The 70,673-nt window shown below is 45.6% G+C and overlaps 3 protein-coding genes across 4 annotated transcripts; 1 reads left to right on the forward strand and 2 right to left on the reverse strand.

The window, feature by feature from the left end:
- Positions 1-395: 395 nt before the first annotated feature.
- SLC35E4 (solute carrier family 35 member E4) lies at positions 396-17,340 on the reverse strand. Its single transcript, XM_060249852.1, has 3 exons — positions 17,284-17,340; positions 8,509-9,889; positions 396-3,812 (listed from the first exon to the last, which is right to left on the reverse strand). Exons 2-3 carry the CDS (start codon positions 9,143-9,145, stop codon positions 3,391-3,393), a joined length of 1,059 nt encoding a protein of 352 aa, XP_060105835.1. The 5' UTR covers positions 9,146-9,889; positions 17,284-17,340; the 3' UTR covers positions 396-3,390.
- A 3,970-nt stretch (positions 17,341-21,310) lies between these two features.
- On the reverse strand, positions 21,311-39,772 carry TCN2 (transcobalamin 2). The gene is made up of 9 exons (XM_060249764.1): positions 39,484-39,772; positions 38,150-38,339; positions 32,115-32,275; positions 31,592-31,756; positions 30,309-30,484; positions 29,506-29,686; positions 26,973-27,165; positions 25,601-25,722; positions 21,311-24,290 (listed from the first exon to the last, which is right to left on the reverse strand). Exons 1-9 carry the CDS (start codon positions 39,548-39,550, stop codon positions 24,229-24,231), a joined length of 1,317 nt encoding a protein of 438 aa, XP_060105747.1. The 5' UTR covers positions 39,551-39,772; the 3' UTR covers positions 21,311-24,228.
- A 6,680-nt stretch (positions 39,773-46,452) lies between these two features.
- Positions 46,453-67,844, forward strand: PES1 (pescadillo ribosomal biogenesis factor 1). Of its 2 annotated transcripts, none has more exons than XM_060248965.1 (15): positions 46,453-46,859; positions 47,413-47,492; positions 49,959-50,112; positions 50,779-50,888; positions 52,295-52,466; positions 56,007-56,096; positions 61,353-61,469; positions 62,480-62,557; positions 62,738-62,827; positions 63,068-63,198; positions 65,064-65,189; positions 65,505-65,689; positions 66,043-66,167; positions 66,727-66,894; positions 67,182-67,844. In XM_060248965.1, the coding sequence occupies exons 1-15, from the start codon at positions 46,836-46,838 to the stop codon at positions 67,266-67,268; spliced, it is 1,737 nt and encodes a 578-aa protein (XP_060104948.1). In that variant the 5' UTR covers positions 46,453-46,835; the 3' UTR covers positions 67,269-67,844. The 2 variants fall into 2 exon arrangements, with proteins under 2 accessions (XP_060104948.1, XP_060104949.1); XM_060248966.1 differs by having other exon boundaries at positions 46,479-46,859; positions 66,046-66,167.
- The last annotated feature ends 2,829 nt before the right edge of the window (positions 67,845-70,673 follow it).

Below are 70,673 nucleotides of genomic sequence, written 5' to 3' on the forward strand. Positions count from 1 at the left end.
CTCAGAACAAAAATATGAAAGGGAACACAGCATGCTTTTGTGATCGCACTTCCAAATAAAATTATATGGCATCAGCTAAGGAAGCTGTGGGTGAGTTTCACTCCAGGCCACTGGAAACCCGTGGGTGGCCCTGCGTAGTATTGGGTGCCATAGCAACCAACTGTGACCGGCAAGGAAAGCGAAGCCAGCCAGCCTACTTTGGCAACATGTACATGCTAGAAGCCAAAACCGCTGGAAACGCCAGGCAATTTCCTTTACTGAAATAGCTGCTTCTTGAGATACTCAACTCCCCCCTCCTTTGTAAGGGATCAGGGATGGAGGGGTGGGGCTGGTGCTCTCTTGCCTCCCACTATCTCTCCTTCCCTCCCTGAGGTCATTCAAGCACACAAGAGTAAGACAAAAATAGAACTTTTATTTGAAGGGCAAACGTAATTGGAGATGCCGGCCTGGCCTCATTTGTGCACTTGTGGTGCCAGGAGGAGGAGGAGGGGAGCTGGGCTTTACCACCATCACAAATGGCACAATACATATTTACTTACAAAGAAAGGGGGGGTGGGAGCATTTGTGATTCATGAAACAGGATGGATACAATCCAAGAAGACGCCAAACCACACGCACAGTCAGAGAAGGTGACACCTCCATCCTCTAATTCCTCAATGATGGCAACTCCCATCACACCTTGGGAGCAGCTAGGATTAAGGGAACCAGTTCCCCAAGGCCAGTTGCTGCTCTAGAAATCTAGCAAGGGACCAGAGTGCTGAACTCCCATGCTGGCGCTTTGGGGAGGAGGAGAAAGGGTTGCTCCCTTTCCACAGTCATCCCAAAACCAAATAGGACAGTAAACATTGACATCCAAGAGCCATTGATGCTCCAGTCTTCATCAAAGCTGGTTTTCTGGCCTTCCGCAGGCTGGCCATACTGTTCTGGCCAATCACCGTCCTTTTGTCAAGTGGAAAGTCTATGGCCTCCCCAGCCAGTGGCTGCTTATGGGCAACAAAATGGGAGATGGACAGATAATGTCTCAGGCAACACTCCCCATCCCCCACAGCTTACTAGAAAACAATGACTTGAATACTGGAGAAAACACTTGTCGCTTAAGCATAGTCATTCTTGTTGAATGTGATAGTGGCTGGCTATACAATGGTCATCTGTTTACCTAGCAGCTTAGTCCTCAACTAGAGTGGCACAGCAGGGTCAGTTCATTCATTAGGTTTCCCCCTAAATCCAAGAAAGGAAATGCACATATGCCCGAGTTTGAAAGCTACACGAACAATGACCCCTTCCACCTCCCCAGTAACCCTGACCTCCTTGAAGAAATCTCATGCACAGGATGGATGGATGGCGTTTAAGCACATAGCCTATTTCTTGTGCACTGTTGAATGTAGCATGTCAGGTAGCCTTTGCCCATACAACAATGACAAACCAATGCTGGGACAGTTTCCAAACAGCAGTTTGGAGGAAATGTAATGTGTGAAATGGCCTGGAGCCGAAAGAGGGAAATGAAAAGACATCTTAAAAGAAAAGGGGGATTTTACGCTTGCAAATAAATCATGTGACCCAGAGTTACATTTCAAACTGCAGGTGGGCAGGAGGGAGTTGTGTACTTGAACTCTCTCCTGTGTTTGTGTGGAGAACCTCCTTGCATGTAGAAACTAACACATCAGGAGGAAAGCTGGAAGCCATTCCCTGACATGCTAGCTTTCCATTTTTTAAAAATGGGCAGAATTCAAACATGCAGCCCACCATCAGCAGAATGAAATGGTAAGCCAAAGAATCTGATTTATCTGCATGTGTAGAGCAGCCCTTATTACTTCAGAATGTGTTGTAGCCGATAATCTTTCACTCTGTGGACAGTAATACTGACAAGACCACACCACACCAGTGGGTTGAAGAGATGGCCTTTGAAAGAAGATGGCAGTCAACAGTGTCTGTGTGTGTGTGTAGGCAGAATGGATCTATAATGCATTCACTCAGGCCCCAAAGTCTCCATTCACCCAGTAATCACACAAAGGCAAGCGTCTTACGTATTCCATTCTGGGCAGAAAACAAAACGTGGAAGCATACTCGAAAACTCCACACAAAATGGTAAAAACAACCAGTTACACAGCCCATGGGGCTGCTGTGCTCTGTCCAGCAGAGCAAAGTAGTGAAGGAACACCCACTCCAAGGAGGCCAGAGGCGAATCCCATCCATGCAAGGACTGCAAGAGATGGGCAGGCATGCCCACGTAGGCATGCACAGAGACATTAAATTTGCTCTGCCCAGCAGAGGGCAAACGTACAAACAAGATACCATTACACTAGACTTTCCACCTGGCAGATGGCAGCAGCGAGCAGGAACAGAGCCCCCTGACCTTGTGCAATACTTCATCTACCGGGGCATGTTCCTACGTGGGGGTTTCTCCACACAGCTGTATCAGTGCTTTAATATAAATGGGAGAGACAGGGAGCAGCATCCAAGGAAAGGAATACTGTGCACCAACACCACAATTCCTTCAGGCTGCTGTATCAGCTGGTGGAGAAAGAAGCCAGGATGAGTACAGCTGCCATGTAGCTTGCAGGAATCAGAAGTGCCAGACAGAACTTCGGACTCCTAACATTAAACCTCCCCCCCCAAACCCTTTTGCCAGTCTTGTGTAATAGCTAACCTTACCTCCATGCTGCACATGGCAGCTTAATTCTGTGCCTTTGGTTGATGCCTTCCCCCTTCCCAATTCCTTTTCAATAATCCACACTTTTACCTCTGAACTAGGACAAGGGAGCAGGTGGCTACCTCTGTGGCTTCAACATGCTGTCCCTGGGAATAGAGCTGGGAACACTGTCTTGCTTGGGGGGGGGGGGAGGGAGGAGACTTTGCATACAGAAAAGCAGCATGCCAAGAAGAATGTGCTCAAACGATCCTCCCTGACAAGTGAACTTTCCGTAGGTAAAGAGGTTTTTAAACAAGTGGGGGAGAATTCAAGCACGCTGCTCTTCAGTTGCAGCAGGCAAAGGAGGTATTTCTCAGAGCCCTCTTGCTCCTGCCCAGTGTAATAGTGTCAGGCAACTTGAGGGTTAATTATTTGGGGAGGCTAAACCCTTTCAACACTCTTCTAGCCACTAATCAGCACTGCCCTCTCTCCTGCAGGCTGCAAGAGCAGCTAATACGGTATTTGGTAGAGGACAGACACGTGTGCTTGAACAGAGCTCAGGTGGGATTTAACCGTGATGCTGGCTGAGGGAAACTAAATCACCTGCAGGGATTTTGCCCTTGCACGAGGAGGCCTTGTTTAAACTGGGACGCTACCTGTGCGGATCAAGTGCCCTATTTAAACACAAAGCCTCAGCTGGTCTCCTCTTTCAATCAGGGCTGAGCAGCTGCAGTCCCGGCCAGCCTGACAGGAGTCCCAGTTCAGTCTCGCTTGGCTCGCCTGCCCAAGGAATGGCAGCAGCTGGCGATGCGGTCACAGTGATGGTACATGAAGACCCCTACGAGGGTGAGGGTGATGCCCGCGTAGCCCAGCAAAGTCAGGTGGCTCCCGAAGAGCACGTGGGAGAGCAGCAGGTTCCCCACAATGTTAAAGTTCCCGAGGATGTGGATGGTGAGGGCGGAGGTCAGCGAGATGACGCAGAAGCTGGCCAGGTTGTAAAGCACCGAGCCCAGGCAGCTCAGCAGGATGCAGAGCCAGAGGCTGTTGCTGGAGGTCAGCGTGCCATCCCAGGAGGGGCCAACTTCCAGCAAGACGGCGGCCGTGAAGAGGATGTAGAAGCTGGGCAAGGAGGTCAGGCACAGCAGAGTAGGAGAGTCCATCCGCTCCTCCTGCAGCAGTGTACCTGTGGGGGAGAGCAGGAGAGTATCGTAATGAGAGCTTTCCACTAGGACTGGGAGACACCTGGCTTCAAATCCCTATTTGTCCATAAAACTCACTGGTGCCAGGCTCTCCCTACTCCCTTAAGCTACCTTGCTGTGAGGATAACACAGAGGAGGAGTCAGCTATGGGTGCTACCATGAGATCCTTGGAAGAGAAAGAAGGAGAGCGTGTCATCGGGTCACAGTGGACTCCTGGTGACCCCTTCCATTGAGCGTTCCAGGCAAGAGACAAGCAGAGGTGGTTTGCCACTGCCTGCCTCTGCATAGCAACCCTGGACTTCTCTGGCGGGCTCCCATCTAAGTATTAACCAGGGCTGACCCTGCTTAGCTTTCGAACTCTCATGAGCTGCTCCCTTGGAGGAAGGGTGGGGCAGGCTGCTAGAACCCAGTCCAGAGGATGCAAGAGAAACCAGCTATGTCCTGTGAAAAACCAACTCATGTTAAGGCTTGTAAATACAAAAAGGAAACCACTGTATGAGTGCTCAATTTTTAAAAAGTGTTTGTAAAATATTTTTAAGCAATAAATCTATGAATACACAAACCATTTGAGGTCCTTATTAATAAACTAATATTATTATAAAGTCACAAGTCTATCTTATTAAGCCAGGGCACTATTTCACAACTTTTTGTGTAATGGTGCCCGGGCTTAATAAGTATTTAGTGGCATATTTGTGGCTGTCATCAATCTTTAAAAAAGATCTTTGTGATGCTTATGGAATATTATCTTTGAATATTACTTCTAATGCATATATTTCACTAAGGACGATAATCCTTAGTGTACTGAATGTACCTGGGAACCTCATGTGAATCTTTCTTCTGAATGGAATTTTTGAAATAACATTTGATGGTTTATATTGACTTTTTGGATGAAACTGAAAGATTGAGGTGACAAGAGAGGAGGTCCTACAACTGATAGACGAATTAAAAACTAATAAGTCACCAGGTCCGGATGCCATACATCCAAGAGTTCTGAAAGAACTCAAAGTTGAACTTGTGGATCTCCTGACAAAAATATGTAATCTTTCATTGAAATCTGCCTCTGTTCCTGAGGACTGGAAGGTAGCAAATGTCACCCCCATCTTTAAAAATGGTTCCAGAGGGGTTCCAGGAAATTACAGTCTGACTTCAATACCGGGAAAGTTGGTAGAATCCATTATCAAGGACAGAATGAGTAGGCACATTGATGAACACGGGTTATTGAGGAAGACTCAGCATGGGTTCTGTAAAGGAAGATCTTGCCTCACTAACCTGTTACATTTCTTTGAGGAGGTGAACAAACTGTGGACAAAGGAGACCCAATAGATGTTGTTTAGCTTTTGATAAAGTTCCTCATCAAAGGCTCCTTAGTAAGCTTGAGAGTCATGGAGTAAAAGGACAGGTCCTCTTGTGGATCAAAAACTGGCTAATTAATAGGAAGCAGAGAGTGAGTATAAATGGGCAGTCTTCGCAGTGGAGGGCGGTAAGCAGTTGGGTGCCGCAGGGCTCAGTACTGGGTCCCATGCTCTTTAACTTGTTCATTAATGATTTGGAGTTGGGAGTGAGCAGTGAAGTGGCCAAGTTTGCAGATGACACTAAATTGTTCAGGGTGGTGAGAACCAGAGAGGATTGTGAGGCACTCCAAAGGGATCTGTCAAGGCTGGGTGAGTGGGCGTCAACATAGCAGATGAGGTTCAATGTGTCCAAGTACAAAGTAATGCACGTTGGGGCCAAGAATTCCAGCTACAAATACAAGTTGATGGGGTGTGAACTGGCAGAGACTGCCCAAGAGAGAGATCTTGGGGTCGTGGTAGATAACTCACTGAAAATGTCAAGACAGTGTGTGATTGCAATAAAAAGGGTCAACGCTATGCTGGGAATTATTAAGAAGGGAATTGAAAACAAATCGGCCAGTATCATAATGCCCCTGTATAAATCGATGGTGCGGTCTCATTTGGAATACTGTGTGCAATTCTGATCACCGCACCTCAAAAAGGATATTTTAGCATTGGAAAAAGTCCAGAAAAGGGCAACTAGAATGATTAAAGGGTTGGAACACTTTCCCTATGAAGAAAGGTTAAAATGCTTGGGGCTCTTTAGCTTGGAGAAACGTCGACTGCAGGGTGACATGATAGAAGTTTACAAGATTATGCATGGGATGGAGAAAGTAGAGAAAGAAGTACTTTTCTCCCTTTCTTACAATACAAGAACTCGTGGGCATTCAATGAAATTGCTGAGCAGTCAGGTTAAAATGGATAGAAGGAAGTACTTCTTCACTCAAAGGGTGATTAACATGTGGAATTCACTGCCACAGGAGGTGGTGGCAGCTACAAGCAAAGCCAGCTTTAAGAGTGGGTTAGATAAAAATATGGAGCAGAGGTCTATCAGTGGCTATTAGCCACTGTGTGACAGAGAGTGTTGGACTGGATGGGCCATTGGCCTGATGCAACATGGCTTCTCTTATGTTCTTATATTCTTATTTTTCTTCTCCATGTATTTATCAACATAGGCATTTAGGACTATTGATCTTCAGACTTGTGACTGTTTATAATAATATAATAGTTTACAGAGCTTTTTTTGTAGAAAAAGCTCAGCAGGAACTCATTTGCGTATTAGGCCACACCCCCTGACGCCAAGCCAGCAGGAACTGTGTTCCTGTGCGTTCCTGCTCAAAAAAAGCCCTGATAATTTATTAACATGGACTTCAAAGTGTTTTTGTATTAACAGGTTTTTTATTTAAGAAAATTTTAAAAGCACTTTAAAAAATCTGCGCTCTTCATACAGTGGTTTCTTCTTTGAATTTATCAACTTGTATCCTTCTAATCACCACTAAATGTTTCAGGTGGAGCAGAAGAGGAGCATGAGAGCCATTTCTCACAGGACAGCCAGCAGTCTGATCTCACTTTGGCACTGTGTTGAAATGCAAAGGCCAGTGCAGACCTGCTGTCTTAGAGCACTAGTGCTGTAAACACTGCCACAGCCTCCACTGTCCAGGAACAGAGGGGATCCCTTCCTGGAATGGAGACAAATACAAGGGTTCCCATGCCACACACAAAACAGAGTACAAAGCGACCTTGGCTGACTTGTGAATGACAGAGGCACACGAAGCTGCCTTATACTGAATCAGATCATCGGTCCTATCAAAGTCATTATCCTCAGTTTGTAAGAGGCCCTTCTAACCCAGGAAGGAGAGAAAGCCACCTCGCAAGGCTGATTTGGGGTGCCGTTAATGGTGCTAGAGCAGAAAAAGCCAGATGAAATTTACCAAGGCATTATCCTGCCAATGTCCCCATTCACATAGCAGGCCCCTTGCACCATTACCACTCATTTCCATCAGGCTTGCATAGGGGAATGCCCTGGGGAGATTGTGTCCCATGTTGATGGGTGGATGGGAGAGATATTCCCATCAGTATGTTCCACCTCAGTGCCCCAAATTGGTTGAGATCAGCCTAGGAAAGATGAATGGTGCTGGGAGCAGGGGGGGGCGGTGTTGCAAGAATTAGATCAGGGCAAGTCCCCAAGGGTGGAGCTTCTGATTCAGCTAAAGCACAGTAAAATAGGGCCCAATGAAACAGAAATTAGAGGGAGTTGGACCCACACCCGAATTTCTAGAAAAATGAAAACCTAACACACACCCATTTTGTCCTAACATGTAGACTAGGGGTGGGATGGGGTGGGGTTGGGGCATAATAACGTTACAACTGAGCTTCATCTGCTTTTTCGCAACAGGATTTGGAGCCCTGGCACACAACACAGGGCCGCGGCTTCTACACATTATTTCAAAATTGTGATAAATTGAGTGTGTTCCATTGCCAATGCAAGAACTGGGCAATGAATGAAGCATTTCCCATAGCAGCTCCCCAGGCAAAGAGATCACACTTCACAGGAATCACTGTCTTTCTTTCTACTTAAACACAGCACTAAAACAAGAGATTCAGATACCAGAACTGTAGACATATAAAACAAGGGATTCAAATGGCCCTCTGTGCTAAAACCATCTGCCTTTAGAACAGCTGTAACCTGCATGAACCATGGGCTGGATCCAACCAACTTTTACACTGAAGAAAAAGGGGGGAAGGCCCCCTTTGAACACCTGCAAGGGTATGCTGTGGATCATGAGATCCACACAGACAAAAGCCATGTGGGATGGAAGTGGCAGTCTTAAGGAGAGGAATTAAAGTGAGAGAGATTCTGCATTAGTCTTTGTCCTGGTCTCATTCTTGGCTCTCAAGATAGCGCAGGGCAGGGAGCAAGCAGGGAACACACAATCCCGCTCCAGAGATGCCAAAGCAGAATCCATGGAAAAGAGCTGCCATGAGGAATTCCGCACAGAAGAGAGGCAAGTGCTAAATGCTGAATCAGTTGGGAGTAGAAACAGCTAGCTGGATCCAACCCCAGGTAAATTAAGAAAACTTGCATAATTTCTCTTTGCGTAATTAGCATTGGTTACAGTGCATAATCTATTCAGACCAGTTACAGGGAGAGGCAAGGACATTCAATGGGCACGGAAGCCCCACGAAAGCATTCTGCTGGTCTCCGAGATGTGACCAGGCCTTGCTGTATTCTTTCAAACTTATCTAGCCATAAGAACTAGAAACTTGTTCTTTTAAAAATGAAAGCTGAGATTCTGCCCATACAACAGACTCATATCACACATACACAGAGGCCCCTGGAATGACTTACTCTGCTGGATGGATTTCAGCCCACGGAGGAAAGTAGCAGCAAAGAGGAAGCAGCACCCAGCTTGATCGAACTGCACCTCTCCGATGATGCTCAAGGAGGCACCCAAGCAAACGGGCCCCATGGCTGCGTACTGCAGCGGGTGGTGGTGCTTCCCCAGCAGCACCTTGGAGAGGGTCAGAGTGAAGAGCGGCGTGGTGGTATACACCATCTGAGCAAAGTCCAGCTGCACATAGTTGAGACCCAAGTTCCCAAAAGCCACGCTGGCGCAGAAAGTCAAGCTGAGTAGGAACACCCGGGCCTTGGCCTCAGGGCCAAGTGTGGGGTTCCCACTCCCCCCAGCCCGGAGCCTGGCCAAAGGTTTGCCCACCACCACAGCGGTCAGCATGTGCAGGGATGACAGCAGCACAGGGTACCGGAAATTGTGGACAGCGAAGATCCATTTGTTGAGGCTGGACATGGTCGTGCCGGTGACCAACCAGACGAACACAGTGGCCACGAGGGGAACGGCGTGCAGAGATGGAGGGGGTGACCTCCGCCCCCCATGCTTCCCTGAACCTGGCTTCCAAGGAGAGCGCGGCCACGCTCCATCCGCAGAGTTCATTCCTGCTTCATTTCTCCCCTGAGAGGGCAGGCACATTGGGGATGACAGCCTACCACCAATGGGAGAGAGTCCTTTTCCAAGCAGCTTTGAGTCTGGAGGCACCCCAGAGGAGGGTCACCTTATATCATATTCCCATTTCGCTGCTGCAGCAGGCTCTCGCTCCTCAGCTGACTGCCTCTGGCAGACCGTGGTGCCCACAGAGTGATTCTTACTCCTGTTTCTTTTCCAAAAGTCACTCCCCGTGACTCACCAGGATCAAGTTTCCAACTCCGGCTTGGTGGGGCTCCCTGGCTTGCTTGGAAGTTTCCCCGAAGAAACAACAAGAAGCTGGAACTGGGGGAAAGTTTGCTTCAAACGGAAAGCAAGTGGTCATCTCAGCTCCTAGTATCCTCTGCCTTAGCTCCGATGAGACAGCCGTCCGGTGACTGCTTGGCATGGGATGGGTCTCAGGGCAATTCTGTGGAACTGGTTAGATGACCAAAGAGCCTACAATTAAACACCCAGCAAAGCTCTTCTGCTTTATTACCGGCCTGCCCTCCTTATACACTGGCCGGCTCCAGGACTGGCTGAGCTGAATCCATTGTGCAAACAGATACCAGATGGAGAGAGAAGCAAGTGGAAAGTCTGATGGTTCTGTGGTTGGTGAGAAGCTCCACCTCTGGCATCAGCAGGCAGTGCAACAGCAGCAGCTGAAGTGAGTGTGCAATGTTAAAGTGAATGAGGGCAGGAAGCCGGTGCTCTCTGTGGGCCCGCCCAGGGCGACTCATCCGCGGCTTTCTCCTGTGGGAGGAAGAAGGGCAGAGTGAGAAGGCGGGGGGGGGGAACACCCGTCAAAAGCATCCAAAACAATCAGGCACTATGGAGACACACAAGAAGCTTTGAGTGACTGTGCCGGCATCCCTAGCAGGGTGGCAAAATATGCCAGGCTTCAGCCTGCCCTCTGTTTTCAATGTCAGGGCTCAGCCTTGGAAAAAAAACAAGGCATAGATGATGAAGACACTCATTTTATTTATATCTTGCTTTTCTCCTTCACAGGGACTCAAAGCAGCTTATCACATTGCTCTCCCTTCTTTTTTTTAAAAAAAACATTTTATTGAATGCTAATAAAATACAGTACAGTACACAGACTCAAGATAAAGCAATACATGCAAGAATCACCATACACATACAGAAGAGGGGAAGATTGCTCTCCCTTCTTCCACCCTACCCCTAAAATAACCACCTTGTATGGCAGGTTAGGGTGATGGGACCAAGATCATCTGGCTAGCTTCCACGATACAGTGAAGATTTAAACTTGGTCCTATAGTCAGTACTCCCTCTAACTTTTGGAATCCTGTGAGCAAAATCTCAACTTCGTGAGCTATTGGCACTAAAGTTGTGAGCTTCTGCATAAATTAGTTTGCTCTAGGGCCATTTTTCCTGAGCTAAGATTAAAATGTGTGAGCAGAGGCTAAAAAACCTTGAGCTAGCTCACACTAACTCAGCTTAGAGGGAGCACTTGTCCTAGTCTGCTACTCTGGGTACTGCTCACCGCTGTCTCTCTTAGTATCTGATGAAGTGTGCATTCACACAAAAGCTTAAACTCAGAATTAAACATTGCTGGTTTTAAAAGTGCAACTGGACTCAAGCTTTGCTCTGCTGCTTCAGACCAACACGGCCGCCTACCTGAATCTACCACACTTCTGAGAAACTGCAGAATGCTTTTCCTTTACTACTGAGTCATGACAGAGTCCCCTTCCCCACCCCAAGAAATCAGGCTTGAAGCAGTGCTGGACTAAACTCTGTGGAGGCCCCTAGGCAGTCAAAAACTCGGGGGGCCCTGGCAAATTATCTCAGAGTTGGAGCACCCACCCCACTGCCCTCTCTGTAGCCTGCTGGCAACTTCTCAAAAGCCCCTCTGATAAAGCTGTGGGGGAGAGGCAGAGAGAGACAAACTTGGCCATGTCGCCAGAAGCAGCCGCACCAGGTAACTTGGGCGTAGAGTGGCTCAGTTGCTGGCTGTGCATGCAGGCTGGGAGGGCTGCAAGCAGGGGGGAAACGGGGGGGGGGGGGGAGCCAACGTAGGGCCCCTAAAGGTGTGAGGCCCATAGGCCAGTACCTACTTGGCCTAATTGTTAATCCAGCTGCAGTTTGACAGGAGGAACTGTAGACATACCCAGATGCCTGTTTTGCTAAAAATTAAGCTCTTAGGCTAGGCCAATTAGGGAAACATCCTAACTGGAAATGAGTCCCAGAAGCTGAATCCACAGAACCAGAGCATCTGGGGTGTAGGTGTATAAGGTATGAATCACTGGAATCTGGGAAGCCAGCAAAAGGCCCACAAACCTAATGGCTAATCCTCAGAAGTATGAACCGGATCCCTTTCTGATTGCCACAAAGTGGCAAGAAAGAAGTTTCAGTTGAAATATGCCTGTGCAACTGAGAAGCACACACATTTTGTACAAAAACTTGTTCCTCACATCCGTGGTGAATGGCCTTTCCTGGTTAAAATTGCAATGCAAATAAACGTTTAAACCAGTGCTTTTCTCTGGAACATTCAGTAATCACAAGGGCAGCTGGCTTGCTGTGCCTCTATACATTTAGCTGAGAACAGCAACAATTAAAGCTTTCAATGAAGGTGTGAATCAGCCACCTGACTCACAAAAGATTTTTTAGCATGTAAGCAGGTCCAGAAAGGAAATTACATGCATTTAATAGCCGCAACACAAATTACCTCCCAACAACAAAAAGCTAATTTAGAGCAAAGGTTCATACATTTTGTCCTTTTAACAAAGTACCTGCATGCCAGTCACACCAAGACCTAGTTGCAATAATTTCTCTCTTAAAAACTTGACTTTGCCTGAATTTCTCTAGAGACTCACATTGAAAGACAGCTCATTTAGTTTCCTTTCCATTTCCATAATGAGTAAAGCCTGGGAGCACAGTCACAATGTGAGCAAGACCATGTTCAATTTTGCTAAGGCCTCTTTAACAAACCTTTCAGGCTTATGCTCAGTTTAAAAAAAAAAAACAGCTTGGCAATTTCTACCTACCTCTGCTCACTGCAACTGAGCCATTACAATTCTGAACGGCAAAGTGTAACCTGAATTGCCTTGCTTCAAATTTAGATGGGGGAATTAGTGTGAGATCAAATATGACAGACAGGAATAACAGGCGAGAAACATCACCTATGTATAACAGGTCAGTTGACGGACAAAACTTCTTACTGACTTTGATTTCAAATTAACAAAGACTGTCTTAAGCAAATTATAAACCATACATACAAGTACACTATGAAAAAATAGATTGAAATGGGAAATAAGACAAGGGAGGGAGTTGTAGCAGGAATATTTACCACCCGGATGTGCAGAAGTCTATGGAGAGAGGGGAGGTGCGAGAAACCAGCATGCACAACTTCAGAGGTCCAAGCACAAGGCACTTGGGGGTGCAATTCAGAAAATGGCCGCCCTTAGAGTGAACATGTGGATGTGCATTCAGGCACATATATTTAAAATGTATCTTTGAGTGAAAAAGTGTGGGAAGAGGGCTTGATTACTGGGCACTGATGCAAACGACAGGGATTGGCTGAAACTGGAACAGAAGGTGGGTTTGGAATGCTCAGCAAGAGGCGGATCTGGAACACCCTCAAAAAAGGTGGGTCTGGAATCCTCAGCAAAAGGTTTCCCTTTTTTAAAAAAAACAAGTTCATTGTTCCTTAATGGGGACATCCTGAAAGAAGGTGGCCCCAACAATAGTGGATGTCTGAATAATATTGTCTTGGTTCCTGGAGTCATAGAGCAGTGACAATAGGTGGGAAGCAGAGCTGTAGCTTAGACAACAAGATCTTGACAAGATTATGTAAAAGGAGGAGTTCCAGGAGCAGAACCAGGAACTAGCAAGAGTGTTCCCCCTTTGGAGACAAAGGCAAGACCTTTTGGAGCTAGACCTTCTGATCAAGCCCCTTTTACATACTTGATGAGTTTAGAAGGTCTGAGAAATTTATGCTTATCTGAGAGTGGGAAAGAAGGTAATAGATTGCCCTCAGGCCCAAGCAGATATGCGTTCTCTCTTTAGTCTACTACAGATATCCAGAGCCCCTAAGTTGGGCTGCCTCATGTCTGCAATATAGTTGGCACTTTGGTTCACAGACACCGGAGAGGTGCCCTCTCAGGGTGCCTTGTGTGGTTCAGCAAATGAGAGCGGCATGAGACACAGGTGTGCCATCTTTATTCAAGTTGATGGCCAGGCATGGGGGCTAAAAGCCAAAAGCATGTGGTAAATCCAAAAGAACACACACACCCCAGACTGACTGTAAACAGAAACAAAAGGGGGATAGTTTTGTGCCACCCAGCAACAGACGTAACTGCTCCCGATGCTGTTTTTAAAGTCACGTGGGATAACTGAGTTAGTTTAATGGGTCATACAGAAGATCAAGTAAAATGCTGTAGCTAGGCAAGCATCCTGTTTGCACTCTACATGCTAAGAGACATCTCACAATGCTTTAAAAGATATGGTGGCTACTTGACCTACTCTGTGACAGCAGCACTCTAAAAAAAAAAGTGCAGAAAGTTGGCTCAGGCAAATGGGTGCAGGGCAGGGCAGAAGGTGCCGGCCGACACACCAAAGGAAAAGGCTAACGTTTGAAACTGAAAAAGTTATGGCAAAGAGTCACACTAAAGCTGAAGGGTAAATTATATTAGCTATGGGATTTTCTATATGTTATGGGGTACTGATATTGAATATATGCTACTGAGCATCACTTATGTATGGTTTTAGAATTAATGAATACTTTTAGTTAAAGGCAACTGGTCCCTGTGTGTTTCTCTCCCTCTGGAGGCCTGACTTCCCTAGCCAGACTCTATCCACCTACAGAAAAGAAACCTAATGGGGTTTGGGGATCTCAGGCAGATGCTTAGACCCCTTCCTGGACCCCTACAGGAAGACAGAAGGAACTCCAAATATGGGCATGATTAACCATGTTGAAAAGTACAGGGAAAGCAAGGGAAATCTCAACCTGGGATGATTAGGCCTGGAATACCAGCTTGGCCTGGTTCAACAAAGGACTGGGCAGAGCTTGATGGCCCCTCCTGGGTTTGCAACTAATTTGCCACAGTGGCAAGCCTGGAGATAGCTGATCGCCATGGTAGCAACATTAGGTTTCCAGGGTACTTTCCACTGAAAAGCAGATTCCTAGGTGGTCCAAGAAGGGAAGTCACTCTTCTGAATGCTGGGGTCATTAATTATGGCCTGAACTCTGATGAGCCCTCACAAGACCAAAGAATAGAACTATTGTCAAGAGAGTGTCCTGTCCTAGGGGTGGGGTGGGGACAGGCCACCCTCCTCTGCATCAGCTTTTTTATTGCCCTTGGCCTGATTTCTCACTTTCTCAGTTTTCATATCAAACATTGCTTCCCTTCCACAGACAGCATGTGGCCTGAGAAATCATGAAGGTGACCCAAAATGTGGCTCCTGACTCAGGGCTCCTTTCAGGTTATGTGCCAGCACTCTGCATAGCAACTCCAGTCTTTGGTGGTCTTCCACCCAAAAAAGTTTATTGAAGTTATATGTGACTAAGAACTGGTTCTCATTATGCACACAGATATTCTGAACATTCAATAACTATATCCTTCGGACCGGTTCACACTGGTGACTGCATCATTAAGTGACAACTTACATGTCCCTACCTACAATATTTTTGTCTTCCTCCTTTCCCCAGAAGCTCAGACCAGCATGCATGTTTTTTGCCTTCTCTGCTATATCGTAACAAGAACCCTGTTGGGTAAGTTATGATGGGAGAGAGTGACAGGGCCCAAAGTCATTCAGTGAAATTTCATGACAGTGGGAAACTGAACCTGGGACCCCTCCAATGCTTCCTCTAAGCTGTGAAGTCTTGTGACCAAAATTCTACTTTGTGAGCTACTGGGATTATTAAAGTTGTGAGCTGCTGCATAAGTTAATTTGCTCTGCGGCCATTTTTCCTGAGCTAAAAATGTTGTGAGCCTGACACTAAAAAACTGTGAGCTAGCTCACACTAACTCAGTTTAGAGGGAACACTGGCTCTCCTCTAGTCCAACATTTAAACTACTGCACTGTGATTACTCTTGAAAATGTGAATGGGACCATAACTGACAGAACTTTCAGTTAAGCGCCAGATCACTGCAAATCATTGCACGCCATGAGATGGAACAGGTGTTGGGGCCCAAGGTGAGTGAACCTCACTCCCAGAAAACAGTTGTGTGTGGGAAGGATGTGCAGGTGAACAGCACATAGAGTGCAACAGAGGGAGAGGAAGGGAGAGAGCACCTGGTACTCTCTGCATGGGGCCCATCAAAACCTTAAACTGGCTCTGTCTAATGGAATGCTTCCCAGTGGAAACAGTCTGCATGTTCACATTTACACTGTTGTATGACATTCAGCTCCCTCCTCTAGTATACAAAAACCCAGTAAGGCATATATACACCTGTGGGAGCCAGACCCTGGGAGCTGCTAGTTCATTACAGCAGACTGACTTTTTTAGACAGGATAGCACTGCAATTGACTCTGCATGAAGAAGATGATATTGGATTTATATCCCAACCTATACTCTGAATCTCAGAGCTGTCACAATCTTCTTTACCTCCCCCCCCCCCCACAACAGATACCCTGTGAGGTAGGTGGGGCTAAGAGAGCTCTTACAGCAGCTGCCCTTTCAAGGACAACTCCTATGAAAGCTATGGCTGACTCAAGGCCATTCCAGCAGGTGCAAGTGGAGGAGTGGGGATTCTGGGAATCAAACCCCTTCTCTCAGATAAGAGTCCGCGCACTTAACCGCTACACCCAATTGGCTCTCCACCATCAGGGGTGGAATTCTAGCAGGAGCTCCTTTGCATATTAGGCCACCCTCCCTAATGTAGCCAATTCTCCAAGAGCTTACAAAAAAGAGCCTTGTAAGTTTTTGGAGGATTGGCTACATCAGGGTGTGGCCTAATATGCAAAGGAGCTCCTGCTAGAATTCCACCCCTGATCACCACTGTCTTTTGGCAGCTCATTCACAAGTTTTTACCTGATGAACTCATATGTCTCAACCAACGGTCTGCAATAGGTCATCTTTGTTCTATTTGGCTCTCTTCTCTTTTTACAGGCGTGGTCAGTTAATCTGAGAGAGTCTCATCCCAAATATTTCTTCCTTGTGAAACCTCCTATAAATAAATACCCATCCATATAAAACTCTGCACACAGCACAGCACTGTTGTATAGCAGAGGGATCCCAGAACCACTTTTCAAAGTCTCAGCCTCACGCAAATATGAAGCTACCTGATACAGCGTCAGACCACTGAGCCCAGCGCCACCTATTCTGCCAGCACCAGCTCTCAAAGATCTCGGGCACAGAAAGGTGCTTCCCAGCCCTACTACCAGAAACCTTCCCAGGTGGAGAGGGCAGGTGCTTGGAACTTCACAGGTACAAAACATGGGTTCTCACTGACCGAAACCTTTCCCATGCACTTTATGTCCATACAACAAGCATATGTCATTTGACAAAGTACAAAGTGGACAGGAAAATCTTCCCAAGTGTCAGTCATAAATATGTTTGAAGAACCAGGTTTTCAGCCCAGTCCATCCTAGCGAGCTGGTGGTATTTAAGTATCTTCCGAGGAGCTGAAGGGAATTTCAGATGAGTAGAAATTTTCCCACTTCAATTCTGGAAAGAATATGTAAACATGTTTGAAGATAATCTGATCTACAAGCCCCTGTAACTAAGAATCCACCACCAACATCAATATCCCCAGGATGACAGCCTCCCATCCAAGGAAGGCCTTTGACACACAGCTAACAGAACCAAGAGGTCCAGCTTTCCCCAGACTGTACCACTTCAGGCTGCAGGTGGAAATGACTCTGAATAACCGGGTGTGGGGAGAACTCCCTGCACACAGAAAAACAGCAGGTCAGGAATCAACCTACTCTTCAATTCTTTTTTTTGAAAAATGAGCATGAGCTGGGATTCTGTTTATTATTCCACAGGGAAACAGTCCCCCCCCCCCCCGCAGCCCTAAGTGGTCCAGTCCAAGAAAAGCGAGTCTGATGATTGTATAAAAGGAACTATTATTGCTTGGCATCGCGTCTGCACTAGTCTGCTAGGTTTTGGGGTGGGGGAAGGAGGAAAAACAGATTTGAGCCCCAGCAGGCCGAGGATGCGGCATCTTCAAGGTGACCCCTACCTTCACCAGCGGAAAGCGACGATGCTCCATCGGGAAGGCCGGGCTCGCCCTGCTGCTGCCTGCAGGGTCAGAGCCGCCGAGGACAGTCCCGCTCCCCCAAGCGTCACTCCGCAGGAGCCCGGGCAAAGCTCGCCTGCCCCGGCCGCTCTCGGCTTTTGCGCATTGCCCCCGGGCTGGCATCCGAAAGCCTCTTTCTCCCGCCCCAGCCGCCTGCCTCTTCCCGCGCGTCGCCCGTTAAGCCGCCTCCGAACCCCTCTTTGCAGTCCGGCGGGTCAGAACCGGGAGCAACAAAGAGCCAATTGGCGAGGGCTTCGCAGCCTTCCAAGAGGCCCCCGGGGCGAAAGATGCCCAGCGCCGAGCCGGAGCCGCCGGCCAAGGCTGTCCCACGGGCGCCCCCTCCCGCCCTCACCGCACATTGCACCCACCTGGCCGAAACGGCTTTTCGCGCAGGGGCTGCCCACGGCGCAAGGCTGCGGAAACCGGCCGCGGGCGCAGCAATGCGCAAAATTCCCCCGTCTCCACCCGTACGCGGCCATGACGCAGCTGCGGCTCTGAAGGCTTCCGGTGGGAGGTCGCGTTTGCGGAGAGAAAGCAAAATACCTCTTTTCTTTCTTCCAAACTTTTCCATCAGTGCCGCTGTGTTGTTGAGCTGCGCATCGAGAGTCCCCCCCCCCCCATTTTATTCAAGGCTTGCTAACAAACCCGGGGGGTGAGGAGGTCTGTCGCCCCGCGCCTGTACCTTTAAGAGGGCTGGCTCTGCAGAAACCAGCAGGTGAACGTGGCAATCGGCATGCTGGGAAAGGCTCAGGCGCCAATTAGAAACAGGGCAATTTTGTTCTTAACTTAACTCTCCCACCGCTGTAGGAGCACGGAAGGAGCCTGAACACATTTTCGAAGGGACGTGGGGATGGGGTCACTCCTGATATTTTTCTTGTTCTCTGACATGACACTACTAGGTCAACCCACCAAATGGCATATATCAAAGGCGTTTCCCCAGCATTTCAAACTACTAACTATAGTGTATTGTTCAGGTTGTTGCTTTAACTTTTTTTAATTGCAATTTAAAATTTGATTTTATTAAGATATGTTTGGACTGCAAACCACCTCGGGTGCCTGAAGCAGCCAAAGTGGTATGCAGTCTAAACACATCTTAAACTCTTTTCTGTATTCACAGATGAATACTTCTTAAAGGGTACTGTCTAGATCAGTGTTTCCCATTTGCAGGGTCATGACCCGGTACTGGGCCACGGAAGGGTCACAAGAAAAGCCAAAGCTAGCCCCGCCCCCAGCAAAGCTAGCCCTGCCCCATCTCTGTGTTGTGCAGAGAGGAGCTGGGCTGCCTCTCCTTCCTTCTTCCCCGCTCCCAGTGTTTGAAAGAAAAGCTAGCGTCCACTGGCACTGTAGACCCATGAAGTGTTTTTCAAGGTATGAGCTTTCCTGTGCCTTGCAGTATGTTCTTTTGGGGAGACTTCCCGGGGAGGCCTGGATGGCAAAAAAGGGTGTGTGTGTTTTTTTCAGCTGGGAGGGGTGTGGAGTGGGCATTCCAGTAGCTATTTTTTTTTACCAAACGATCCCTGGGCAGAATTTTTGCTAGCTGGGGTCATCTGATGGTGAGAAAGGCTTTTTTTTCTTTGCCCCCCCCCCTTCTTTCTTTCTTTCCCTGCAAGTGATGCTCTGTCTGCTTCCCCCCCCCTCCTCTTGGTGCTGGGAGGGGGGGAAGCAACAGTGGGAGAGCTTCTAGTGCCCTGGCCCCACTGGTGGACATTCTGGTGCTTTCTGGGCATTGTATGAGAGAATTTTGGACTGGATAGTCCACTGGCCTGATCCAACATGGCTCCTCTTATGTTTTATTTTCTTTCCATGTCTTTCTTTTCTTTTCTTTTCCTTTCCTTTCCTTCCATTTCATTCTTTCCCTTTCTTTCTTTCCTTCCATTTTTGCTGGATGAAACTTTTCTGTTCATCATACTGTGGTTGCAGACATAGGAGCTCTGCCAATGAAAAGTTGGCACCCCCAGTTGTAGCCAGGTGGCCTTCTATGAGATTTCTGTGTGAGTGAGTGAGAGTAAGAGGTGTGGGGCAGAAAGAGATTATTGGAGGTTACTGTGGTATATCTCAACAGCACTGGAAGAGATGGTACTATGAACTTGGCACCATTTTACTGGTCCTGCTTTTAACAGCTGTCTGACACCAAAATTAAAAAGGATGTAAGTAGTTCACTGGCTAAGTATCTGCACAATAGGTTGCTTTTAAAGGCATAGGAAACACAGCCAGTAAAAAGCTGCAAGCCCCTCATAAATATCCTTTTTGGGATAACTGCAGAAAAGCTTGTATGAACTTCATATAACTTGAAATTAATTCATTAATTGCAATACAATTCTCTGCTACCTTTCACATCAATTTCCCCGAGTTTCAACCAAAGAAAAGTATGAAAAATAGCTGTCGAAAGATTTTCTTGAAACCAAGCAAGCTTGGTTGTAGCTTGAGGCAGGGTTCCAGTAGTAGCAGCTGAAGGAAGGGCCTACTAAATGTGTCAGCATATTTTGAGGTAGAGCAGCTGCCAGGGCCCAGTGTGGGTGGTACACAGTGCTGGCATTCCTGTTGGCAATGGCAACAGCACTCCCAATTGCATACACTGACCAGTGCTGTTGAGGAAGGGATGTGTAGGTGGTGCAGGCAATTGAACATGGGCATTAGGAGTGCTTGCAAGCTCGAGAAGAATACACAAACAGATAGGTGCATGCAGGTGTGGGGGTGAAAAGAGAGGACGCCCACTTTCCACCCCCATTTTGACTCAGCATGAGTTTCAGAGAGATTTTTCTGAAAATGAATTTACTTCCGAAGAAGAGGCAGGTTTGGGGGAGTGCCCTGGAAGTGACATCACAGGAAAAGACGGAGTTTTGGTTCAGTGTGCCCCAGAAGTAATATCGCTTGATCCTTGACACCACAGGAAATGACAATTCCCGCCTCCTGGCCCCACCCCCAAAGTCTCCTGGCTCCACCCCCAAATTTTAGTGGGCCATGAAGGAGAAGTGTAAAAATAACTGGGCCACAGGAAAGAAGGGAGGGACAATGGCTCATTGGTAGAGCATCTGTTTGGGAAGCAGAAGGTCCCAGGTTCAATCCCTGGCATCTCCAAAAAAAAAAGGGTCCAGGCAAATAGGTGTGAAAAACCTCAGCTTGAGACCCTGGAGAGCCGCTGCCAGTCTGAGAAGACAATACTGACTTTGATGGACCAAAGGTCTGATTCAGTATAAGGCAGCTTCATATGTTCATAAGTTTGGGAAACCCTGGTCTAGATTTTTATTGTTATTGACATTGTATTGCATCCATTGTTATGCCCTTGTTATACCTTACATGATACTTTGTATGTTTTAACTTCTAGTTTACTTTCCTTTTTCTTGAGATTTTTGTAGATTTGTAACAGCCAATGGCTATTTACAATAAATTAACTGACTAAAGGGTACTGTATGGCTTTTGAAACCTCTGGTTGTATTGAGATACTCTGTCTTAAGCCCCCTTCTTGTATTTATTCATACAAGGTTGGACAAAATCTCTATGTGAACACATGTATACTAGAGCAACCAGGGGACCTGTAAGAACTTTTTTTTTGGGGGGGGGGGAGATCTCATTTTCACCTGTGTCCCTTCTCTCCCCCTCTGCCTTCAGCCAGGCCTTCATCCGAGTTGATAGGCAGTAGGAATGTGCATCTTTTTTAAAAAAAGTATTTTTCAGGTGCTGTGGAGGGCATAAACACTAGTAATCTGGTATTTAGGGGTTTTTTTTTAAAAAATGTGCAATAATTTGTGTCTATTATTTTATATAAGGAATCTTTTGGGAGATGGCTTTTTTTGAGTCAATGACACCAAAACTGCAGAAGTTAATGCTGCCCATCTACTAACCCCTCCCCCCCTCAAACTTTCAAGTGAATTAGAACAAGAATAACCAAACACACAAGAGCCAGAAATCACTGGCCAAAAGCTTCCCAATGTGAACAGAACCCCAGTAGAATCAACATAAAACCAAGGAATCCCAGCAGAACCAGATAATTCATTTATTTTATTTACATTATTTATAGTCCACCTTTCTCATTGGAACTCAAGGCAGATTACAGAGTGAGTCAATACAATCAACAGCATGGCACAGTCAGTAAATAATGAAACAGGATTTGGGTTGCAGAATGAACCAAAAGTCTAAAAAACAAAACTGAGGCGAAGCATAAACATGTTAACATGACACAGTAAATTATGCAAAATTTGCAGGGCCCAAATTACAGCAATTTGCACAGTACAGTCTCTAATAATTTGTCCATGTATCTTTGTGATTCCTTTTGTACAGTGCTACCCCATTGTCAGTGTACAAAAGCCCTCCCGAGTAATTCAATTTGCACAGTTTACAGAAAGCCAGGAGCATGGGAGCCTTCCTGACTTCCTCAGGCAGACCATCCCACAATGGAAAAGCAAACTAATTGGAACAAGCAAAGAGACAGTATTTCTAATCCAACAGAACCAATGTCAAACCAAAAAATCCCAGCAGAGCCAACCTGGCAAGCTCCTCTTGACATATGACTGCATTTCCATGTGACAGTTGCCTCTCCCCTACCCTTTCCTATTGCCCAGGAAACCTGCAAAAAGTACCATCCCACCCCTCCCCAATTTTGGAGCTTTAAAATGCTGGCCCCATCTATTCCTGCATATTCCCAAATATTCCCAGGAACATTTGGGATTGGGATATAGGTATTGCCAAGATTCCCAGTTTGGTGTAGTGGTTAAGTGTGCAGACTCTTATCTGGGAGAACTGGGTGTGATTCCCCACTCCTCTACTTGCACCTGCTAGCATAGCCTTGGGTCAGCCATAGCTCTGGCAGAGGTTGTCCTTGAAAGGACGGCTGCTGTGAGAGTCCCCTCCAGCCTCACCCACCTCATAGGGTGTCTGTTGTGGAGGAGGAAGGTAAAGAAGATTGTGAGCCGCTCTGAGACTCTTCGGAGTGGAGGGCGGGATATAAATCCAATATCTTCTTCTTCTTCTTCCATCTGAATCCCAAATATACCCAAAAAATACTGATAAGATTTTGGGGGATATATTCAGACTGGATGTATCCAAGCATTCATTCCTAGTAGCGAGTCACCTGTGTAAGCTGTGTAGTGGCCATTGTCAGGCTGGCAAAGTCACACAGCTTGCACAGCAGCAAGTCACCAGATGAGTCTCTGTTGCTGCCAGTTGGCCTAGTCTCATTCTGTAGGTTGTACAGCAGCAAGTTGCCTTTCTTAGTGATGAAGTGGCCACCACCAGGCCCAGCTGGGCCAGTTACATGAATCACACAGCTGCTGCTGGGCCCAAGCAAGATGTATAAGTTGCAGAGTGGTGAGCAGTGTTCCCTCGAAGCTGAGTTAGTGTGAGGTAGCTTGAAGGGTTTTTAGCCTCTGGCTTGCACATTTTTGACTTAGCTCATGAAAAATGGCTCCAGAGCAAACTAATTTATGCAGTAGCTCACAAAGTAGAATCCCTGCTCACAAGACTCCACAGCTTAGAGAGAACATTGGTAGTGAGTTATGTAGTGGCTGCTGCCAGGCTCGGCCCCTCAGACAAGCCATCCCTCCATCAGGCACTTGGCATGGGAGTGCTCAGGACTGCTTTTCAGGACTAGATGTGGAAGGCTAGGCAGTATTGTGGTTATCTAGTAACCTCTGCAATGGCCACTGAGATCTCAGCACATAGTCTTTGAAGATCTTTGTGTGCATTCCTTTCTTAAAGTTATAGAAACTGCTGCTGTAATTTTTTGGGAGAGGAGATATAAACCGTGTCTTTTTAAAATTTTCAGTTGCAAATTTTTCAGCAATCAGGGGCCTCCCTCAGGTTTGTAGACATGCCCCCTTCTCAGCTCCATTATGGGAATTTTTGATCCACACTACACATCCTGGTTCAGCATTACATACAATGGTAAGATTTTAGCAAAGAATCCATTATTTTTTAAAATCCAAACAAGTTATTTGAGTTAACTGGAAAACAAGTATTTTCACATAACTATTTATGCTTACCCCCCAAACCCCTGAATTTTTAAAAGCACATACTTCCATCAGACAAAAGAAAGATAATTCAGTTGATAACTAAATATTCAAGCAAATTCTCAGCTGCTCTTCTGGTTTTCTCGCATACTGACTGGATGACCAGAAATGGTCCAGTTTTTTAGAGAGGTCACCAATTTTTTCATGTGAAAGTCTCACCCCATAAGCTTCCTCCTCAGATGGAAAAGGGGTGGTGCCATCTACCCCATCCTGACACAAATCTTTGCTGCTGCATAACACTGCAACCAAAGCACCTGACCACCAGGCAGGCTGCCTCTTCTGATGAGGATTGCAGTCTTTAAAGGGATGCAAAAGCCAGAAGGAGGGAAGGGGAGAAAAAAGACATTTATTGCTATTCTTTAAAAGCTCACTCTCTTATTTTGACAGTCTTGAGATTTGATAGTCATTGCATAGGATTTTAAAAAACCATACATTTGGCACTAAGCAACCCACGAGGTCTCTTCAGAAAGCACTACTTTAGGGCTGCCCACAAATCAGCAAAGGCTCAGGAAACACTTACTCAGATCCTCTGCAGCACCAAATGAGGTACCGTCTTCTTTAATCCTGTGAGAGATCTAGGAATACACTGTTGAATTGTGCACTCAGCTCCAGTGGCAATGAGTGAAGCCAGGGTGCAGATGCATCTCTCCACTGCTTGTTAAATTTCACTCCAAGCATGGTCTGAGCAATCCGTTGCATAAGAATTAAGTTGCATCAGAAGAAACATCATTTGGGGTTCAAGGTGAACGGCGTTTAGTGCAAGCGAGAGAAAGCTTAGAACCTCAAGAGATGATGTAGAGAATACGCTTCAGTGGCAGCATAACACACATCCCTGTGGCTGGGGCTGCCAGCTGAGAAGATGTCATTAGAACGAGGCCTCCCTCTACCAAGGGGTGAATCTTAAGATGATGGATTCTTCATCTTGTGGGATATAGTCAGCAATACCTGCAAGAATAACAGCAAAGGCCATGAGGGGAGGGAGGATCCACTTTGTATATTTTATCCTTTTTCCTGCTATAGGAGCGTGGAATGCAATTCTGAGTAGAACAGGACTCAGAATTCAGCCTCCAGCAAAACTTTTTTTGTTTTTGTTTTTAAAGCAAGTTTCTAAAAGCCCTTGGGTGATGTTTGAAGAAGTTAGACTATTGACATCGAACAAGATTTTCAGTGGTTCAGGATGGGGTTTCAGTAGCTTCCATGGTTCCTTTCCCTTCCCTAAAGCTAGCAAAACAGGATGAATCACGCATCTGTTTATTGTGCTGTTCTCACAACACAATCTGTGCTTCTGCTTTCTGCACTGCCACCATAGCATCCAATGGCAGATTTGTGCAGCAGGGGTGATACGCAACCTGTGCACACACATATACGCCGCTGCAAATTTCAGCAGGATTGGGTGGGTGGGGAATGTGAGAAGCACTCTTCTGTAATTTGTCCTGTTCTACTAGCGCCTGCTGAGCCTGTCCTCAAAAAGTGCTGTAAATGAATGAAATTTCAAAGCTGAAAATAGGTCCCCCCATGCTATTTATACAACAGCAGCAGAAAACCAGTGGAGGGTGCATTAACCAACAAACAGAGACACTTCCAGGGCTGTGTCTTGCTGAAGACCAGTCTGAGACCCAATGTGGTGTACTGTCAGACTAATATCTAGGAGATTCTGGTTTAAATTCCCAATCTGCCATGGAAGTTTGCTGGGTGACCTTGGGCCACTCACATATACACTTGGCCTGTAAGCCACATTTGGTCCCCTTTGGGAGAAAACACAAGGTATAAATGAATAAATAATTTGGATAAAGGCCACAGTACTTGGCAGAGGGAGTTTGTTTTAAACTTTTTGAGCTCAATAAGGTGCTGATTTCAACTGGAGAAACAGCACGGAGGGGGGGGGGGGAGAATGGCTCAGTGTTAGAGCATCTGCTTGGCATGCAGAAGGTCCCAAGTTCAATACCCAGCATCTCTAGTTTAAAGGATGAGGTAGTAGGTGATGTGAAAACTTCTCTACCGCAGACTCTGGAGAACTGCTGCCAATCTGAATAGAATCATGGAATCCCAGAGAATCATGGAATCCCAGCCCAGCTAGTCCCACCCCCTGCTCAATGCAGGATCAGCCTAGAGCATTCCTGACAAGTGTTTGTCCAGCCACTGCTTAAAGACTGCTAGTGAACCTGAACAAACAAAAGCCATATCAAATGTCACTGTGAAAGAGGTATTCCTCTTGGTATCCCACAACCCCCTGGCATTGTGCTTCTAAAGCTCACCCTGCTCCACAGTGGTGTGTGGGAATTGGATAATTTTCCAGTATTTGCGTTCTCCTTGTCTCGGTTTCACCCCCATCACTGAAGTAAGCATCGGGCCAGAGAGGGTCTCCTGAGTCTCAAACCTGTTCAGCAAATGAGAGAACAAGACAGAAATAAACAGGCCATGGTGGCCACTACGGTTTTATAAAAGCTGTTCATTCAAGCGAGATGGGACAGCTACGCCTGCCTTGTGTAAACATGGAAGCAAGATTACCAGAAAGTCTTCTAGACTAAGTCTTGGGGTCAAAGTAAGATCTACACTACAAACTTATTTTAATTTTATCATGACCTCTCCACAGAATCCTGGAAACTACAGTTTGGCCAGTGTGTTGAGGACTGTATTAAAGATCCACAATCCACTGCAGTTCCCAAGAACCGAGGAAGATGATTTTTAAAAAAGCTTTGATCTGTAATATTGATATGCCCCAAGTCTCCAGTGCCCTCTCATCCACAGAAAAACTGATATTTCAAAAGGAAACATTTCATTACCTAAGTCAAGGCTGAAAACATCCTGCAGCATCCACTGTACTCCTAGTGTTCCAGAAACACCTACCTTAGCCTTCCTAGGCTTCAAAAGATTTCCACATTGACTTCTCAAAGGGTGCATTCCCACTACACTAAATCATGTGTTTTGCAAATAGATTTTAGATATTCTTTCACAGTAAAAATCCAGTTGCAAAATTCATTATTTATTGTAGTATGAACACACCCACAGACTCATTTCAGTCTTCAGCTTGATGAAATATGCTTGTGATTTTGAGGGACAAATAACTACATAATGCATAAATTAGGTGGATGGGAAAAACTTCTGAGAAACTTCTGGTCCTCATTTCGGCCCAGGCTTGATAGCAATAGAGTAATTAACAGACATTCTCGCATTCTGACATGTTACTGTTTTATTGGTTTCCCACACAAATGCTATCCAGAGCAAATGTTCTTTCAATTGTTAATTTCACTATTTTGCCATTGGATTCTAACTTTGCATTCTAAGCTACTACCTGCCAGCTATAAGTAGTTCTGCTCACTGTACTCCATTCCATTGTTTGATGAAGCATGCATGCATACGAAAGCTTACATTCTGAATAAAACTTTGTTGGTCTTAAAGGTGCTACTGGACTACTATTTTGTTCTACTGCTCTGTCATGTTACTATGTTTTTGTTAGATGATATGATCTTAAAAATAAAAGTGTTTTCATTCTGTTTGAATTATTGCAAGATTCATTCCAAGTCCTGCCCCATAGAACCCACGAACTGAGGTTACACATGGTTATCCCAACTCGTATCCTCCCTGGGCTGCTCCCTTTAATTCCCTGCTGGAGGAAGAGTATCTCACGAGAATGGCTTGGAACTCCGCTTCTCAGCAGCTTTCAGAACATCTAGCAAGGAGGAGCCAGCAGGAACTCGGATGACTTCATTGTACAGTGGCAGACGATGTGGTGGGCGTTTCACAGTCAGGTGGATGGTGATCTTTTTATCCTGGTAGGTCACCCTAGGCTCTGGAGCAGAAGTGCCCAGCACCAAATTGTCTGAAGAGGCAAAAGGTGAGAATCAGCAGCCAAAAATCCTCCTGCCAGCATCTTCATTATGTTGTTTTTCCTGCATCTTTCATTCAATGCATCTCCTCTTCTTCTAATCTCCTCTGAGGGAACACGCACCCCTTTTCTGTTTTTGTTTTTAAATTTATATAAGCATGTGTGTGCACCTAGAAGTCATGGCTACCTCTGGTGACTGACCTCTACTGGGAGCCTGGAGGATATTCAGGGGGGTGGCTGAATAAAGCCTGCCCCTCACCCCCCAACTTCTAGTATTCCAAGGAAGTCACCCAAACAAAAACTTGCCAGAATCAACCCTGCTTAGCTTCTGAGATCTGATAAGATCCGGCTTGCCTGGGGAGGAGGAGGAGGGAGAGGAAGAAGAGATTGGATTTATACCCCACCCTTCATTACCTGAAGAAGTCTCAGAGTGGCTTACAATCTCCTTTCCCTTCCTCTCCTCTCAACAGACACCCTGTGAGGCAGGTGGAGCTGAGAGGACTCTTAACAGAAACTGCTCTTGAGAGGAACACTGCAAGAACTTGTGACTGACTCAAGCTCACATCAGCTGGTGCATGTGGAGGTGTGGAGAATCAAACCCGGTTCTCTCAGATAAGAGTCAGTGCACTTAACCACTACACCAAGCTGGCTCTCAGAAGCACCAAGGAGCTTCTGCAGTGGAGAACTAATAGGTGTGAAAGTGGCCAAGCACCCTGCCACCTACCTGGTGACAGAAATGCATTATTTTTCCATCCTGAGCCTTATGGGAGGGCACGATAGAAATCAAAGTAAATAAATAAATATCTGACTCATGATAATCCTTTCAAGTCTTGTGAAAAACATCAAGAAGCCTTGAAGTGGTGATGGAAGAGATGGCAAAGGAAAGTATGGTATACTGTGTTATTGGGAAAATTATCTGCATATAGGAAGTTCTGGAATGGAGTCCAACATGTACAAGATGCAACATGTACAATCACATCTCCCTTCATTACTTTTTGGAATAGAAAGAGCTCTAAAGAATCAGTCAAAAAAGAGATACTGAACCTTGTTTAGATTGGCAAATATTACCTCATAGATCTTCACAGATATCGTATTAAGTGTATAATATTATAAAATAAATGGATTATAAAAACTAAAAGAAGTCCTGAAGTGGGAATTGTTGACATTCCTCATGGAGTGCCTGCCAGCCTATTATTTTTACTTCTTACACAGATTCTGCTGCATTGGAAATCAAAGTTAAAAAAGCTATTGCTGCGGTTTCTAAGAGATAAGTGTGAATTTCAGATCAAAGACAGCAAGAAGAAAAAGACTGAGGGGAGTCTCTGGAGGGAACTAAAGAACTGTGCTACCATGCCCACATAAAATAAATTTCTGAGAGTCATGTGTTCTGGAACCCAATTAATTATATACCACATTCAGACTGATTCCTCACCGGCATTTGCTGCACCCCCACACTTCTCCTTGCATCTGCACAAGCCATCAATTCTCCACCAGTCGCTCTGCAGCCTCTTGCTTCGGAGCTCCTTCCCATTCTCATCGCAGCAACTGGAACTCCAAAAAACCAGCATCCTGTTGCTGCGATGGTAATAGGAAGTAGCTGTGATGTAACTAGTGGGGAATCCATGGCTTGAGCTGGTGCAGGGAGAAGCGTGGGGGCAGAGCAAATGCTGGTGAGGAATCAGTCTCAGTCAAGAGCGTCCATCTCTCAGCTGGATTGGTCTACGGTAAGTAGCTTGCTCAGGTAACAGAGCCTCTGCCACAGCTTTGCTCTTACTCCCAAGGACTGCAATGCTGTGGAAGGGTGATATGCAACAACCGATTCTCCATTGTAATGACTTCACCCCTAGATCTGATTCTGGTACTTATTTTGACAAATGTCGATTTAAGAACACATTTGCTCTTCCATGTAATAGCCCCCACCCCCAGTATTTGAAGAATCACACCTTCCCTTAGTCTTCTCCAGGGTAGCACATTCAGTTTCTTCAACTTTTCCTCATAGAACTGCTTTTCCAGTTGCAGGGTCTGGAAAACAAGCTGTACAAGGAAAAGCTTAAGAAACTGGGTGTGTTCAGCCTGAAGAAGAGAAGACGGAGGAAAGACATGACTGTGGTCTTCAGATTCCTCCAAGAGCTGTTTGCTGCCCAAGAGGGCAACTCTAGACCTGGGGCTTAAGTTGCAGGCGGGAGGATTCCAGCTGAACATCTGAAGGAACTCCCTAACAATAAGAGCAATTCAACAAAGGAGCGCCTCACAGGGAAACAAGTTGACCTGGGTTGGTGGCTGGCTGGGGGTAATCCCAGTTTTGCATATTCTCACTTCCTTCCTCAACCGTACCTTCCTCAGTGTGGCACTCCATCCTGGCGATGTCCACATAGCTCTTGCCATGTAAGACGGGTAGCAACTGGGATCCGACAAGGGGGTTTTGGAAGATGCCTTCCTCCAGCTTCCCAAGCAGGGCGGCCATACCGTTGGGGCACTCTGGCTCCTTGTTCCTCACCCCCGCCGCAATGAGAAACTATGTCAGAAAGGGATGGAATGGAAGAAAGAAGCTGTACTTGTGTTCTGCTGCTTGGGAGGCTTCTAAAGCTGAGCAGGGCAAAAAGCAATCTTCTAGAACAGCTGGGGTAGGCAGTAAAACCAGACGTCTCTCAGATTTACTATTGAAATGACAGACGTGCCTACCAAGAAATCTAATGCTGGCTTGGCTGTTACTCTTACCCCTCTCCCTTGCTTCAGGAAGGCGGGTGGCTTTTTTATTTTTAAAAGCAGCAGTCTATGGCTGCTCATGTATCTGTACTTTAAAGATGGAATGATAGGTGGTGATATTAATTGATTAAATGTCTTTCAATCAATAAAAGGGTGTCTAAAACTAACTGGGCACTGGATGTGGGCTTTTAAAAGTATTATTCTTTTAAAATGCAATTCCTTCTAAAGGCAGTGGATGACAAGCGCTTTTTGACCAAGTGGCTTTTCAGCAACTTCCATGTAATTGGCTTTAAAAATACACACAGAGAGGAGGCATGCAAGAGTCTTTGCTCTTCTACCAAAATGGCAGCAAGACTCATTGATGGTAAATTCTTGAGCCTCTCCTAAGCACATAAAAAGACACCCCACTGCACATGTCCCAATCTCCTCACCTGCACTGCCAGGGGGCTGCTGTAGATGTTCCCAAAAGTCCCATCGGGAGTCTGAGCCTGGAGGATCTTCTTCTTCACTCTTTGGACTGCCTGGCTGAGCTCTGCCACTAGCTCAGGTGTATAGAAGGTGGCTCTTTCCAAGCAGACAAAGGCTAAACCGGCCATCGCTTCTGTGTCTGGGTAAAGAGGAACAAGGCAATGGATGGTGGGGGGAAATCTGGGGGGATGCTTCTAGCCTGGTGTGGAGATTTTTGCCTTTGCTACAGTTTTAAGGATCATCACATGCTAATGGTCTTGCCAAATTTAGGGGGAGTGAGTCTTGGCTAGAAGACTGTCAGCAGATCTAATTAACTTACAAAAAGTTAGAGGGGATGGAGGCATAAACTGCAAAGGCCACATTGGAAGCAGCCTCCACAACAGATCCCAGCTTTAGAAAGGTGGTTTAATCCAGGAGGGAATTGACTGGCTCAAAAGCAGGAGAAGAAAATCAGTTTCCAGAATGGCATCCCAAGCAGCCCAAGGATGGTGGACACAGAACCAACAGAGAGTTTTCATCAGGTACTGAAACAGGCACTCACTAACTCCCTTGTGGTGAATGAGAATCCTCTCATTCCTCAGGTGAGCAGCTAAAGAAGTGATACAGGCATAGGCTGTCTCTTTAACTGAGCAGGATAATTCCCAGTGAGCCACAAACATCTGGAGGGATGACCTGGATTCCTCTTTACAAAGAGAACCAGGGCATTTTCTTTCTCGCATGGAAAGTGATCCAGGCATGGCCCATTCCTGAGTCACCCTTCTCATGAGGATGAAAAGGCAGTGGCCACTGCATCTCCATGAAACAGGTAACCCAGGCACAGCTAAAACAACAGCCACTGTGCACTCAACTGGGCCAGCCTCCCTTCAAAGGAAAGAGAGGCAGCAGCCTTCCTCAAAAGGAGGGCAGTCCAGATTCTGGGCACAGTGGCAGCTGCTACACTTGCACTTGGGCCACCATCTTTGCCAGGCAGAGGGTGCAAAGGGCAAAATGGCTGTCTCATCTCAACAGCTGCCATCTCAGCAGCCCAGTGACCCAGCAGAATTTGATAGTCAGGGTAGAAGGATTATCATATGACATGGATGGGAAATGATAGGCTTCCAGTTTGCCCCTGACTGGATGAGAACAGATCACCTTTCCACCAAGCTGCTTAAGTTTCACACATTACATACATACAAATACATGGGGCTAATAAAAATCACTGCAGACTAGCAACTTTTGTGGACTTATTTGCAAGGCTGGCTCTTACCCACAAACAGCTGGCTTCCATGCTCAAATCTGCCCTGCTTCTCTGCAGCCAAGAGCTTATTGATCACATGCACATCGACCTTCTTGTTGTGGACACACAAAGCCAAAACCCCCAATCCGTACTGGTAGTAGTTAGTGAGAGGCCGACCATTCTTCTCATGAGCTACTGTAGAAGCAAAGAGACCAAGACTTAAGCCCTTCCTTTTCTGCCATTCCACCCAGAACCTCTCCTCATAAATGGATCTACCACAGCCATTATCCAACACCAATATTGGAAGACCACATAATTTATACAGTAAATGAATGGCTTTGTGGCCAAGCACCCGCCTTGCACACAGACACTCCCATGTTCAGTCCCTAGTTAAACACTAGTTAAAAGCTCTCAGGGAGCAAATATTGAGAACTTTTCTCCTCATGCAGCTCCTTTTAAACTTTCCCCTGTGTGTGTGCGCGTATGTGTGTGATAGGAGAAGGGTGCCCTCCCCACAAGAATTACCGTTGCCAGCCCAGGATCCTGATCTTACCTATAGATGCCTTTTCTTTATGCAGGTGTAACTTAAGCTGGGTTACTAGCTGCCTCTCCGAGGGTGTCTCCATGTTCTGGCAGGCAGCCCGCAGTGCTAAGAGGTAGAGGGCCAGCTGGCCCGTATTGGGCTGCTCCTGGCCACTGGCTGGAGTTGGAATGCTGGACCAAGTGAGACAAACCACCAAATGGTTAGCCTTTTCAGGGCACAATTCACCAGCTTTATGTTTAGCAATTTACGAACATCTATTTCAAGTATTTTTAACAAAGACTTTATGCATTCTTGTCTCTCTGCTTCCTCTCTTCCATATCTCCCCGAGGGTTCTCAGCTTTTAAACTGGTCCCTCTAGCTGTCCTTTCAAGATTAGTCTGATATGCAGCAAATAGCAGAAGATGTTTACTTCCATGGCATGAAAAGCTTCAAGTGTTCATTTGCACACACTGAAAGTCTCTATTAAAGGTACAGGACATTTTTTTTCTACTGTCCAGTTAGCAAAGCTAGTCTAATATGTTGTTGAGTATCGGACTCTGCACCCGCGCCGCGCAAGCCGGGACGTCCTCGGGTTACCTGGCGCAGCGCGGGAAAAGTCACCGCCAATCAAGACCAAGCGCGGGAAGTTTAACTGGCCAGGATTGGGCTGGCCAGCAGGGGGGTTGATCCGGGGTGCATGTATATATTAGCGGACCCGGCCGCGTGTTTCCCAGTTCTGTAATGTATCAGCGATTAAAGACCAATGCCTTTACCACGTCTCGTCTCCCAGTACATTACACTGGCGACGAGGATGGGATCTAGATAGGTCCGGCCGGAGACGAGGAAGGCGAGAGACCGCAGGATCGGGCAGCCCGCCGCCACCATGGCGAACTCGAGCGTAACGACGGGCCATCTTGCGGAATTCAACCCGGAGCACCCCGAGAGATGGGAGACCTACACCGAAAGGGTCGAGTGCTACCTGCGGGCGAACCTGATCGACGATGACGAGAGAAAGAGAGACGTCCTGCTGAGCGTCTGTGGCGAAGAGACCTTCGAGATCGCACGAGGTCTCTCCGCTCCAGCTAAGCTGACGGAGAGGACCTACCGGGAAGTCGTGAGGCTCCTCACGGGCCACTTTTCACCCCAACCGTCCATCGTCGCCCGCCGATTCCTCTTCCACAAGAGGGACCAAAAGTCGGGGGAGACAGCGGCGGTCTACCTGGCGGCCCTTCGGCAGATCGCCGGAAATTGCAACTTTGACAAAAGGGACGAAGCCCTGCGGGACCGTTTCGTCTGGGGCCTCCGCGACGAGCGATTGCAGCAGAAGCTCTTCGCGAAGGAGGAGCTAACGCTACAACAAGCCTTCAACGAGGCAACGGCCTTCGAGAGGGCCACCAAGGCGTTCGGCCAGCCACGAGGTGAAGCAGTCCACCAAGGGGAAACGGAGCCAGAAGACCGAACAGAGGAAGAAGCGTTTCAACTCCGGCGGCCCCAAAGAACGGACACAAGGGCCCCCACTAGACAGCGAGCGACGGAGAGGGCCACCGCCACCACCGGTCCCAGATGCGCCAGCTGCGGCGACCCCCACGAGCGCCGGGACTGCCCGTACCGCAACCTGGACTGCCGCAGCTGCGGAAAGACGGGCCACATCGCTCGGGCTTGCCGGGCCAAGAACAGCCGCCGACAACCATCAGCGCATCACGACTCCCTGGACACCCACACGACGGCATCCACCACTCTGCAGGTATTGAACTTGCCCCTATCGGCCCCAGACAAGGTCAAAATGTCGGTCCTAATCGAGGGCGCCCCCTGCACCATGGAAGTGGACTCGGGTTCCTCCATCTCCATCATTTCGGAGGAAACCCTCAAGAAACTATGCCCCCACCGCCGCCTTCAAACGAGGCCAGCGGACTTCGTACTGAGGGACTTTCAGAAGAACCCAGTACACATCGTGGGGTGGGCCCGGGTGCATGTGGAAAGAAGGGGTTTCAGAGGGCCCCTGGACATCCTAGTGGTCAAGCGCCAACTGACCACACTTCTAGGGTTGGCTTGGTTCAATCCCCTGGGGATCCAGCTGGTGGGGGTGGACCACTTGCAGGCAAGCAATTTCGACGGGGTCTGCCATGAGTTCCCCGAGGTCTTTGATGGGTCTTTGGGGAGCTATAAGGGTCCGCCCATCACCCTACCGATTGACCCAATGGTCAGGCCCATAAGGCTTAAAGCGAGGCGCGTCCCGTTCGCCCTTAAGCCTAAAATAGAGGCAGAACTGGACCGCCTAACGGCCCAGGGCGTCCTAGAACCGGTAACATACGCGGAATGGGAAACCCCCATAGTAACGCCCGTCAAACCCAATGGGGAGGTGAGGATCTGCGCTGACTACAAGTGCACGATCAATAAGGCGCTACAAGACAACCCCTACCCAGTCCCGGTGGTCAGCCACGTCCTAGCAGCGCTAGCCGGGGCGAAGGTTTTTGGGAAGCTGGACTTAGCACAAGCATACCAGCAACTGCCGGTCGACGCTAAGACAGCGGAGGCGCAGACGATCGTGACCCACAGGGGCGCGTTCAGGGTTAAACGGCTGCAGTTCGGGGTCAGTGTGGCTCCGGGGATATTCCAGAGCATAATGGACGCTCTCCTTAAAGGGATCCCCGGAGTTCAACCCTTCTTTGACGACGTTTTAATCGCCGCCCCCAATGAAGGAGAGTTCTGCTGCCGCCTGCGCGAGGTCCTCAGGCGGTTCCAAGCGGCGGGGCTGAGAGTCAAAAAGGAGAAATGTTTGTTAGGGGTCCCGCGAGTGGAGTTCCTGGGGTTCGCCGTGGACGCGGCGGGGATACACCCGACGGCGGACAAGACCAGGGCCATAGTCCAGGCTCCGGCGCCCAAATGCAAGGCAGAACTACAGAGTTTTTTAGGATTGTTGAACTTTTATCACACGTTCCTACCGCACAAAGCCGCCGTAGCGGAACCGTTGCACCGTTTGCTGGATAAACAGGCCCCGTGGGTCTGGGGCCAACGCCAAGCCGCGGCGTTCCAAGCGGTGAAGGACCTCTTGGTCTCTAACGCGGTACTTCACCACTACGACGAAAACCTACCCCTGATCCTAGCTTGCGACGCCTCCCCCTACGGAGTAGGAGCGGTTTTGGGGCACCAACTCCCGGACGGGAGGGAAGTGCCAGTCGCGTACTATTCACGGACTCTATCTCCAGCGGAGCGGAACTACGCTCAAATTGACAAGGAGGCCTTGGCGATCGTGGCGGGGGTGCACAAGTTCAACGACTACCTCTACGGTAGGCGTTTCACCATCGCCACGGACCACAAGCCGCTCCTGGGCCTCCTAGCTCCAGACCGTCAGACCCCCCAAATCCTATCCCAGAGGGTCCTGAGGTGGAACCAGTTCCTGAACTCCTACACGTATGAACTGATCCACCGCCCGGGTAAAGCCATGGGACACGCCGATGCCCTCAGCCGCCTGCCGCTCCCCATGACAGAACCGGATCCCGCCCCGGCACATGGGGTAATGCTCATTGAATCGCTCCCCGAGCGCCCCCTGCACGCGGCGGAGGTGGCTCGGGCAACAGGGAGGGACCGCATCCTGGCACGGGTCAGGGACTGGGTGGGGAGGGGGTGGCCATCAGGCAAAGTCGAAGACGCGTTCAGGCCATTCGCGTCCAGGAAGGACGAGCTATCAACCCACAAGGGGTGTGTGCTTTGGGGCAGTCGGGTGGTGGTTCCCCCCCCCTTGCGCAAGCAGGTGCTGGAAGACCTCCACGAGACCCACCCGGGCATCGTGAGGATGAAAGCCCTGGCCCGTAGTTATGTGTGGTGGCCGGGCATGGATGAGGAGATAGAGGGGTGGGTGAGGAGGTGCCAACCCTGCCAAGAATCCCGGCCCGATCCCCCATCAGCCCCGGTCCACAGATGGGAGTCTAACAGGCGACCATGGTCCCGCCTCCACTTAGATTTTGCAGGCCCGTATCAGGGCCAAATCTTTTTTATACTTGTGGATGCCTACACAAAATGGCTGGAGGTGATTCCAGTAGCCTCAACCTCCACAGCAGCAGCCGTCCGGGCACTCAGGAGGGTCCTATGCACGCACGGGATCCCAGACACCCTGGTGACGGATAACGGTACTGCATTCACCTCCCGGGAATTCCGGGAGTTCACGGAGAGGTACCTCATACGACACATAAGATCCGCACCCTTCCATCCGGCCACCAACGGCCAGGCAGAGCGGATGGTGCGGACCGCCAAGGAAGCACTGGGGAGAATAGTACAAGGGGATTGGGACCACCGCCTCTCAGCCTTCCTGTTCCACAACAGGATCACCCCAAACCCTATAACGGGATCCAGCCCCGCAGAACTGCTTATGGGGAGGAAACTGACAACACGCCTAGACAGGCTGCACCCCGACCGGGCCCCCGAGGTCCGCGGGTCCCCAGAGGTCCGGGAGGCGGTGCGGGGGTTCTTTCCGGGTGACCCGGTATACGCGAAGAACTTCGCAAGCGGTCCCGAGTGGGTCGCGGGGAGAGTCCTTAGGGTGACAGGTTCCAGGTCATACGAGGTGACCACCGAGGGGGGCCAGGTACTAAGGCGGCACATAGATCAGCTGCGCCGCCGCACCCTACCCGAAGAAACAGAGGAGGTAGGGAATAGGGATCCGCGGGCAACCGAAGGTCCGGAAGGGCGCTCGCCAATACAGGAACTACCCACTTATGACGCCCCCAGAGACACCGAACCAGAGCCGGAGCCTGAAACAGACCCCAACATCCCGCAGCCAGAAGCAGCATCGCCCACAACGGAACCAGCCTCCGCACCAAGAGCGACCCCGAGGAGATCGACACGGGAACGGAGAGCACCGGCGTACCTCCGGGACTATGTGGTTTAAACTAAGGGGGGAGGAGTGTTGAGTATCGGACTCTGCACCCGCGCCGCGCAAGCCGGGACGTCCTCGGGTTACCTGGCGCAGCGCGGGAAAAGTCACCGCCAATCAAGACCAAGCGCGGGAAGTTTAACTGGCCAGGATTGGGCTGGCCAGCAGGGGGGTTGATCCGGGGTGCATGTATATATTAGCGGACCCGGCCGCGTGTTTCCCAGTTCTGTAATGTATCAGCGATTAAAGACCAATGCCTTTACCACGTCTCGTCTCCCAGTACATTACATATGTAGACTGCAAACTCTCTGGGGCAGGATTTGGCTTATTTATTTTTATCTTTTATACCCTGTTTTTTCTCTGCAGTGGGAAACCAAAACAGCTTACAACATTGTTCTTCCTTCTCCATTTTATCCTAACACCACCCCCCTTGTGAAGTAGGTAAGGCTGAGGAGGACAACCAGCCTGAGGTAACCCATCAAGCTTCTATGGCAAAGTGGATAGCTTAACTGGGGTTTTCCAGACCCTAGTACAGAACCATTATTCCACACTGGTGCGGTGGGAAAAAAGTTAAATGTTTTCCTATTGTCATTGCTTTTCTCTTTATCTATATAACAACATAAAACAGGTAAATATTGAAATCTTGATTCCAAGGGATATAGCCAATTTTATAATTGATCAATAGTCAATAAATAAAACTGGAAGTCATCAGGGCCGGATTAACAATTAGGCTAAGTAGACACTGGCCTAGGGGTCCCTATGCCTTTAGGGGCCCCAGGCCAGCTTTCCCCCACGTTTTCCTCCCTGCTTGCAGCCCTTGGAGCCTGCACACAAAGTCAGCAACTGAGCCACTCTTTGCCCAACTTGCCTGGTGCGGCGGCTGCTGGTGTTTTAGCCAAGTTTGCCTTTTTCTGCCTCTCCCCTGCAGTGTTGTCAAAGGGACTCATGCAAGGGGCCATGGGGGGTGAGGCAGGTGCTCCAACTTGGGGATAGGGGCCTCCACAAGGTTTATTCCGGCACTGGAAGCCATGCAGCAAATTTCAGTTCACCTCTGCTTCGATGTATCTTTTCTTCCATGCCTCAAAACTCTCTAGAGATTTTGTTTCTCTCCCCCTTTAATTGCCACCCTTGACCCTCCATTGAATCAGACAGCTGTGCTTTCGCTTGATTAGAATTTTGATGCTGATGGACATGCCTGGTGAAACTGGGCTGGAAGACATCCTTCAGTCGCTGGAGGTACTGGTTTTCTCTCTCTTGAATGTGGTAATCAGAAAGACGAAGGCCCAAATACACGCTGGGGTTTGGCTCTTTGGACGCATCCTCTGTTAGTTTCAGTAGCCCCTTGTTCAAAGACTTGATGTGATGAGTCCTGCCACTGGGGATTTCTTGCACAGGAAGAGAACACACAATGTGTGAGGCAGGTACAATAACCTCACAACAGTTATAGTCCGATCCCTAGATCTCAGAGCTTTTGGAGATCATTAGCTCTCCTTTGTGGAGCAAGAAAATTGAGATACAAGCAGCAACAGCTGGAGTGGTTAGACTCAACAGGTCTCATGGTTACCTGCTCCTCTTTGCTTGAGAGTAACCATCATACAGTAAAAATGTCTTCCATGTCAAAGGTTGTGTTAAGAATCAGCAACACTTGGGGGGGGGGGGGGGACTAACAATCTGTCCTTTGGCTGCATAACAGAAAAAAGCTCCTAGAATCATAGAGTTGGAAGGGACCTCCAGGGTCATCTAGTCCAACCCCCTGCACAATGCAGGAAACTCACAAATACCTCCCCCTAAATTCACAGGATCTTCATCACTGTCAGATGGCCATATAGCCTCTTTTTAAAAATCTCCAAGGAAGGAGAGCCTACCACCTCCCGAGGAAGCCTGTTCCACTGAGGAATCGCTCTAACAGTCAGGAAGTTCTTCCTAATGTTGACCCGGAAACTCTTTTGATTTAATTTCAACCCACTGGTTCTGATTATACCTTCTGGGGCCACAGAAAACAATTCCACACCATCCTCTATATGACAGCCCTTCAAGTACTTGAAGATGGTGATCATATCACAGTCGCCTCCTCTCCAGGCTAAACATCCCCAGGATAGAGGATAGCAACAGGCTCTTCCCAAGGTGGGAGCAGGGGAATATTATAACGGGAATGTCAGAGAATCACACAGTGCAGTCCCAAGCAGAGTTACGCCTTTCTAAGCCCATCATCTTCAATAGAAATAGAAGGGTGTAACTCTGCTTAGGACTGCATTGACACGGCTGCAAGAAACCTAGCATATCTCCCTGTTTTTTCAGGTTTACACTGTGGTGGGGCAAATCATGGGTTTGCCCTGCGAAAAATGCCGGCATGGAGCAACTGGTGTGAAATCGCCGGTTTGCTCCACCTAGAAATGGAAGCCTGCCCCGGAGAAATGTGAGTGCGGAATCAGACCTATTTTAGTTTTTCATGAGCCTATTAATTATGCACCATGGGGATATTTTCCAAGCTAAGTAGCCCTCAAAAGATAAGAAAGGAAGAGGACTTACCACACAGCTGGATGGTGGCAAACAGGCTATGGAGGAGGAAGACGGACAGCCATCTGGGACAATCCATGCTAGCAACAGGAAGAGACACAGCAAAATGCTTATCAGAAGGTCAGGTGGGAAGCCAGGGGGACCAGAATGAGCCACTCGGCCTCTGCTGCGCCACAAGTCAAGCCCCTAGAAGTCTGCTGATTAAAGTGAAGAAATGTCACGAGAACAGGATTTCCCCCAAGGATCAGAAGCTGAGTCTGCACAACAGGAAGGACTTTGGCTGGATGAGAAGGAAACAAAGTGCAGGAAGCCTGTTTTCCTGATGCTACACAGACTATCTGTTGTGTGCCCATCCAATTACACAGTAACTGATTTATTGCATTCATGCATATCAGAGGCTGGCAATTGTGACAGTTCATGGGCAAAAAAATGTTCTTTGCCCCCACCCCCATTCTTGTAAGGCTCCTGGGCTTTTAACAGCTGTGTGATTATAAATAATGCCCATCTCTTGCCTTGAAACCCCTATAGGGTCATCATAAGTCTGCTGGGACTTGACAGCACTTTCCAACACCAAATAATAAAAGAATAGTCCACCTTTAAGCACTGAAACTCAAGACCGATTACATAATGTTATGTCAGGGAAATCAACAGAACAACACCTCTGGTAAGTGAAGTAACAGGATTAGGACTGCAGAAGTCTGAAAGCAAAGCATAAGTATTAGACATAATTTACAAACGCCAAAATTGGAATTACATAGGTAGATAATCAGGGCTTTTTTTGAGCAGGAACACACAGGAACGCAGTTCCAGCTGGCTTGGTGTCAGGGGGTGAATAATATGCAAATAGATTTTTTCTATAAAAACCTCTGTGTGAAACGATCGTGACATCAGGGGGTGAGGCCAAATACGCAAATGAGTTTCTGCTGGGCTTTTTCAACCAAAAAAGCCCTGTAGATAATGTAGTGAGAGCAAGATAATTTATAAGTTTATTTATTTTTTTATTTATTCGAGATTTATATCCCGCCCTTCCCACGAATGGCTCAAGTTCAACAGTAGTATAGCTCAGATCTCTGTTTCCTCTACTAAATCAGCATCTTGAACCACTTTATCAATTTAGTCTTATTGCCTTTATAAAAATGCCCCATTTTATCCTCCTGATGTATGTATTTATTTTATAAATTAGATTTAAAAATTGCTCTGTCCCTAAGTACTCAGGGCAATGCACAACAATAAAAACATAATATAAAAACAGTTCCAACTGTTGAATAAACCAATTAAAGTAATTCACAGATAACATTAATATGCTATTCAGTTAATACATTGGGTTCCAACTGTGTCTTCACCTTATAGAAGTGGACATTCAACAGGGGAAAAATTTCCAGGCAGTTTGAGCCTCGGCATATAAAATTCTGAGAAATTTGGCACTGACTTTGGAACAAACCAAAAAGGGTTGTATGCTGTCCGAGAAAGGTAAGTGTCCTACAGATGCCATAAGAGTCTAGGCCAAAAAAAGGCACCTGAGGAATCTATAGCAGGGCTGGTTAAAAGGCTGATCACAGCACATTAGCAGAGGTTAATATCCAGGGGACCATCTAGCATATGACAACTTGGATTCTTGCAAAGAATGCTGGAGAAGAATCTTAAATCTCACCCAGCAAGAGATTGCCTATATTCTGAAGCAAGAATTAGGGTTGCCAAGTCCAATTCAAGAAATACCTGGGACCTTGGGGGTGGAGCCAGGAGACATTAGGGGTGGAGCCAAGATCAAGGCTGTGACAAGCATCATTGAACTCCCAAGGGAGTTCTTGCCATCACATTTAAAGGGACGGCACACCTTTTCAATTCCTTCCTTCCATAGGAAATAATGAAGGATAGGGGCACCTTCTTTTGGGGCTCATAGAATTGGACCCCCTGGTCCAATCCTTTTGAAATTTGGGGGGTATTTTGGGGAGAGGCACTAGATGCTATACTGAAAATTTGGTGCCTCTGCCCCCAAAAATAGCCCCCCCAGAGCCCCAGATACACGCAGATCAATTCTCCATGATTTTCTATGGGAATAAATCTCCATAGGGAATAATAGAGTTCCCAGCAGACATTTCCCTCCCCCCCCCGCTTTCTGACGACTCTGAAACGGGGGGAGGGCCTCCAAACCGGGGGATCCCCTGCCCCCACCTGGGGATTGGCAACCCTAGCAAGTATACATGCACAGGCCTGCTTAATGCAGATTAGTTCTAGATCTCATTTTTTTCATTTAAAACACATTGGTGAACTGTGTGGGTTTTTCTTTTGTTTTAAAGAATAGAAACAGACCACACAAGAATAAAGTTAGCCCAGTCCTAGGGGACCCAGAGAGCAAAACACTTGACCATTTGCCACTTCTCTATACAACAGAAGTTCTTGTATCTTCCTTTGTCCTGCTCTGTATCTTCATGCTTAAAACCAAGCTGCTTTGCAAGGCAAGGCAACTGGTTATTAATGTTGTTAAATAATGTTTTATATTGTTTTATATTGTTAAATTTAAAGGTTTTATTATTACTGTATGTTATTAAGAAATGCTGTTAGCCGTCCTGAGCCTGCCGAGGCGGGGAGGGCGGGATACAAATAAAATTTATTATTATTATTAAGGCAATCCTTAATAATACACAATCCTGTGTATGCTTAAACAATTCATACGTTCGCAGAACTTTCTTACAAGGAAGCTTGGATTTGCAGGCCTTAAAAACTGACATCAAACCAGCTTAACTGAGTAAGGATTATATTCAGAGAAAAGGCAAAGCAGCTGCCTTGACGCAGCCCTACCTTAGCGCGGTGGTAGTCTCTTTCTGTCCCCGGAGGCTTATCCCCTTCCCCTTGGATTATAAATTGGGGAAGGGGTTTAAAAGCAACTTTGAGAAAGAGATCTTTCCCCCAGTTGCTGGGCAAAGACAGGACACTCCTCTTTCTTGTTTACTTGAGGTCATGTGATACTTCCTCCAGCTGCTGAAATCAGCTGTTTGAAGGGCGTTTGTTTCAAGAGATAGAGGCTGGGCTGAAGTTTTAGGAGGATGAAGGCAAGCCACTGCAACGGGTCATGACCATCTTAAATAACCTACTAGCTCCCTTCCCTTGGGAAGTTAGCAGGAAAAAAAATGTGTTTTTCACAGGCTTGTACAAGGGGTACTAAGAGCACAACTGGTTTGGTAGATATTCATCCTTACATACCACGCACTTCCACTTTCTTTTTAGAAAGCGATACTCCTAATTCCTCACAAAAGTAAGTCTCCAAGTCCACTTTCACAATTGCACACAATTACTTTACATTGGGTCATACATGACACTCTGCAGAATAAGCAAATGCTGACTACAGTTAACAATCAACTGCTATTAACTTTATATAAAGCTTGTCAGTTTGTTTATGCTGCTGTCATACAGCTTGTTATTATACAACCATTTTCTCTGTTTGCACATTATAAATAGCAACAATTTTGGCTCCACATGGAGTGCTGATAGCTACTACTGTTATGGTACACCAAGGAATAAAGTGCTGCTGAATATCACAATAACAGCATCTAGTTCATATGAATTTAAGAAAATAGTGGCCTAGGCAATAGTAAATCTGGATATATACTCAACAGGGTGCTATAGCCAACTTTGGCTCCATAATCCAAGAACCTGGCTGATACACATATTTGCAAGCAGGGCTTTTATTTTTCCTAGGGGAACGCAGTGGGGTGGAGTTCCGGAATCTCTTTGGGGAAACAAATTCTCAAAAAAGTTCATGAGGGGCCCCTGTGTGTTTCTCCTTCATTTCCTTCAAACTGGAGAGCCACTTTGGTGTAGTGGTTAAGTGCGTGGACTCTTATCTGGGAGAACCGGGTTTGATTCTCCACTCCTCTACTTGCACCTGCTAGCATGGCCTTGGGTCAGCCATAGCTCTGGCAGAGGTTGTCCTTGAAAGGGCAGCTGCTGGGAGAGCCCTCTCCAGCCCCACCCACCCCACAGGGTGTCTGTTGTGGGGGAGGAAGGTAAAGGAGATTGTGAGCCGCTCTGAGACTCTTCGGAGTGGAGGGCGGGATATAAATCCAATATCTTCTTCTTATCCAGCACCTTTTTATCCAGAAAAAAGCCCTGTTTGCGAGCATGTGTTTGTTTCATTCATACATGAAGATGTTAAGCCTATACCTACACTACCACCTGTATAGCTTAGTGCTGAAGATCTCCAGTTAAGTCTCCAGCTGAAGAATCTCAGGGCTTGGCAGCAGTTCTCATACAGTCAGAGGAGACAATTCAGGAACATGGCTAGAATGAAAATGGTTCAACAATATAAAAGCATCATGTGTGCGTGTCATCTTTTATAATTTGAGTTAAGCTTGGTGCATTAACTTCCTTTTAAAAGTTTGTTGTTGTTATATATATATGTTATATATATATATAAGTTGGAAAAAAAAATCAGAGAAGGAAAAAAGGATTTTAACTGTTAATAATATATTTCCCTCCCATAAAACCATCCTCTTCTCTAGCCCTAAACAGAGGGAAAGGAAAGAAAGAAAAACCACATCCAGACATATAAATTTTATATCAAGTTTACAGCTTTAAAAATTCAGCACAAATACCATTATATTTAACGTCTGCATTCTATTATTAAATCCTTTTTTCCTTCTCTGATTTTTTTTGTCCAACTTACTATAAGAGGTAGAATTACAACTTTCCAGTATTGAAAAATAGGATTTTGACATAGTGTTGGCAATCTCCAGGGGCGGCCTTGAGATCTTCTGCTTTTATAACTGCTCTCCAGCGGGGAAAGATCAGCTCTCCTAGAGAAAATGGCTCCTTGGACAGATGGATTCTATGGCTTTATACCATGCTGAGGCCCCTCCCCGCCCCACCCCTCCCTCCATCTTTCTCTTATCTATAGCTGCCAGATAGGAGTCCCTGTGAAATTCACAAATAGGGCCCATGACCTCCAAGCAACAGAGACACTTCACTCGACTCTCCCAAAAGCCAGAGAGATTAAAGCTCTATAGCAGGGGCATCAAACATGCAGCCCAAGTGTCAAATCAGGCCCTTGGAGGGCTCCTATCAAGCCCATGAGTAACTCATTGTCATCTGCTTCCTTCTCTCTCTCTTGCTTCCTTCTGCATCACAGCTTGCTTCACCAAGCTTGCTCAATTGCACATGAGCTTCAGAGCAAAGCCTCTATTTTCTTCATTGGCTGAACAGCACATGAAGCAACTTGTGTACAAAAGCTCACAATGCCCAGCCATTTCATGTTTTCCTCTAGGTCTTAGGCTCAAAGCATTGACTGTGAGATTTCTGTAATGAATGTCAATAAATCAAAAGTAGGTTTGCAATTTACAGACACACCTGAACAACATACTCAAGATTGCTACAGCACAGACATTGTCTCCAAATTTTGATGCAATAATTCAGGGCAAGAGGTGTCAGTTATCACAGACTGTTAAATAAACAAAATATTGCAAGAGTATAATCTTTTAAACATGCTTTATTTTATTTTATTTTTTTAAAAAAATCTGTTTGTTCATATAGTTTATATCTGCTACCTGGCATTACATTTTATGATGCATATGGCCTGGCCCAATAAGGTCTCATTTATGTCAGATCCAGCCCTCATAACAAATGAGCTCAACACCCCTGCTCTGTAGCCAATGCACAGTTTAACCCAGTGTAAGCCAGGTCCCCACTGGCAGAAGATAAGGGTCTATGGTTGCCATCCAGATTGGAGAACTCCGGGAAATTTGGAGATAAAGCCTGGGGAGGACAGGGACCTCAATGGAGTACAATGCCACAGAGTTCAGCCTCCAAAGCATCCAGGTTTTTTCCCAGGGAAACTGATCTCTGTAGTCTGTAGATGAGCTGTAATTCCAGGGGGATCCCCAGGTCCCACCTGAAGACTGGAATGATGATGATGGTGATTATGATGATATGCCGGATTTATTAGGTCACCCTTCCCTGCAAGCAGGGCACAGGGCAGCTTACAACAAAAATGAGGTATAATAAATAGTTTAAATTAAAACTAACATTAAAACCCTAAAAAATCTACAAATAGAACAAATACCTCCAGATGGCTTCTATAGACCTAAGGGGTGGAGGGTGTGTGTGTGTGAGAGTGCCAGATTTTGTGCTGTCCCATTGCTGCCCTCAACCAAATGCCTGGTGGAACATTTCTGCCTCGCCTGCCCTTTGGAAAGGTAATAACTTCTGTAGTAAGAGTCTATCAAATAGCATTATACAGAGACTTTCACCACTTCAAAAACAAAACAAAGTATAACCCACTTAGGATACACTATAGGTGCATTCAAACTACACTAAATAATGCATTTTGCAACTTTCACCACTTCAAAAACAAAACAAAGTATAACCCACTTAGGATACACTATAGGTGCATTCAAACTACACTAAATAATGCATTTTGCAGCTGGATTTTTGCAATTCTTATAGTAAAAATCCAGTTGCAAAACACTTTATTTAATATAGTGTGAACGCACCCTAAAGTGTCACTAAAACATCCAGGCTGCACCTATGAAACCTGGATGCAGATTCCTGATTAGCTCTCATCTCATCAAGGTTGCCTTGTTGGCAAATATAGCTGTGAATCGTTTAATCACTCAGAAGTCACTCACACAACTCAAAAGATTTACTCCATAACTTGTAAGTGTGCAAGTATTGCAACGTCAATTCCTGAATCTGTCAACGGGAGAAAGGTTTAAATATTTTTTTCAAAGATATAAAAATTTTTTCCAAAGACCCTGCAAATTGAATAATAACTGGGAAAACTCTGAAACAGCACGACACTTCTACGTTTACAAACAACCAATGAAAGAGGTGGAGGACGCCTTCAACAACATCGCCCAGTCGGGCCTTCTCTAATCCCAGCATGCCTCTGGGTGTCACCAATGTCCCTTCTCCTTCTCAGTATACTTCGCAAACCCATCCTTGACTCTATCGCTAACCATACACATCTGGAAGGCTTTCTAGCTTCGCATCTCTATGATAGGCAGCCGAACTCCCAGCATGCTTTGCATTTTTCCCTGAAGTGTCTTAAGGCCCGCACTTAGGCTCTTTTGTAGTCGTTCGCAGTGATGCCTTTTCAAAAAGGCGCTAATTCTCTGAGAGCTTCTCTGGATTTTTTCCCTAAAGAGGCTCATTACAGAGTGATAAAAATGCAGAGATTATTTTTTTTCCTTTTCCGTCGCCTGTATCGGTACCACGGAACGGAACCCGATAAATGTGAGGCATCTGATCAGGCAGCATGTGGAACGCCACAGTAGGGTCCTGAAAACATGCTCAGCTTTCGGAGCTTCCTGAAGCCACCACGTGAGCGTTAGGAGAGCTCGAGAAGGGAAGAATATCTTGTTTCAGTAATAATGGGTGGCTTGGAAAAAAAGAAGGTAAAATGAAGTAGTTTGTGTTTAATCAGGCTGTTTAATAATGTAGTATGTTCTTTAGCGCGCTAAGGCAATATAATTCTTACAACAGCCATGCCAGGTAGGATGCTGTCGTACCCATGAATGACTGAGAAGAGATTGGTTTGTCTTAAAAAATCCATTGTAGAGAAAAGGTTTGGACTTTCCAGTGTAAACAGTGTCGGTGAATATCCTATTCAGTATTTCTATAGAATTTTTAATGTGAAGGAGCATTCCACAGTGTGAGCATCCAGCTGCTGTTTGAAGCAGTGAATTTCATTATACCATCTCAGCTCTTTGAGCTTTCCTACTCTAACTCTTTGAAATATTTAATGCGTATTTTCTCATGTATAAATCATTGTAACTGGGAAGCGGCAGAGCATGGAAGTGGGAGCATGGGAGCCAGCCTCCTTGCAATAGTGAGGCTACAGATCAGTACCAATCAACTTTGGCTTCAGTTTGAGGAATCATCAGCTCCTAATGTTTGTCTCCTTCTTGTTCTGTCATCTCTGCCCTCCTCCCCCACCCCACACTGAAGTATGAGCGAGGCTCTGCAACCAACTACATCACCAGAAACAAAGCTCGGAAGAAATTGCAGCTGAGCCTGGCAGATTTCAGGTATGGAAAAAATATGTTGGTCTTATTTATCAGGCAGATGCCCAAGACTAAGTACTGACTCTTGTGTATTTCACTGACACAGGGGAGGTGTGCAGTGTGAATTTGTGTGCAGATAGAGAGTTTGCATCTCTGGTGCCTGATTGCTGTCAGCAAAGGCTAAGCTATCTAATGTTGGTTGAGGATAGTGAGTTTTACACTTTACGTTTTCCCCTACAATTGAGACCATTCACTGATATGAAAGAAAGTGAGGGCACACTCAGATGGAGATGAATCTTGTTTCCTTCTCCCTCAGTGAGCCCAGTAATTGAAAACCAAGCCTGGTGGATCTGTGTAGCCCTTATTTCCTGTTTAGTTGTAGAGTATCACAGTGTTGTAGAGTATTACAATATGTGTGTAAAGTGTTGTCAAGTCATAACTAACTTACGGTGACCTTATGGGTTTTCGAGGCAAGAGACTTAACAGCAGTAGTTTGCTGTTGGCTTTCTTTGCATAGCAACCCTGGAATTCCTTAGTGGTCCCCCATTCAAATACTAACCAAGGCCAACCCTGCTTAGCTTCTGAGATCTGACAAGATTGGGCTAGCCTGGGCCATCCATGTCAGGGCAGCCTCAATAGAAACATTAATTCATATACCACATATTGTACCATTCTTACTCATTTTAGCCAGTGACCTTGTGAAGTTTGTTGCTGTTCCCATTTGCTGCCAGAGTAGTGAGGTTGAGGGTAAGAAATGTGTCAAAAAATCAACAGTGGGTTATTAGCTGAGATCGGAACTCTTTGGCTGATTCCTTTGTGCTGTGGCAGCTTAACGTTGTTTCGGAATGGCTGCAGAGATTGGCTGCCTTCGAGTCCCAGAGAAGAGGTAGTGGGGGACATTTCTTTATTTAAAAGGTGTATGTGTCACTCTGGAGATCTGTTGTAGGCGGCTAATAAAATGTTCAAACTATAGGGAGTAATGGAGATTATTTCACACCTTAAGAATATGCTGGGCAATACAGTTATCCTGCCAAGTGATTTTATAAAATCTTTTTAAATGGAGGCTTGTAAGAAGTAAAGTACGGTATACATTTGGGAATGTGTCATCAGGTATCCTGATATATAAATTAATTTTAAAATACGGATCAGGACCATGGTGGACAGGTCAAACTACCCCAGTGTAGTTTCTTTAAGAGATCAAACCCACCCACCTCATGCTACCAATAGGGGAAAAGATAGGAATCCATATTGTGCCTGTCTTTCTCTTACCTGGCTTTAGTAGAAGACTGCAGATTTATACCCCAACCTTCTTTCTGAGTCTCAGCGGCTTACAGTCTTCTATATCTTCTCCCCCCTCAACAGACACCCTGTGAGGTGGGTGGGGCTGAGAGGGCTCTCACAGCAGCTGCCCTTTCAAGGACAACTCCTGCGATAGCTATGGCTAACTCAGGGCCATTCCAGCAGGTGCAAGTGGAGGAGTGGGGAATCAAGCCTGGTTCTTCCAGATAAGAGTCCGCACACTTAAAACACTACACCAAACTAACTGTGTGGATATGTGTGATTTATTTTGGGGAAAACAACAGAGGGTGAAAGATTTAGCTGTCTCCTTTGTGTGTGTGAGTGCTAAGATCCAAAGAAGAGCTTGGGAGCCAGGTGCACTTTCCAAGGCTCCCAAGCTCCTTTGCCAGCAAGAGGCAAGAAAAGTATGGGGGCTTCTGGTTAATGCAACTTCCCTCTGCTTCCTTCTCTAGCTAGGTGGCTTTAGAAGGGAGTGTGAGTAAAACTGCATGCAGCAAGGTTTTCACTTCATGTTGTCTTTCCAGTCATTGAGTGGATATGTTAGCTCTTCCTGCGTGTGTTGTATCTCTCCTACAAATGACCCCCACCCCCCCAGCTATCTTTAATCCTTATTATTCCTCATCAGCCTGAGGCCTGTGTGCATTTGCAGGGTAGAATTACCCTCCTTCAGGGCCCAAATTTATAGATCCTTACTCACACCATAGTGGATTGCAGATGGGCAGCTTAGTGTAAGAGTTCTCTGCGTTGACTTACTGAAAAGACCACAGTTGTTGTGGGGGCATAGAAGGTAGAGTAAGTTTATATGGCAATAAAGGCTTGTGTTTGTTTAAGTTTAGAAAGGGCCCCCTGAATTTGAGAAACATGGGTAGAAATCATAAAGGTAAAGGTAGTCCCCTGTGCAAGCACCAGTCGTTTTTGACTCTGGGGTGATGTTGCTTTCACAATGTTTTCACGGCAGACTTTTTACAGGGTGGTTTTCCGTTGCCTTCATAATAGAGCCTATTTCAGTGCTTCAGAATTGAATGTAGTAGATGGATTTAGGGGTGTTACCAGCTGTATAGCATGTTTTGGCAGCTGCTGGCTTAGAAATTAATAATTCTCTGCATCCTCCTGTTTAAACTTCAAGCTGCTTGGGATTTTGGTGCAAGGGCAAACTGACAAGTTCTTGTCTAACATCTTTGTCTCTTGTAGACGACTGTGCATCCTTAAAGGGATTTACCCTCATGAGCCCAAACACAAGAAGAAAGTGAACAAAGGTTCCACGGCTGCCCGGACTTTCTATCTCCTCAAAGACATTAAATTCCTCTTTCATGAACCAGTTGTTAACAAGTTCCGGGAATATAAGGTATTATGATCCAGCAGCTGATCAAGAGTAGTAGATTACTGTTTCACTGCATAGAGTCACTTTAGGGTGACAGGCAAGGGGGGATTCCCAAGTCTTCTGAGTACTGCCATTTTTTGTAAGTTAGACAGCATTCTAGCCAGTTTGGTGTAGTAGTTAAGTGTGCGGACTCTTATTTGGGAGAACCAGGTTTGATTCCCCACTCCTCCACTTGCAGCTGCTGGAATAGCCTTGAGTTAGCCATGGCTATTGCAGGAGTTGTCCTTGAAAAAGCAGCTGCTGTGAGAGCCCCCTCAGCCCCTCAGGGTGTCTGTTGTAGGGGGAGAAGATATAGAAGATTGTAAGCCTCTCTGATTCAGAGAGAAGGGTAGGGTATAAATCTGCAGTAATCTTCCCTGTATCTTAGTGACAGTTGTTTAAGTGCAAGATCCTGTTTGTGCCTTATAAGGCATTAATGAGTCTGGTTATATTTCAATATAAGATCTGTTGAATCTTGCTTGTGTTATTAAGCATTTCCAGTGCCTTTACCTGGTGTGCCATCTATAGTGGATCAGATGTTTCATTCTTGAGTGGAACTTGTGGAATGTTAGTGGGTAGCTGGCTGTGATATGAACTGTGTGGTAAACAACTGTAAAACATGGTCACTCTGAAACTTTTGTCTCCCTCTAGGTGTTTGTCCGCAAGTTGCGCAAGGCATATGGCAAGAGCGAGTGGAACACTGTGGAACGCCTGAAAGACAATAAACCGAACTATAGGCTGGACCACATTGTCAAGGAGAGGTGAGGGATAGGAAGCACCAGAAGAACTTTGTGAAATAGACATTTAGAATCTAGGGCTTGGGTGTCAAACATGTGGCCTAGGGGCCAAAACTCCCAGAAGGTTCGTATCAGGCCCCTGAGCAACTGTCTGCTGTCTGCTTCCTTCTCTGTCTCTTTTGCTTCCTTCTGCATCACAGCTTGCCTTGCCGGGCTTGTTCAATAGCACAGGAGCTGCAGAGCAAAACCTCTATTTTCTTCAATGGCTGAGGCTTCTCCCTTGGGGAGGAAGGGGGGGAATAGCTTGCTTTGCCAAGCTCTCCCAGTTGTACAGCAGAGCCTCTCTTCCTTCTATTGGCTGAGGCTTCCCCCCCACACACACCGCCGGTCCCCTGGGGAAGGAAGGAAAGAGCCAGAGCTTCCTTTGCCCGGTTTCCTGGATTGCATGGGAGAGATACAAAGAAAGCACCTTTAAGACAAACGAATGCTAATGTTTTAAGCATGTTTCATTTTAAATTCTTAAAAAATCTTTAATTGTGTTTGTATGTGTCCTTTATGAAGTTTATATCTCCGTTACCTGGCATTACATTTTATGATGCTCATGGCCTGGCCCGACAAGGTCACATTTATGTTGGATCCAGCCCTCATAACAAATGAGTTCAACACCCCTGATTTAGGGCGGAAGGATGACAAAAGACTGGGGAACTTGAACTTTATAATTTATTGTGTTGATTTATTTTTAAAAAATATTTATACTCACCTTTCTTCTTGGCCCGAGTCCACAGCACATAGCTAGATATGTCAAATTTTTGGAAATTTTGAATTCGTTGGGAGGGGATACAGTTCCCCTCTCTTTTTTGGAAAAGAAAACACATTTTTGGAAGAGTTAAAATACATATGATATTGATTGTCAAGCCTAAACTTATTTTACTGTTTTAATGACATAAAATATCTGCTTCATTGTTAGCACATAGAAGTGTATGGTTTCTCATGTTTATGACATTTTTAAATGCCTTAGAATTCTACAAGCAATATTATGAATGTATCCAATATGAGAGAAGGTGGGAGAGTACAATCTTGCTGGAAAGACTGAAGATCACTTCACTATGCCAGTCCTTTCCCCAGATGCTCTCTCAGTTTCCTACCAGTTCCCACAGTATTTTCAGGGAACAGGAGAATCTGGTTAGGAAAACCTGAAGACAGCAGAAAGAAGCCATGTGTCTTGTTGCTCAGAGACCCATTTATGGGCATTCAGGTTCTATAAGAGTAGCTCACAACACTTGCAGGTGGGGCTAGTTGAGAAGTCTTCTAACTTAATTTCTTTGGTCTTCTGAGTACTGTGGCTTTAGCCTGAGAGCAATTGTAAAAATTTTGGGTGCTTAAAAAAGGTTGTGTAAATCTGTCTTTTTCATCTTCTGTGGTGGCTACAGATACCCCACTTTCATTGATGCTGTGCGAGACCTGGACGATTCCCTCTCCATGTGCTTCCTCTTTGCAACTTTTCCTCGTACGGGCAAGTGTCACGTTCAGACGATCCAGCTTTGCCGCCGACTCACCGTGGAGTTCCTCAACTACGTCATTGCTGCACGTGCTCTGCGCAAGGTCAGCAAGGAAAGGCTGAGAATGCTCTTGGTCCTGGAGAGGGTTGCTCTGTTGTGTCCACAGTCCATGCAGCACATTGGCACTAAATGGGGGTGTGATAGTACTAATAATATCTCTTAGCTAAATGCTTCATGAATAGTGTTTTGAGTCTCTGTGTATGTGTAAAGTTCTATCAAGTGGAGGCAACTTATGGTGACCTCATAGGGTTTTCAAGGCACGAGACTAATAGATGTGATTTGCCATTGCCTGCCTGGTTTTCCTTGGCTAACTTTAACATATTTGTTGTGGCTGAAAATTGTTGGAAGCTGGATTTGCATATTTGTGTATATACATGCAAAAGCTTACTCAGGGGATGGCGGAGTTTACAATTCACTTTGTTAGCAGTAAGTAGTCTACACCTACTACGACTGGAACATCTTGTACTTTAATTGTATCTTGTTTTCGTATCTGCTCTGTGGTGTAACGTAATACATCTAGGTCTTGGGTTGCTGGATGCTCTTGTCTTAACTTTGTTAATAACTCTTCTCCCTCATTTGTGTGTACATGCACGTGTATAGTTTGCAGACTGAATGTAACACTTCATACATATAACAAAATGGCATACCCAAAAGCTTCTTACAAAATAACTATCTGATGAAGAGAGCTTCGATTCTTGGAAGCTCATATCATGAATATCTTGTTGGTCTCCAATGCTACAGGACTCAACTCTAGCTCTTCTGGTAGCTTTTCTACTGCAGACCAACCGGGCTACCCTCTGAAACTACATACAATAAATATGTTCAATTTAAGGTGATACTGGACACCTGTGTGGTGTTTTGACTGCAACTGGCAACCATGACTGCCTCTCTGGAATATGTGCTTAGGCAGCTGACTTGCACTGAGTCAGAGCAGGGGTCTCTCAAGACCATAAGAGTTCTGCTGGTTGAGACTCAAGGATAATCTTGTCAACAGTAGCCAAGCAGATGCTTCCAGAGAGGCCACCAGTAGGCCACTAAGGTGATGCCCCTCCCCTATTTGCCTCAACATAGTCTTATGAAGTGCCCAGCAGTTATTTGTTCTCATCAGCACTAATTTGACATTCACAGAATTTCATGAACAATTCTTCTAAAATACAGGTCAGGAATATTTAGAGTTCAGGTGTCAAACAGAACGACAGTGTGATTAAACTAAGTATGTTCTTATTTTAACTTTTTGGTATACGACTCCTAAAAATCTAGCATATCTAAATAAAGAGATTCAACCTTATTGCTGGAGAAAATGCACTAATATTGGATCATATATACACTGTTGGCTTGAATGCCCCAAAATCTTACCTTTCTGGCAGAAAATACTGAAAGAAGTTCAATTAATAACAGGACAGAAAATTAATCTCACCCCAGAATTATTATTACTGAATTATAGAATGGCAGTCAAACACGGCAATATTATTCACAAACGTATAACATTGCTTCTATATGCAGCTAGATCTGTAATAGCTACTAATTGGGAAAAAGAAAAAACACCCTCTATTAATCTTTGGTACAAGACTATTTGGAATACATATGTTATGGCTAAATTGAATGAGCAAATGAAGCCAATATCTAATATAAAAAATCAATCTGATTTTATAGCAACTTGGCTACCAATACTAGAATATTTACACGTACATTCTGAGATACCAGATATTATAAGTATATTGCATCTCTGTTGAATTAAGAGAAATAGTTTACAGTATTATAATATGCAAGCTTTTAGTCACCATTTTATTTTATATTGTATTGATAGTTGTAATTCTGAATTGAAACTTAATAAAATATGTTGCGGGGGGGAACTAAGTATGTTCATATGATTTGTGACTCCACTAAAGGTAAAGTGTGTTCTCGAGTCATAGCTGACTTTTGATGACCTTATAATGTTTCACCTCATGGGGCTTTCAAGGCAAGAGATGAGCAAAGATGACTTGCAGCTGCCTTTCCCTGCAGAGTGGCCCCTGTTTCCTTGGTGGTCTCCCATCCAAGTACCAACTCTGCTCAGCTTTCAAGCGCTGATGAGATTGGGCTAGTCTGGACTACACTAGCTGTGGATTACTACAGTTATGTGAAACCATGGTTTGGTTTATTAACCAAAGGCAGTTTTAAACTCCCTGAATCTTGGTTTGTTTCTCAGAACCACCCATATTGCAGTGCATGCTGGGATAACTGCTGAGTCTGCATAGGGAAGACAGTGGAAAAAGCTAAGGGAATGAAACCAGGATTTGATTGATCCTCTTTGAGCCAAATGCCAGTTTCACAAACAAATCATAGTTAAAATATACCATGGTCTTGTGTCATAAGAACCAAGCATTGGTGATTAATATTCTTAGTAATTCCAAATTCCTTCAGTTGATGAGACCAGATTGTTCTTTGTTTTTATAATGGATATGCTTTATAGGAAAATTAGGAACTGCCATTTAGAAATTATTTTTAGCTGGTGTTTTCTTTTACTGTAGGGGATTTTTTTTGGGGGGGGGGGTGTTCCTGTGAGGTAACAGCCAATTTGTGGTGACCCTGTAGGATTTTCAAGGGAAGAGACATTCAGAGCTGGTTTGCCATTGCCTGCCTCTGCATAGTGGCCCTGATATTCCTTGGTGGTCTCCCATCCACCTTGCTTAGCTTCTGAAATCTGATAAGATTGGGCTAGCCTGGGCTACCAAATCAGGGCTTTGTTTACTGTAGTAAATGAAGGCAAATGTACTTAGGAAAATTACCGTAAAACTGCTGCTTAATGTGCAGTTTCCAGTTGGCATATCCATAAGCCCTTGTATTCTAAAATTGATGTTTTCTGGAGTAGGTTACTTTTAATATATTCCCTTTCTGGTCTCATGAATCCATGAGGTATATCTCTTATTTTTTTTTTCTAAATTTCATAACCTAACCCAGTTACATCCATCATTGATTATTGTGAGTAAAATCATCTGCTTTTGCTCCAGTTTCTAGTACTTGGATGCTATTGAGAATAATAGCTGTTTATAGGCCCATCTTCTCTGAATTTGTCTAACTCATTTATAAAAACAAGTTCTGCTGCTGTATTGAAGAAGCATTTCATGCACTGATTGTCAGTAGCTTTCCACGGTCTCTGGCAGAGATCTTCCTGTGTCAAGACGCCTTTGACTGGAGGCGCTGGGAAATGGACTTGTGAAGTTTTGGCCCAGGAGAAGATACCTCATTGTTAGACGAAAAGATGATCTGTCAGTTTTTCCCTTTTGTTTCCATTTGTTATGCACCACTACCAAAAACTCTCAAAATACAATGAATTTAAAAAACTGGACCCTCCCCAACTAATCCACTGAAGCTTGAGATGTTTTGGCTGTAGTAGACCCTGCATTTTGACTGTGGTCTTAACCTGGAGCTACAGCTTGTTTTTGATTTATTGATGTTGTTAGAAGATGTAACAGAAGAGAGGTTGCTAATCAGTCCTTACCTGTAGATTGTGTTCCGATCCATGTGAATAAGTGCTGGGATTCCTCAGTTGACCTCTTGCTTGCCCTTTTTACTGAGATCTTTCTCTGGGTTCTTTTGCTAGGTGTTCCTGTCCATCAAAGGCATTTACTACCAGGCTGAAGTGATGGGGCAACTTGTCACCTGGATAACACCTTATGCCTTTTCTCACAATGTGAGTAGCGATCATCTTATCACTTTCTGCAAGGGCAAGATTTTCCTGCAATGTTTCTTCCTAAAAAAAAGTAAGGCAGCCAACACAGGTTGTGTCAAGGCTGAGAACAGTACCAGTAATCTCCACATTCTGAGCAGAATTAACTTGGCTGGTGTGAATGTGGTTAATGAGTCCTGTATCTTGCCAGGCTCCTGTCATTAAAACATGGATCACTTCTTGAAAATGGGCTGACTGAAGTAATATTTAACTGAGAGAGCATAGAGCACATAGTTGCACTGGAAGGACTATACTAGTGAATCTATGCTGAGAAAGGATGTATACTTTTTACTGGTGGATCTACCCCAAGGAAGGATGCAGCCAAGCTAAGGCATTAATTTATATATAAAATAAAAACATTCATTAGCTCCCCCCCCCCAAAGCTGAAAGTCATATATAATACAGTCAAACCAACAAAATGTTCTCACGTTACAGTGACAACATGTACTTATTTGATTTGTGTGTGTGTGCACACATTAACTCTAGTGTCACATTCAACTCATCTATAGCTGACTATTTAAATAATGACTCGATGCTTGCACAGGGGATTACCTTTACCTTTTTATCCAAATACTGCTCTTCAGTTTTATTTGTAAACTGAATGCACATTGGCTGTTTCTTACAAAACAGATGTTTGTAGCCACATGCTAGATCTGTGTGCATTCACTCTTAACATAAATGGACTGCAAACTAGAACTAATGCCTCAGAAGCACAGAAACCAGTTTTTAAAACGGTATGAACAGTTTTAAACAACATTATTTCAAATGGCTGGGTGGACTACAGTAGCTCTCTCTAGAAGCAGCCCATTCCACAGCTTCGAGGCCCTCACTTTACAAGTCCTAGTCGACAGCTGCCTAGGTATATGAAAAAATACAAAGGGGATGCAGTTATAAAAAGTGTAGTGGCTAGCAAACATATACCAGAAGAGGTGGTCCTTTGGATATGTGGGTCCCAGGCTTACTCAAAGCAGAAGTGTCTTTAAAACTGTTTTGCAAATAGGTTTGGAAAAGTAAAACAAGTGCCCCTGTGTTTGCACACCAGTATTGGTCATTTGTGATGTATTAACAGATTGAAGGAGTGGGGAGGCCAGCCTTCTCCTCATCTGGTCATCTGGAAGTTGATTGTTATTTGCCATAGGTGACTAGGTGGATTGCTGCTCACAAACGGTAGTGGGCTAAATGCAAACAATGTGTTTGGTAAACATCAAACTTAATCTATACAATGGGAAGTAGCCCTGTGTGAAAGTAGCCAATACCGTTCATAGCAACTAAACAGTGCTGACACTATCTTTAAGGGTGATTAACATGTGGAATTCACTGTCACAGGAGGTGGTGGCGGCTATAAGCATAGACAGCTTCAAGAGGAGATTGGATAAGCATATGGAGCAGAGGTCCATCAGTGGCTATTAGCCACAGTGTATTGTTGGAACTCTCTGTCTGGGGCAGTGATGCTCTGTATTCTTGGTGTTTGGTGGTGGGGGGCACCAGTCAGGCTTCTAGCCCCACTGGTGGACCTCCTGATAGCACTTGGTTTTTTTGGGCCACTGTGTGACACAGAGTGTTGGACTAGATGGGCCATTGGCCAAATCCAATATGGCTTTGCTTATGTTCTTAAATGGCTTTTTTAAAGGATTAGATAAATTCATAAGAGGATGGGGCTACCAGTGCCTCATGGTCATGATAATCAGAGGACACTTTTAATACCTCTGATTACCCAGTGCTTGTGGCAGGGACTTAAGGAGCAGATTATGCTGTCTTTGTGACTTCCTTCTGAACGTAGTGGTGATAAATGGCAGGCCACTGGCAAAAGGAAATGAACCAGCAATGGAAGTTCCATATTAATTCAGCATTATAGGCCATAGCTATAGAAATACTTCACAAAATGCACCTAGAATTTATTGCACTACACAGTACACAAGTCCCAGATTTCCCTCTCGCTGAATTAATGTGAGTGAACTCAATTTTTTAGCCTCTGGCTCACACATTTTTGTCTTAGCTCAGGCAGGATGGCCCCAGAGCAAACTAGTTTATGCAGTAGCCAAATTGTTTGCTCACAACTTTAATGCCATTAGGTCACAAAGTAGAATATTTGCTGACAAGGCTCCACAGCTTAGAGGGAGCACTGCCAAGTCCCGTCTTGTTTTGAGTAAAGGCGTCTTGCTGTTGCAGTCTTGGAAGCTCTGCATATCTTTTCCTTAGTGTCTTGGGCAAAGGCCTCTTGAGCTGCGTATAGCTTCTTTACTGTCTTAGGCAAAGACCTCTTGCTAATGCAGTCCTGGATGTTCAGCATATCTTTTTCTTGGAGTCTGGTTGTACCAGCCAAGGTTCTCTCACTTTGAAAATCATTAGCTATTTCAAAAACAAGGTAAACATAGTTTTAAAGTTCAATGTGGGAGTGCAGCTCTTGCCTGGGAGCCAGTAAGGAATAGGTACTTGCTGTCAGAGCTACAGTCTGGTACTACCAGTAAGGAGTAGGTACTTGCTGTCAGAGCTACAGTGTGGTCCTTTCCTCAGTGAGCTACTTTCTTTCCGTCCTTTAGGTACTTAGCAGTATCACTATCCAGCTGTTTTTCTTGGAGACTATTTGCAGCCACTATAGTTAGCCTCCAGCCATGTTACTCATTGATGCCTTGGATGTGTCTTGGCACACGTCCATCTTTTATTGCCTTCCTGAATGGAACCAAAAGAAGTGAGTGGCACGGATACAGCATTGGAGAAGCAGGCAAAGCCAAAAGACGCTGTTAAAAGTATAGCATTCTGTTCCTTGTTGTGTTTAGGAGGAAAATTCCAGGCACGTTTCAGTGTTCGTCCTTGGGGGGAAATGTCAGTAATCATAATGTGCCAGCACAATAGCTGCCCAGGCTGCAGAGCTCAGTAATGCTAACTTAAGCACGCATAGCTGTTTTGAATGGGTAGCAGCCTGGTTTAAATATGATGCTGTTCCTGTGCAAAGTTGAAAGCGTGAGTTCTCTAGCCTTGCTGGCATTGTGCTTAAACTGGACCTGAGTGCTACTGTTTCCATGGAAGGAGAAGTTACGCTTGTCTGTCTAAAAATATTCCTTCATGGAAGATTCTTGAAACACATTGTTTTACAATTTATAGAGAAGAACCTTGGATTAAAGCTTTGACTGTAACTCTTGGCTTTGCTTTTAGCTTCTTGGGTGCCTGAGTAGAACTAGGAGGAGTTGGTTGGGTGCCCAATGCCCCTTGTGACCTGTGCGTGCTGTGCTTTGTCTCTGGAGCCTGGCTGTACCAGCTCAGATTCTCTTGAGCTGAAAATCATTAACTTCAAAAATTAAGGTGCAGGTGATTCAACTAACAGTCTCCAGCTCCATTGCTGGAAACAGTGGACACGGGGTCTGGACACAGGTAGTCCAATTAGTTGGTTCAAAAACCACCACCATTTCTTGGCATAACTAGTTCACTCAGTTTCCTGTTTTCCTATTTATAAGATACCATGGAGCAGATAACAGTTTGAATAGTAAGCATTAATCTATAAAACTAAGCTTGTAACAAGCCACTTGCCTGGCTACCCACAGACAGTCATAATTGCTACCGGGTGACTAGGCAAGTGAACTTTTGTGAGTCAAAAGCAAATCAATCATTATTTTCCACTTGGGCCCAGTGAGGACAAGCAGGTTGTTAACTTTTGCAGACTTATTAGTAAGCTAAGTTTTCTTTTCCATGACAAGATCTGAAAAGAAAACCCCTAGGCTGTTTATATTACTAGGCTGAAATCAGATTTTTCAGCTGGATAATTATGTTAATTTATTCCAGTGTCACGCTTCCAAGTATATAGGCTTATGGAAAATGTGAGTAGATCACATTCCTTCTTGTGGATTGCGGGCTCAGCTGTATGCTACAATTAATTCCAAGAGTAAATTCTGGCAGTCCTTTCTCCTCCCCCACCCTGCTCTTTCCCATTTATTGCGAGGTGGTAATACAAACTGTAAATTTGATTTGGCATCATCTGATGTTTTAGCTATTTTAATTTTTCTGGATTTTAGGGTCGGTACATAAATATAAATTATAAATAAATAAAAACACTCTGGGGCCGAATTAGATTGGGGCAGGGGCATTCTGCACTCCATGCAGCTCCTTGGTAAATAAGGCAACCAGCATAAATGATGCAAAATTTATTCTGCAGTTTTTGCCGAGCCCTTCTTGGTATATAATAATTGTATATGATATTCATCTTTTGCCTTAGACTGCAAACAGCCCTGATTGCAGAGCTCCGTTTTCCAGCCTGGATATTCTTTATCATAACCACTGTGGTTATAGTGTTCAAACACTTTAAATTCCCCGACAAGGATCTGGAGACCCAGGTTTGAATACCCACTCTGCCATGGTAGCTTGCCGGGTGATCTTAGGCAGTTACACACTCTTACAGGGTTAGGCTGAAGTGAAGGAGAGGAAAGTGATGTAAACCACTGTTCATCTCCTTTGGGGAGAAAAAAGAGGTAGAAATGAAGTAAAATAAACAATATATTTTAAAATAATTCCATTGGCTGAAATTACTTAGTTTATGTTCTTCTTTTTGGGCAAACACTGTTGTTCAGGGGAAGCTGGATTTGGGACGGTTTGCTATTAATCCATAAGCACATAAGAAGAGCCCTGTTTGATCAAGCCAAGGGTACAGTGTTCAGTTTCCAACAGTGCTCAAGCAAATGCCTGTTAAAAAAGGTAAAGGTAGTCCCCTGTGCAAGCACCAGTAGTTTCCGACTCTGGGGTGATGTTGCTTTCACAACGTTTTCACGGCAGACTTTTTACTGGGTGGTATGCCATTGCCTTCCCCAGTCATCTACATTTCCCCCCAGCAAGCTGGGTACTCATTTGACCAACCTCAGAAGGATGAAAGGCTGAGTCAGCCTTGAGCCGGCTACCTGAACCAGCTTCTGCTGGGATCGAACTCAGGTCATGAGCAGAGAGCTCCGACTGCAGTATTGCAGCTTTACCACTCTGCTCCATGGGGCTCTTAAATGCCTGTTAGTTGATGCCATTTCCCTGATCAGTATCTGATATTCAAAGAGAAAGCAATGTGTCTTAAAGAGAAACCCTCTGTTTTAAAGCAATTCAGTTTAGCTGTCCATGTGCATGTGCTTTGAAAGAGAAGATAAATGTTGGATCTAACTGTGGACAAAGAACTAGCAGACTTTCAGAAAGGGTTTATGCATGGCATGGTCTCTTTGTGCCCACCCAACTGGACTTCTTACATTTCAGCACCCAACAGATGTGGATTACAGGGTGATGGCCACTTTCACTGAATTCTATACCACTCTCCTTGGCTTTGTCAACTTTCGTCTCTACCAGTCCCTCAACCTGCACTACCCACCAAAGGTGAGTGCACTGCTATGAACTGCACAGAAATACAACTTGCTTTAAGGGAAGTGGTGTGTGCATGGGGAGGTGGGGGGAGACTAAAGGTCTGTAGTCCTGATGACTAGCACTGACAGAAGGATGGGATGGGATGGGATGTAGCAGCCCTCAGGAGCAAGCTGCAGGAAAGACAAGAATTTCCTAGAGGAACTGTGGAGGGAACTGGATGAGCTCCAAAAAAAGTCCATGGCTCAGGACAGAGCACACCAACTTTGTGTGCTGAAGGTCCCAGGTTCAGTGTCTAGTTGTGGCCTTTCTCTTCCAAAGACCTGGGAGAGCTCATGTGACAGGACAGTATTTTTATAGCACAATCCTCAGGTGCATTTACTTGGAAATAAGAGCTACTTTGTTGAGTAGAGCTTACTTCCAGTCAAGGTTGCATAGGGCCACAGCCTTCGCTAGATGGATTATGATAGCTTCAGGTACCAGGAAGCTAGAGAAAGCACAGGGTGGCCCAGAAGAGCTACTAGCTCCTTTATGTGGAATCATGGATATCAAGGCGTGGTGCCATGTGTAAGGTTGCTGTAAGAGCCATTCTGGGTCTCTTGACTTTATTTGTGGTGGGAGATAGCCCCCATCTTTAAAGAAAGGATTGTGATGTTGAGGAGATGTGGCCTCGATGCTGTATTCAGGATTGCTGCCATGTCCCTTGTCTCCCTTAGAGGTCAAATGAGCAGAAGAGTTGTGTGCTCACTTCTCCATCAAGATTCTTCAGTGCATAGTTTTAAAGAGCAGGCCTTGCATTTATGGAAAGTATCCCAGCTTAAGGAAACCTGGTAATACAGTGAGGTAGTTTCTGTTAAAGTTGCCAGAATCCTGGGTTCATTTGGACTTGTTTGATGTAAAGCGCCAAGGGAAAGTTGGGTGTGGGATCCCCTTGAAGGACTTTGTGCTAGTGGCCTGCTTGAGTGTTCACTTACTACATTAATGTTGAGGAAGGAACCCCACCCATGCCTCTGTCTGTCTTCTAGATTGAAGGCCAAGCTGCAGTTGAACTAAAGCCAGAGGAAGGGGAGCCATATGCATTAGACTCTGAGAGCTACATGGAGGTGAGAAGTCCGGTGCTGTTGGAATACCTGCTGCAATTTGGCTAAGTGGCCTCTGTCACTGTTACATGGCCTCCGATTAACTTGTCCCACTTGTTCAGTGCCAAGGGCATCTCTGCTTCCAATTCACCTGTATGCTCTGGTGACTAAGATTTCTGTGTCCACTTTGTCTTTCTTCTTTAGAAACTCTCAGCTCTTAGTGCCAGTCTGACCCGAGTGGTTGCTCCCGACCCAGAGGATGAGGCAAAAGTGGATGAGTTCCCTGTGGAGGGTGTAAGTATCCCAGGGAAAGGTGGATGATAATGTGGATTTCTTGAAGCTGCAATGAAAAGTGGTCCTCCGGTGACTTGGGAGGGATTTGCCAGGTAGTGGGTGGCTTGAGTTACTGTTCAATTTGGATATGGAAGGACTGAGAAGTCAAGGGCCCATCTCTGACTGGGATGGTAGCTGTTGTGTGGAATGGGGTTGTCACAGAAATGTTCCTTCAGGACTCACCAGAGTCTCTTTACTCAGGAGAGCACAGAGCAAGAGGAGGCTCGGCAAAAGGAACAGGAGGCCCTGGAGAAGCAAAAGAAGCTCTTTGAGGGGTTGCGCTTCTTTCTGAACAGGGAGGTACCCCGGGAGCCGCTGGCTTTTGTTATCCGGTACATACAAATTTTTTTTCTTGTGTTATACCGCTTGTTTATGATGACGGTGAAGAGAGTTCAAGCTCCTTCTAGAAAGTGATAGAACACTTGGCAGACTTATTTTGAACAAGAGGAGCTTTCTTCAAGAACCTCGATCTGTGCCATCAGAGCTCCATTGAGTCACTTTCAAGGCTCGAGAACTTTGACTAGGAGAACTTTGCTGCGCCATGAGCTCCTGCAGACTTTGAGGAAGTTGTTAATCTAGGTCTGTGACCGTAAACAGGAAACTTCTTTTGCTAACTGCTCATAAAGCAAAGTTTAATTTTGTTAAATTGCTCTTCACTGAGGGAGGGAGGAAATACCCATGAATAATAAGAGAGAACATAGAGATGTCCCCTGGTATGCCTTCATTTAGTCAATTTATAGTCCACCCTTTCCCAGGAACGGGCCAAGGCAGATAACAAGATAATAAAATGGCAATTTAAAACGTACAATTAAAATCAGAACAGTATGAAATAGTACAATGAACTATAAGCAAGTTATAAATGAGTTACAGATGGCGGCTCAGTTGGGCACATTTTACAACAGGCAGGCAGTTGACCAATGCTGTATAATTTGCACTCGCTACCAGTCAAGTATCGGATCCGTTTCAAGGTACTAGTATTGACATTTAAAGCCTTGCGCGGCCTGGGACCGACATACCTGCAGGACCGGAGCCCCGGAGATCATTACAATCAGCATCTCCTGACCATCCGGAATCAGCTCCCTATGGAGATTCGGGCCCTACTGGACTTACTACTATTCCATAGGGCCTGCAAAACGGAGCTGTTCCATTAGGCTTTTGCCTGAGGCAAGTGGGCATCCTTACCTTACTGCTGATATCATCTGGCAGACCTCCCTATCAGACTGCTAGACATCAGGCCTACAGCTATGACATCCATGACACCTAGGATATCTGTACTGTAACTTATAACACATGCTGTACCATTCATGCTGCATAATTTGATTATTCGTTGAGTGTTTTATGGTTTTATTGTTGGATTTTACTGTTTTATTGTGCCTGTGATCTGCCCATTATGGGGAAGGGCAGACTACAAATCTACTAAATAAAAATAAATAAAAAAAATACTGAAAGTCTAAAACAGTAATTGAAAATAGAAGATGGTGTCGCAGCAGAGATGATATCACAGCAAAGAAGGCCAGCCGATGGGATAGGATGTCTCCTGCCTCAATCAAAGGCCTGGCAGAATAGCTTCGTTTTACAGGCCCTACAAAAAGGTGGTAATTCAATGAGGGCCCGGATCTCTGTATGGACCTGATTCCACCAGGCCAAGACCAAGGCTGAAAAGGCCCTAGTTGAGGCAAGTCCTATATGCAGGCTGTACATTCTTGGCTGGTGTAAAACTTAAGGAGACATTACTTGAAACAGGTACATTATGACTTCAGGAACATAGCCATACCTGCTGAGAGCCAGGAATCCAGAGTATTTGGATGGGTTCAAATTTTTGCATTGCTTTGTCCTATTGCTCTCTCCTTCAAACAACTAGCAGTAATAGAGCTTGCTGTCAGCATTTTGTTTTGGGCTCCCTCACCACCACCCCCCATGTGTAGGAGGGTATTAGAGATCTTAGTACGCCTACCTATGGTACAACCTGTCTTTTGAACTTAAGGGGTGAAATCAGAAAGGAAGGTCCAGAACAAATGTGGAGTGACCAAACATTCCATAGTCTCAGCAGTTTCCATTGGGGGCTTCATGACAGAGTGACATGAACCCAAGGTTCCTTCCATCTTGCATCTCCTTTGCATTCTAGTATCTATGTGGCAGCAAAGCCTGCTGCTTGCTTGCTGTTTCTGATTGACTGAAGAAGGGTATCTTTTGGCAGGTGCTTTGGGGGCAAAGTGTCATGGGACAAGTCTGTTTGTATCGGTGCTACATATGATGTGACAGACCCAGCCATCACTCACCAAATAGTTGACCGGCCTAATATCGAAAAACAGGTCATTGGCAGGTGAGTGCTACTCAAGAAATATCATGAGACAATAACAAAATGGTTTTCATCTGAGAGGTGCAGCATATCCTGGACATTCCGCTGAAGGTTCTGGTTGGTATGACACTACTGGGGGACCGTGGAAATATGGGGAAACTGTTCAGTTGGTGTGGTAGTTGACTTCCAGCACAATATGCATATCCTCTTGGGTCTCTTACTGAGAGCAGTGAGAAAGCTGCAGCTTTGTTGGAAACATCCTAGATAGGCTTACCCAGTTAAATGTTTTTGTTTTCTGTCCAGTCTGGCTCTCATTAGACAATTTCCCGTCCACCCTAGGTATTACATCCAGCCACAGTGGGTCTTCGACTCGGTCAATGCCAGGCTGTGTCTTCCCGTGGCAGACTATTTTGTTGGCGTAATGCTCCCTCCCCACCTCTCTCCATTTGTTACTGAGAAGGATGGGGACTACATACCTCCAGAGAAGATGAAACTGCTTGCCCTGCAGAGAGGCGAGGAACCAGGTACTCTGTGCTTCCATGCTCTTATCAGGCCTTGAAATGTGCAGTGGAATTCTACATTGTTATATTCTTGTCAATAAAGCATGTAGAGTTTGGTGTAGTGGTTAAGAGTGGTGGACTCTAATCTGGAGAACCAGGTTTGATTTCCCACTCCTCCACTTGAAGTCACCTGGGTTAGTCACAGATCTTTCAGCCCAAAAAATAAACCTAGCTCACCACAAAAAGAGCTAGAGTTTCAAGTGGCCAGACAATCTTTAGATCTCCTGGCTGTACAACACCCACTGACATGTTAATTAATTAGTAAAGCATGAATGTGATGTTCCTAAATGGTAACATAGGTTGGTTCTTTGCTATAGAAGAAGAGAGTGAGGAGGAGGAAGATGATGAAGATGCATCAGAAGGCTCTGAAGTGGAGGAGGATTCTGATAAAGAAGATGAGAGGCGACTGAAGAAGATGGAAGCCCAGAGGTCTCAGAGCAAGGTACTACACTTCAGCTCAAGGTTTTAGCTGGCTATGATGGAGCAGTATGTTAATTTGTGCCTTGTGCCACAAATATTCACTGGCACCTCTCCTCTTTGCTCATTCTCTCTCGGTTTGTTTTCTTGTCTGACTCCTTCCTCTTGCTTTGTTTCTTGCTTCTCCTCTTACTTGGCCCTTATTTTTTCTGCTTCCTCCTTTCCAAGGCTTTATCATCTTCACTACAGGCCAGCGGTGGGTTCCTTACAACGTCCTTCATAACATTAAGAACATTACAAAATCTTATTCAACACATAACCAAAGCAAATCATTATTTTGCACATTTGTTGAACCGGATTATAAACAGATTGTCTTTAACATCTACATCACTTTATCTATCATTGCTAAATTTTCTTTGGTTTATCCTCACAACAAGTTGCAGGGTAAGATAGTCTTGGGAGATACTTTGATGGATTTCACCACCTGAACAATTTTAGGCTTTCTCTTCAAAATGAGCTGTTTTTTCTTTCTGTTCAGCCCCTGCTCAACTTTTTTTTAATTTCATGGCCTTGTTCTTCCTCAGAACCTCCCAGTGAAGGTGACAGCAGGCAAAGTCCTTAAAGAAGACAAGCAGCGGTTGGCAGAAGAGCAGCAGAGTGAAGAGAAACGCTTGGCCATCATGATGATGAAGAAACGTGAGAAATACCTCTACCAAAAGATCATGTTTGGGAAGAAGCGAAAGATCCGAGAGGTACAGTTCCCTGCTGTCCTAGGCTTGTGCTGTTTCCTGTTGTTGTGATCTTTCCTGTTGATCTTAGAAATGTAAAGGTTTTCCTCAGGTAAAGAATGCTGGCAAAATATGCATTGGGTGACATAGCACTGTCAACTGAACCAGGCGCTGGCAAAACTAGATGATGTGGAACTTTTCTGGTGGTGAAGGGCCTTAGAGAGGGTTGCTGTACAAGCAAGAGTACATGCTGTACTTCATGTGTTGAAAGACATTTTGGAAGTGTCACCTAATATATTTGTCTCTTGCAGGCTAACAAGCTGGCAGAGAAACGCAAAGCTCATGATGCAGCAGCAAAACTGGAGAAGAAGAAAAATAAGAAGGCAAGACGCGAGTAACGCAGGCCCATCCTCTCAGCTAGTCTTCATCTTATGCAGGCCTTAAAGATGGATGCTGTGGGCCTAGAGATGGTCCTCTCATCTGGTGGAGGGAAGCCTAGAAGTCCTCCAACCTTCTTACTTCCTCCCTCCAACATGTTTCTTCAAGCCGAAGGCATGGCTCCATAGACTGCTTGGTGTGACATCTGCTTTATTTAAACAGGATCTGAACTCTTCAATACTTTTCAGCATCCTTTCATGTGAAGGCCACTGTGGAACAGCAGGTTAATCAATCAGGGCAGACTTGTTGCTCTTTGAGAAAAGTGGCCTTTTCACACCAATGACAGCATGGGGCAGCTGAGAGTGGATGAAGCTCTTCTGTCTCTGAAGGCAGGGAGATAAACCCTCATGCACTTCTTAATGCTTCTGGCACAGAGGATAACTAGTCTAAAGCAAACATAAAACCACAGAAGAGGACATCCCTTATTTTTTTGGTGTCACTGTCTTACAGTGAGTATATGAGAAGAATATTGTATCAGAGAACAGAGTACCTTGGAACTGTTCCTGTATTTTGTAAATAAATCCACTTAAGACCAATACAGTGGCTCAGGTTGGATTTCTTTGTGTAGGAAAGAACAATGTGGGATCAAAGCCATGTTGAATTCCCCAGGTTGATTCTGGAACTGCCTCCTAGAGGTTATCCAAGGTTGAGACAGCTATAATAATCCATTCTCCCCTTCAATTACAGCTGTAACTGACATGGTAATTGTTTAGTCTTTTATTAAACAGAACTTTCAAAACCATGTCTTTCAGCATAGTGTGTTAATCCACTGATGCCACTGAGGCAGTAAGTGGTACAGAAAATGCTCCTTTCCAGCCACTAGTCCCTTCTGTAAAGAGGGCAGCTTTACTGCTCCAACTGTATTGGTACAAGGTCAGTAGCTACTAGGGTCTGTTTTGAGTAGTTTCCTTTCTTGGTTCTAATTCAGCAGGCATGTTAATGAAAAGGAGTGGAATTGGACAGATATACAAGAAAGTGGTTTTTAAAAGCTGGAGCATTCTAAAATGAAGACAGAGCAAAGCCTTCAAAGCATATTATTCTGAAGGGTAAGATGGTGGGGGTGTGGTGGATGCGGAATGGTCAAAGGTCCCACCACTTCCGTTCCTTTGATCCATTTCTTGAGTGCTGGTGTTCTCATTATGCCAGGTTTCATGTCTGCAAACCTGAAACTTCTAAAACTACTTAAATACTGTCCTACCTGGGCAAGTGTTCTGATGCCAGATGCTCAGCATCTTTGTGGTCCAGTTAACATCGCTCTGAAAGTGTACTTTTCTGTTGAGTAGGGAAAACTGATAGAGAAATTGAGGGTCACAGTGATAATGAGGAAAGGTTTTAAGTCAAAGTCAAGTCAAATTTATTTTTATATCCCGCCCTCCCCCGCCAAAGGCGGGCTCAGGGCGGCTCACAGACATCTGCATCTGAAGTTAAAAAGAGGAAGACTTGTGGGAAATGCTCTACACTGTTGCATTTGATTAGCCCTGATGAAAAATAGTTAGGGTTTTAAAGGCAAGCACAGCTACCTCCAAACTTGGTATAAATTATAGGTAAACATTAAGTGAGAGATAACTCAGTTCATGAGTAACTTTCAACATTATACCTTTACATGAAAAATCTATGGACATCTTTATATTCCCAATGCTGAAGAGAGTTGCTTAAGAGAAGAATCTTTTCTACACATTTTTAAAGTGCCTATATTAATTTTGCCTCATTGTTGAGTGGCTATGCACACACAAACATTTTATGACCATTAGGAGGAGAGCACCTAATGGTCATTGGGTCTACTGTGGTTTCTTGCGTTATCCTAATGTGTAAATAGGCATGATCCAACCAAAGTTTAAACACTAATTTCATCTTCAGCCTTCTGTGCAAAGTGCCTTCTCTGCTTGGGTAAGGCCCATAATGCAGCCGCATGCAAGATCTGCCTCCAATTTTCCTTGAAAGCCTATTCAAATCAAGCAGCACTCTTGAAGGCTAATTTATGGCTAATTTCAGTCGCCCGGCAGCGAAAACATCTGCACCAGTTAGAACCGACCAACTTTTATGTCCACCATTGATGCCTCCATTCTATTGGTTCAGGAGAATAGAACCAAAACATCAGGTCAGATCACCCGCTTGATTGTCCCTCCAACAGGTGCTGCCAGCACAGGAGTGGCTATTCTCTGCAAAATGGGATAACCAGAACATGAATGGTCTCTGGGGGAGAAGTATATTCTCCCAATTTTCCAGCAGTGGGGTTTTTAGGGATTGGTCTTTTTGCTACCCGTGTCAATGCACAAAAGCCTCAACATTCTGCACCAGGGCAAGTGTCTTTCTCTAGGACAGGGATGGCCAAACTTGCTTAATGTAAGAGCCACAAAGAATAAATGTCAGATATTTGAGAGCCATAATACGTGAACTAATACTACACACGCATTTTTATTAAAACTTAATACTGGACTCAGTAGCTCAACCAGCAGCTTCCCTCCCCTACATACTCCCTTTTCTTTTCTCCCTTGGCTCTTCTGCTCTCTTTCCCCACTCTAGGTGTCCGAGTGCCCTCTGTGGTGGAGGAGAAGAGCTTGCAAGCCTTTCTATTTCCCCCCTTTTCCCTGCTTCATACATGGTGGAAATAAATGCCTGTTTCAGCACTCAGAAACTGACTGAGGTCCTAATGCTATGCATACTTACTTGAGAGTAAGCCTCAACCTCTGGGAGCTGCATAATATGTGTGAAAGAGCCACATGTGTCTCCCGAGCCATAGTTTGGCTACCCCTGCTCTAGGGGATGCATTTCAAATCCTCTGGATAGGCACCGTATTTTATGTCTTCCCACCATTCCTGCTCATTAACAAGGTGTTGACCAAGATCCAAGAAAAGCACACATGATGTATCCTGATTACTCCGTTTTGGCCCGGACAAGTCTGATTTCAGGTCCTAACATTATCCAAGGGAATCTACATACCTTTCTTAAGCTGCAGACTTACTTCACAGGAGTCCTGTAGTTCACCATGAGTTGAGCAGGCTCACATTGACAACTTGGCTGCCAAACAATCCCAGTTTGAATTCTCAGACCAAGTGGCCAATGTCCTTAATACCCATAGACCCTGTACTAGAAAGTATTATGGGGTAAATGGATCAGTTTTTCTAACTGGGCTAGGGCACAGGGAGTTCAAACAGAGTTGTCTTACTGCATTCGTATTTTAATATCTGTCAAAGAATCCAGTCTAGCAGTTTTTCCCCTTAAGATACATTTAGCCACTATATCTGCCTATCATACCAAGGACAGAACACGGTATTCTCACCTAGCATACAAGAGTTTTTTTAAGGGGTTGTTTAATTTGTTTTCCCTGTAGTATCTATAGTACCACAGTGGTCCTTGCCAGCCGT

This window comes from Heteronotia binoei, chromosome 11, assembly GCF_032191835.1.
Source record: "Heteronotia binoei isolate CCM8104 ecotype False Entrance Well chromosome 11, APGP_CSIRO_Hbin_v1, whole genome shotgun sequence".
Lineage (NCBI taxonomy): Eukaryota > Metazoa > Chordata > Lepidosauria > Squamata > Gekkonidae > Heteronotia > Heteronotia binoei.

Coding starts and splice junctions, on each gene's coding strand:
- PES1 (XM_060248965.1), top strand. CDS start 46,836: ATGGGTGGCTTGGAAAAAAAGAAG. Junction 50,889..52,294: donor GACCACATTGTCAAGGAGAG/GTGAGGGATAGG, acceptor TGGTGGCTACAG/ATACCCCACTTTCATTGATG. Junction 56,097..61,352: donor CTTATGCCTTTTCTCACAAT/GTGAGTAGCGAT, acceptor CTTACATTTCAG/CACCCAACAGATGTGGATTA.
- TCN2 (XM_060249764.1), bottom strand. CDS start 39,550: ATGGATTGTCCCAGATGGCTGTCCGTCTTCCTCCTCCATAGCCTGTTT. Junction 32,276..38,149: donor TTCCAGCCCAGTTTCACCAG/GCATGTCCATCA, acceptor CACTTGGTCCAG/CATTCCAACTCCAGCCAGTG. Junction 31,757..32,114: donor TAAAGAAAAGGCATCTATAG/GTAAGATCAGGA, acceptor TTGCTTCTACAG/TAGCTCATGAGAAGAATGGT.
- SLC35E4 (XM_060249852.1), bottom strand. CDS start 9,145: ATGTGCCTGCCCTCTCAGGGGAGAAATGAAGCAGGAATGAACTCTGCG. Junction 3,813..8,508: donor GCTGAAATCCATCCAGCAGA/GTAAGTCATTCC, acceptor TCTCCCCCACAG/GTACACTGCTGCAGGAGGAG.